Raw genomic sequence first — 72,089 nt, 5'->3', positions numbered from 1 at the left:
GCATCAGTGATCTAAAGTGGCTAGAATGTAAAATTTTTTAAATAATGGGTAATGGATAGCTTCTTAACATGTACCTAGCATATTTCCAATGTTCATAAAAATGGGATAATGCGTCTTCTTCTAGAGGATAAAAGAAGTTTAAAACAGGAAAGGACTAATATAGATAGTTTATAAGAAACAGGATTATAAAAGGAAATAAGAGAATATAAAAGATACATTATATAAGTGTATATATACACTTATAACACATAACATAGTAAGATAATTAATAAAACAAAATACTACATGATATTTTATTTGATTAGTAAAATTGAAACTATTATGTATCCTGTGTGTCTAGCTATGGTTGTGGGTATAGAGTATGGTTGTGGTCATGTGTATAACAATTAAAGAATTTTTTTTTTAATCTTGTATATGGGGGACTGTGGGAGCTTGGGAACCTAGCCTCGCATTTCTGGTATTTGCCTTGGTCCATCATTTGAGATGGCAAGTGTTTATAACAGTGGGATTATGTTATGTGGCACAATTTGTGCTCACAATACTTGCTTTCCACCAAACTGTATCTTCATACAAAACTGGGGGCCAATCTGAAAGATTTGTGCAAAAAAATTCCAGTGACAGAAAGCCAAAACAGAATTTTCTCTTTCTATATTTACATTGTTGATTCTACTCTGGATTACTTCAAAAGAAATCAATAGCATGCTCTTTTTTACAGAAGACCACCAGCATAGCTTTTATTGTAACAAAAATTATTGTAAGTGTGCTATTATACAGCAACTAACAGTTTCTACTGAACTGAGTAATCTGCAATATTTCAAGTACTTGGTCTATTCCCTCCCTTCACAAAATAAGACTTGCCACACTACAAAAACCACTGTTGTCAATAACCTGCATATTCTCTGTGGAAGGAGCTAACTTCAACTCTGCATAATTTTAAGAAATTATCATTGTAATATGTGTATGACAGTCGGTCCTTTCCCAGTGTCTTTGTTTTGGCTGGGATAGAGGTAATTTTCTTCCTAGTAGCTGCCATAGTGCTGTGTTTTGGATTTAGTAGGAGAAGAATGTTGATAACACGCTGACAGTTTCAGTTGTTGCTGAGTACTGCTTATGCTAGTCAAGGACTTTTCAGCTTCCAATGCTCTGCCAGGTACACAAGAAACTGGGAGGGGGCACAGCCAGAAGAGTTGATCCAAACTGACCAAAGGGCTATTCCATACCATGTGACATCATGCTCAGTACATAAACTGGCTGGTGGGCAGCGATCGCTGCTCGGGAACTGTCTGGGTATCGGTCAGCGGGTGGTGAGCAATTGCATTGTGCATCACTTGCTTTGTATATTATTATTACTATTATTTTTATATTGTTATTATTACTACTACTATTTTGCTTTATTTAATTTCACTTATTAAACTGTTCTTATCTCAACCCATGAGTGTTTCTCACTCTCATTCTTACGATTCTCTCCCCCATTGCACCGGGGCAGGGGGAGTGAGTGAGCGGCTGCATGGTGCCAAGTTGCTGGCTGGGATTAAACCATGAAACCTGCTTACATTTCAGTATAGCCTCAGCCTTGTTTAGTCTGGAGAAGAGGAGGCTGAGAGGAGACCTTATCGCTCTCTACAACTACATGAAAGGAGGTTGTAGTGAGGTGGGGGTTGGTCTCTTCTCCCAAGTAACTAGTGATAAGATGAGAGGAAATGGCCTCAAGTTGCGTCAGGGGAGGTTTAGATTAGATATTAGGAAAAATTTCTTCACACAAAGAGTAGTCAAGCATTGCAACAGGCTGCACAGAGAGGCAGTGGAGTCACCATCCCTGGAAGTGTTCAAAAAACATGTAGATGTGGCCCTTTGGGACATGGTTTAGTAGGCATGGTGGTGTTGGATTGGTGGTTGGACTGATGGTCTTAGAGGTCCTTTCCAATCTTAATGATTCCTAGTATTACTTTCATTAAAAAATAATCCAGCCACCAAGCCAGGAAACATGAAATTAATTATTACTCTACCCTTAATTGGTTTAGTGGTGGACTTGGTAATGTCAGGTTAATGGTTGGACTGGATGATCTTAAAGGTCTTTTCCAACCTAAATGATTCTATGATTCTGTGAAGGTCTCCATTTCCTTTGTTTTCTTAGCTTGTCCTACCTAACCAACTGATAAATCAGGGTTTCAAGTTTTGTCTGTCTTTTTTTTTTCCCAAGGGAGTATAAGAGTTCATGCAGATGATCTGCATAAAAGGTATTTCTCTATAAAAGAATATGGAATAAAGATTTAATAAATCCCACATGTAAATATCTGACAAAAAGAAAAAATTCCATTTTTAGAAATCAATCACATGACCATAGATAGTTAATATAAGTATCTGTTAATATATGGATATAACCGGTCCTTATTTTTAAAAGACATACTATTTTGAGGTACACCATGTGGTCCTGAATGTCTTCATACTGCATAGTATTGGAATATCAAGGCTACATATACCCTGACAAATCTGCATTGGATAAAAACAGTGATGTGAGCTATATTTTAGCACTCACTGGAGAACAAGTATAGTACCTCTAATGGGACCTCAGAATGGTGACTGGATTTTAAAACTGGTGATGGAGAAATCAAGGTGTTTCTTACAGTGACTCATATAAAGGTTTCATTGGAAGATGGTGCATCCTTTCTTTCACAGACTTTTCCTCCACTGTGTTTTATTTATGAGATCTGTGTTCTTACTGTGATTAAATTTACAGAGAGGTCCTGGAAAACTTTCTACTTCATTGGTATGAAACATGTACCAGTAGTGAGCAACCAACAGTTTGGTGATCTCTACTAAGTAGGTGAACCTCTCTGCAGGCAGTGTACATGGAGAGAATATGTATCATAATTTTTTGGTTTTTGTCCCTAGTGAAACATTTACTCTATACCACTGGAATTTCTTAATTCAAGTGTCTTCTTATATTAGTCACTTCCAATCAGTTGCTTCTCTGACTGGATATTCTTCTCTATGGATCCTAAAGAGAACCCAGAAGCGCTTCTTTCTTTTTTCTTCATTTTCCCTGTGAATGGTGAATTGATTTACTGTAAAATTCAGGCTGTCAGCCATGAATTATTAGGGCCTCTTCACATCTGCTTATGGTTGTTCATATACATGTTAGTGCAAGGAGAAGCCCAGAATCTTTTAGAGATACTAGTCAAATCCATAATTAGGGTGAATAAACAGGAAAAGCAAAGGGGGATGAATGAAGCCAGTAACCACTGTAGTGATTACAGCGAAACTGATCACAGCCAAGTAAGTGACTGCAGAATCAGTGACTTCCCTAATTGATGCTAATAAAAATTTAATGTAAACTTGCAAACAAAAATAACTAGAATTATTCCTGCATGAAAAAATCTAGGAAAAACACTTTTCTTACATTTTCAGCACCAGTAAGGATCCCTGTGTCTGTTTATGTCATCTTCCATTAAAACTGTTTGCCAGATAAAGCACTAATCCCTTTGCTGTTGGCCCATCCAGCAGGGTTCTCTAAGGCTCCAGTTCATGCCTAACCAGTGGGAGCATCATGGAGAGAGAAAGCAGAATTTCTAGCCAAAAGATGCCATTTTGAGATTCTGATGAAACATAAAATGAAAGTTATCTGGGGCTATGCAGCAGAATATTTCATCAGCTGTGCTGTGATAAAGGGGTTGCAGAAAGTGGAAAAGCAAACATAATTGGGAGAAAATGGAAATGTGGCAATACTACCATTACAAAGATATAAATATTAACATTTCAGACATAATTCAGATTTATCTCTCTCCCTTCAAGAAATGCTGGAAGAGCAAGAACAAAATCAGCATTACATACAATAGAAGGAAAAACTAAGAGTGGGAACACTAATACATTTATGAAGAGCAATAATTATCCTTCGAAGGTGCTGATATAGCCTCAGAAGTTGCCAGAGTATGCTGATCAAAATTTTTTCTTGACTTTCTGAAACAGCACCATGAAAAGTTTTGACAATTTCCCCCAAAATATTGTGTTGTTCCTTTAACAGCCTTTCTTGTAAATGGAACTTTCTGATAGTACACCTCCTAGTATAATGGAGGACTGCACAAACAAAAACAGCTGTGTAAGATTTTTTTAATCAGAATGGAAGGAGAAGGGAACAGAAAGACATGAGTCAGCCTCTTTTTTCTTTTATCCCTCTGACAGATTCTGGTTCTAAAATGTAATAAGTATAAAATCTTCCTTTATGAAAGTTTTTAAAAGCAATTAAAATAGCTAGCAGAGAGAGTATGAATCAGTCCCTCCAGTTATCCAGTTGCTTAAAAAAGTCAAGGTTTGTGGCTGGTACTGATACTCTGAAAGTTACCACATGTGGCTGAGGCAGCTCTGCTGATGGCTTTTCTGAGTTGAAGTAGCCACAATTTTTTTAGTGAGTCAGGCTTTCTGTCTTTATCACAATCCTAACAAGCAAGGCAAATTGAGCGGATAGAAACTTGCTTCTATCAGCTTGTCAGGGTACAAATCTCTCTTTGGCTGTTCACTCTTGCTCTGTTAGAGAGTATCCTATTTTTCTCACCGTGTGCAAAGATGCACAGTTGGTAGAAGTTTGGAAAAATTCCCAGAATAGCTATAAGGGAGCAGTCAAAAAAATAAAGTGTAGGTAAGGAGAACAGAACTCTGGGCCTATCAAAATTTTGAGTAAATATTTTCATATGATGATGACCAGGTAAACCAGGTGGTGCAGTGTTTATATTAAATTCTGTAACAGACTCACCTCCTACTGGTGGTAAGTTTTCAATAAAATTTTTTCAATCTTTTCTCTTAACACTGTCAGTGGTAGACAGTTTTATTTCTGGTGGTGCCAGCAATGCGTCAAACTATGGTGGAGAGGCCCATAAGAAAAATTCAGCCTTCCATGAAGGTAGTAGTAATGTGTAATAGTTTAACATGGTTGTGGTACTTCCTTATAGTACACCAACATTGCTCAGTCTGGTGAATACTGACAGATGTACTTTGATCCAAATGTTCACACATGTATATTTGACATTAGCCTGCAAAAAGAAAAGGAAAAGTCCTGCTGTTAGATCAGCAAAATGTACTGTAAGTCTGATTCTGTTTCCAAAAGTACCAAAGTATATGCATAATGCTGTGTAAATTATTAATTTACTGCTGTGTAAAAATATTATTATTATTATTAATGTGTAGAACTTGGTACAGTGCTGCTTAAGCTGATGGTTCCATTCATTATTAACACTACTCTCAATATGCCATCTGCTGCAAATAAATAAATAGCTTAAGATAGGTATATGAGAAACTATCCAATTCAAACTATTCTTCTATTAGAAGTGCATAAGATAAAGACCCAAAGACTGTTCAGAACATAGAAGAATCACAGCTGAACCTGTCACAGAAATTATCTCCAGATATTTGTGCCATTGAGAAATTTGGGCCATCCTCACTTTCCTGGATAGATTTTTCCAAATGCTCTTGGTTTCCAGTTTCAGCTAGCTACCAAAGTTCATAACTATTCTATAATATGATTGAATGTGGAAGTTAAGTACAAAAAAGAATTATTTCAGAAACTAGCTACATGATATTTTTTGAGTACTAATGGAGACCTAGTCTGGCAATGACAAATTTTACGTTTTCTTTCCATAATATCAGATGAAAGCTAAATCATTTTTTATATTCTTGCAAAAAAAATTACTTTATTTTCTAAATGAGAAGGGAGTTTTATGCTCTGAGAAGGTAGAGAGAGAAACATTTACTTACTCATATCTATTCAGTGGGACAGTTAAATTACAAGTCACAATGTCATACGAAGGGGAAACATATAAGTCAGAATTTGTCCTTTCTCCCATCTTATGCATATCTCTATGTAAGGAGAGTCTGAAGGCCGGGCAGAAGCTATGCAGCACTATGTCAGGCAAACCTCAACTGAGATTGAGGACTAGATCCTGATTGTCCCACATATTCCTTTTCACACTTCACCCAAACAAATTTGAAAAATTAGCAGAAAAAGATGAATCACTGCAAAATATCTTGTGTTTGATGATTAAGCTACTGTAACAAAAAAATAGTTGTTCTGTCAAAAATATTTTTACCATAGTGCATTTTTAGTGTAAATGTGCAAGCCTACTGCAAATATATGTCAGACATGAAGTGTAAAAAGTACAAGAGATTCTATATTTTAAAGTCTTGTTTTGCTTAAGTGCCTCTTTGTGAGACATGATGGGTACTACAATTTATAGTTAAGAAAGGATAAAAGGTAAAAGTGCTCAGGTGACCTTAAAATCAGTTTCAGATAAATTCTTAGTTCTCAGCCAAAACATGGTAATTTTGTAGATTATGCATTTTAGTCTCTCTTCACTAGGCAGCATTTTCATGCCAAACATGTTTTGCTTGGCCATTACAGAGTACTGTTCCTGCTGATTTTTAGAGTTATTCAAATCAAGATTAAAAAGATGTGGAATATGCCAGAAATTCAAAACATGCTGACTAGAATACGCAGCAGTTACTACAAAATGCTTCATTCTTCTCCCATATCACTTATGCTAAGGAACATATGATACACAGAGAACTAAAAAAATGTTTCTCTCAACATTAAATACAATAGCATGGTCTCTTTCTTGTTAAAGAGTATCAGTCTCTTTTAATTTGCAATTTTTAGATTTGTTTTCATTAATGCTGCTTGCAAGGCAGAAGAAAAAGGTAATAGATAATGAAAGAATAGAAGCATGACTTTGACAGTTGTTTCTCCCTATTTACCTTATAAATTTAATTTAAAACATACCTGACCTCATTTTTACAATTCAGACTTAATGAAATTTCATTTAATTATGAGTCATAATCAGAAATTAATCACTCATTATTCTAGCAGATTTATTTGGTTAAAGTGAGTAGTGTCAATTATATTTATAAAACCACATTCTATTTTTCTAGTCTAAAAATTACACTTTAAATGACTGTGAATAAAAGTGTGTCATAAGTATCAAGATTGCACCAAAAGAGGTATTGTAGAACCATATTTTCACATGGGTAGAATAATCTGTCCAGAAACACTCAATTCCCCAGGAAAAGTGGTTCTTTATGAAACTGCAGCCTTCTCACATTTTTCTACTGTTCCAAAGGCAGTAAAGAAAAAGCAAAGCTTTGGAAAACTGAAGGAGAAATGGTTTGGCCATAAACAGAATTAAAACATTCTTCATTATGTGGCCAAGCATTCACAAAGATTAAATGGCGGTTTGGAACTTTAAAATTATATGAAGTTACATTCCTTCTTAGTGGGAGTTTTCTTTAAAGCATGTAAAGGGTCTCTGAAGAGGAACAATCCCTGAAGTCTTCACATTGCAATGAAGAAAATGCTAATATTAAAAACTGCAGACTGGGAACTTTTCCCTTACGACCTTGTTGTTGAAGTCAGTTCCTAGCTCAAACAGAATCCAACACATAGCATTAGTAGCAAGGCTTGCTGAAACCTTAGACTGCAAGCTGTGAACTTTCACCTATATATCCTGATCACATACTGAACTTTTATTAGCTACATGAAGGAAAGCCCCCAAAAGCGCTGCAAAGCAGAAATCTAATGTAGCCACAACCATGAGCAGAAGTTGCATCCATTAAGATAGAAAAAAAAGGAATGCCCCACCTGGAGACAGAGAAATGATCCAATGAGGAACAAGAAGAATCCAGACCCAAATATTGCTATTGGACTGAACTGTCCCTTGGGGAGAGGGGATCTTAAACTGTATGGGTATAATTACCTGGGAATGTCTTTGTTTGGGGTCCCTCTCTGGACGCACCCAGCTCAACCTGTTTTCTGCCGCTTTACCACTTAATAAATTCATCTGGCATACATTGTGTCAGAGACTCTGCTTCAGGGAAAGCTAGGGTCAAGCCCAAGAAAGCGCCCAAGAGTGAGTGGGTCTACAAATGAGGAGTCAAAATGGGGCACCCATCAGCTCAGTGGAGCTGCCTGCTGTGAAGGGACTCCAGTCCTAGAAGGTAAACTCTCAGATGGTGTGTATGCAACTCCCTGAATGGTGTGTGAGTGCTCAGGCACTGGCTTCTGCTTTAACAAACTTATATTCCAATTTACTCAAACCGCCTTGCAGAATTTGAGAGTAAATGACTGACTCTTTTTATATCTTTAGAGAAGAGGGATCTAACCTAGCTTGGATCATGTTTCAATAATATCTAGCCAATATTTTAGCTCAGTTCCTTAACTCACTGAAGATGACATTCCCAGAAAAGATATTTAAAAGATCTGTACAAAATCCTGCATTTTTAGCAGTTAATGGGAAACGTTTCTTCTTCTGTAAGTGTATGGAAGCATTTTGTACTTACAATAGCAATCTTTATAGCACCATTATTGTCATAAGTAGCAAGGGCTGAATTTAGCACAGTGCTCAGTATAAAGACTAAGTTAGTATTAGCTAAGATCTTCCAACATGCAGAAGATATTCAAAGGTGACCAAATAATTAAAAACGGATTTGTACTTTCCCTTTCTTCAAGTAAAGGGAAAAAAACTAACATAGTTTTCCTTTGGTTTTGTTTTAGGTTCTGTGGACAAATGGAGAACTGGCATGGTTATAATAGCTCAAATATCTTGGAGAGAAAACCTGATGTGGGTGGCTGGGCTCTGCTAATATTGTTTTTATTAACCTACCTATAACCAAATAACATCGGTAAAATTGTTGTTAAAGATTCAGTGTTATCATTTCTCCCAGCATGAACTGAAAAAAAGGCCTAAAATGAATTGTGCAGCAGGACCAGGGGAAACCTGATATTTCTAAGTAAAAAAGTTTCTCTTTTAAAACATCCTGACTTCCTCATTCCTGTCTCCTCTGTATATGAGAATAAGATGTTAGTTGCAACAGTGAAAATCATGTGTTTTTTCTTTATACAACATCTTTTTATGGAAATAAATTCAAACAGCAAACAATTATATTGTTTGTTGAATAGAAGCTATATTCACTTGAGCATAATAAAAAACATTTATTTGTCTATGGCAGCAATCATTGCTTGCCATCACTGTAATATTTGCACTCATTTACTAACCTCAAATATGTCATTAATATGTTTGCATATTAAAGGCGAACTTCAATGATAATAAAAGGCTAACAGTGAACAGGATTTCTGAGTCACAGTTTTCTGAGTTAGCCTGATAGTTCAGGTAGGTTTCATTCAGGATTCCCAAAAATGTAGGTCTTGTCAAAGTAGCTCTGTGAACTAGCTTAAATCAAGCAAGCTGTGTTGCATTCTGAACCTTGGTGGACTAATGCATTATCAAACAATCTGGGGGAAATATGCAATTTCCAGTGAAGCTAGTTTTAACAAAAGGTTTGGGAATGTGATGTTTGCTAAAAGTAAGTGTAATGGTTCAACTTGTTTCATAACATTTCACAAAGCTACTTTTGCATGTTAAAAACCAACTTTCCATTCAGACACTTTCCTTCTATTTTATAAAATGGGGTTGTTTTGAAGTAAACATTGAGCTCTTCAATTGCCTGATCCTAAATCAGCTCAAAAGGATTGCTTGGATAGATGGAGAAAGACATTTACAGATAGATGGAAAAGATACTTAGAAAACTGTTCTCATCACTGCTAATCCCTGTTAGTAGGACATAGGTTCTTGTAGGTGTTTGTGCCACTGGAGGATAGTAATAAAAAGTCTTCAGCCTGTTTAAAAACTCAGAGAGACTACATAACATGGTCAAAAACATACCCGACCTATTTAAGGAAGACAGGGTTTAAGAAAAAAGAGACTGAATATGCATTTGAATATTTCATACTGTTTAGGTTGGCAGTATGAAAGCCTTAAGAATCACCCTAATTACACAAGTTTGCGTACTTGTTTTGTTGGTTTCCCTTATTAGGTTGTAGTTAACCTTATTTACACCATTAGGTTAAAACCTTTTGGAGAGGTTATTTCAATATATCAGTGGAAAGGCAAAGGACAGCAGGGCCAACTGGAGTCAGTGTAGCACAGCAGACATCAGAGACAGGCAAAATATTTTTGAATGAAAGCTTCATAAAGCCATGTGAGAGTGTCATTGGTATAATTTCATATGAAGCTTCACTCTGTAGGTACTGCATTCAGTTTAATCTTTGGCTCTTAGTAGAGAATAATTCCCAGATTCACAGAGATAAAGAACTGACATGTAAAACCTCTACCGGAACTATCTCTCCCTGAATTTTCTGTAATATGTCTCCTTTGTACTTGCTTCATCAGAGATTCATGACATCTAAGGAATATCAACTACTGGTGATACAACAAGGAGACTGTAGTTTCTGCTTATCCCATGCACATATAACACTGATTACGTAACTGAGAAAAGCATCCTTTGGGTCAACACAATGAATTGCTGAGGGCTGTGAAATATTCCTGGCATCTGCTTTTAAAACTAGAAGGTGGTCATTGCTGCTGACTAAATTTCATTCTGCCAGAATTATTGATGTCTTTATGGCAATCTCAAAGGGGTGCAGTTTCCTTTCTAGTCAAAAGATTCTGATACATGTTTAGCGAGGTCCGTAAGATATGTGCTACATATCACTGGCAATTTATGTGCTACTGAAACTTTTTGTAACCACAAGAATTCAGAGCTCATAGCAATATTCCATGACAAAGTCTTATGCTGATAGTATCCATAATAAAAATGATACAGACATTGCATGAAAGTTCGTCTTAAAGTATTTTAATAACTGATTCTGTCCCACTGTACAATAAAAAGCAATATAGCTAAGGGAAACAAAAATATTAAACTATCAATCCCAGCCTTCTCAGCTTTTTGATACTGAAGTTTTCCACTAGAAAACAGTAGACAGCAGTTATATCTCTCTCTAAATTTTCAAGAATACTCTATCAGTTATGAAAGTTCCTGCACAGTTTCTATTTGCTAAATGACATAGAGAGTATGCATTCTGATCTCATTATGACATGGACTGAGCAAATGCTAACGGTCATGAACTGTCTACATTATGTAGACATTGAAAACCAAATGTGTTATCTCTGTATTTTCCCAGTCACATTATCCATCAGTGTAGCAACAAAACAAACTGTGCCAGAACCAGTCCTTTCCATTTAGCACACTGAATATCTCAGGGAAATGCTGCATTCAGTTCTGTACTGCTCAATGCTAACCTTTCTGTTTATCTGTTTATAGGTCATCTCAGATCAATAACAGTGCCAGGAAAAAAAGAATGCTAAAACCCTGTATAATTCAAAAGTTTTGGGATGTACCTACCTACAATGCATATAGACCTTTTCTTTTCTATTATAGACACATTCTCAATAGCATTGCCTTGATTGAGAGACTGAGTCAACCCACTGGCTCCTACAGGTTTGGTCAACATTTTAAATCAGTTTGTTTGTTATGATCAATTCTGTGAAACATATCAAAAATATAATAAAACAGGTTTCTCAGAACAAAGAGCTGGTTATCTGTTAAGATGTCATGGGCTAATTTATATCTCCTAGATATAGTCACAATGTGGAATTAATTTGACCCCTGAAGGAAAAAGATCTGCGGATAATAGGGGTACTGTAATTGTTTTCTATCTCTGGCCTGGGTACCATGGAGTGTGTCCAAAAACTCTCGTTCACACCTTTAAATCTCTCAGGAATTCTGCAGAGATGCTTACGTAGCTGCCTGGGTGTCAGTTCTCAGGACTCTAAATGGTCATCTTCGTAACAAAGTACTGCAACATAAAGGCAGTATAACCAAAAAAAAAAAAAAAAATTATTTTCTATTCCCAAATGAATAAGACAAAAAATTAATTGGACTCTACAGTTGCCATTCTTCTCATGTGCAGGACATCTGTGAAAGGGATAGCATTATCTATTTTACATCGGTCCCATCCTGATATGCTGTATTTTTTAACCTGGTAAATACTTGATGTATGATTTGCTTCTTAGCTTTGACTTTTCATTGTCAAATGATATGTGGTATGAATGCAATTTCTAATTTCACTATTATAGAAGAGCTGGAGTTAGTACAAAGTACATATTTTGCAAGTAATGTTGAATTAGGAAATTATAAAAGGGACACTTCTTTAGAGGACCAATAAAATGAGTGTAGACATGAATAATTCTGAGATACTGTAAAAAACATATGTAGAAAAAAAAAAAAAGAACTAGAACACCTTCACAGTGCAGCACAATTCACTGTTGTTGGTTCTAGACCAATGAATATATGGTGGAAAGGGGATAGAGTAGACCTTGACTTCCACAGTTTCTGGTTTCCTGGGAAGGACAAGGATCTTTGTAGCACATTTGGAAAGTTGGTGGAGCTATTTTAAAAATATAGAAAGGCAGGAGTAGCACAAATTCAACCTTCAAAAGTGTAGCTTGCTGCAAGAGATCTCTGAATTGAAATCATGAATACCATGCCCAGAGCACTGTGGTACAAGTTTTACTCCACAGCTAAGTATTCACCTGAGAAATCAAGACCACCTGGGTCTTCTACAAAACCAAATGGAAATACTACCACTGGAGGAAAAGGTTGAAACCCTACAGGAAAATTACATATATCCATATCCAGAATAGGAAAAAATATACTATTGAATAGTAAAATACGACTATACAACTGATAATGTTATGTTGCTCCAGCATTAGGGTAGATAAAAGTTATATCTAAAAATATCCTTCAAAATAATCTGTCCTAAATTTTAGGCACTCGAGCATTGTAGACCATGAAGAGTGTATGGTTGTTTTACATAAAAGAGGCATGTACTTTGTGTTGACTGATCTAAGTAAAACTTCAAGAAGCAGTGATGTATCTTCTGATTAAGGGTGAATTAAAGGCTTATAGTTAAAAATATGTTTGATTGTTTTGCTGAACTGGCACCATTTTATGTAGGAATATGTCTTCCTCGTATTGAGAGGACCTGATAAGTGTTATCAAATCATAAATACTAATCTAATAATGAAGGACATTAACAGAAAGCACATTTCAAACTCATGTTTGAATTTTCCACAAATCTTGTATTAGCCAGTATGTTCTCACATTCAGAGCATAATGTATACATATATTAATAGAAAAGATAAATTCAAAATCTCCTTGTTAATGTATATTAAAGTGATATGTAACTGTATTTCTTTTTGCCCATGAAAAGTACCTGGTATCTGAATTTTGGTGTTTTAAAATATGGCAGATAACAGCTCTTGTACAAGCTAAATACTGAGTTGTTCACAAAAATCATCTAGTGAGCATGTACAGATGCCTGAGAATATAAGAAAATAAAAATATATTCCCACAGAACAGACAATCACAGTGTTAATTAATTAAGCAAATAGGAACTGACAGTTATGCAACATTACTAGTGATGCAAAAAAAAAATATTCAAATGAACTTTGAGTAAAGAACTGCCTATATTTTGAGTTGTATGTCTTGTTTTATAAAAGTATGTAAAATATGTTATTCTACAAATGTTCTGTGGGATATTTTTTCTGAAATTCCACTAATTGCCTTCTCTCAAATTTCAAATATTATTGTTTAAGTGTTTTACTCTCTTCACCTTTGCTGGGGGGTTGGGTGTTAGCTACTTTTATTACTCAAATCATATTTCTGCTTGCTGCTAAGTTCATTTCAGACACAGGAATGAAAAATTAGATAAACTCAGAAGAGAATATCATCCATGTGAAAAAATGACCAAGGGATCCATGGACCCAGAGAACATGAACAGGAATAAATATGTAGTGGAGAACAGTCTTCTAACAGTATCAGTCATATCAGTCTTCCAGTTTATAAAACCTAAGCACAGATGAAAGCATTTATTTAGAAAAGGTGAAATACTAGAAACTACAGGCCAGATTTTGAAGGTATATTCAGAAAAGTAATAGTTTTACACAAAACTTAAAATCCTTATCCTACATAAAAAGGTAGTATTTTAGTGCAAGCCTACATTTTCCCTGTGAATATAGCTCAGATTTCTTCTGGATGTGATTATTCATGCTACTCCAGACTAAGATTATGCCTAGCTGGTATAATTTAATTTGAAGAAGCCTCCCTCCTTCCAGACTCGTTATCCGATTTTCATTTCATATCCAAATATCCCTTATTTGCATATTATGCTGCAAAGTCATATCATAACTGCTATGATTCTGGAAGCCAATTCCTCCAACTGTTCCTGAAAATATGATAATCCCTAGTTAACTTTCTAGCTAATTTGGAAAGAAGCATATCTATTTTAAAAACATCACTAAGTTATTATTTGACCCAAATAGTTCACAGAACTACTCCATACATGACAAATATTACCCTTTCTTTTCCCAAATACATGCAAAGGAAAAAAAACTCACACACTCACTAGATGTAAATGGGGAAGAAAATGTCAAAGACCGAGAAAACATGGAACTTTTTTTATGCAGTTGATACAGGAGGATCTTGACTCTAGAAAACAACACCTTTTCTACTCCAAGAAAATATGATTATCATCAACAATGACAAATGTTAATAAAATATCCTAGAACACACTAATAAAATAAACCCCAATAAAATCTGCTATAGGTCTCTTTAATTACATGTTTTTACTCTGATTTTAAAGAAAAAATAACAGCCTGCAGGGTTAATTCAATAAAAATTGCTGCCACGGTACAGAGTATTCAGATTCATTTTTCAAGCCAAAGGACTGGGAGTTACACATTTACATAAGCTGAATGAATGCATTGCACAACCCTTTTGAGATTGGTTAAAATGTGAGCACTCAAAAAGTTCAGATTTATTAGTTTGGATTAAACAGCACAAAGGACGACTTCTTCATTAGTCTGCTTCACTACAGCATAGCACCGGGCTGAAGGAGTTTTCATCCATATGTAGGAAACTGGCAGTTAGGTTCTCAGTGGAAAAATTAGTCTAGATAAAGGTCCACGTAATGTGGCCTCATTCTTTCTTATCCTTAACTCATTTTAAAGTAGCTCAAGGATCTTTACAGAATAAAAAAATGTGCAATATGAACATACCTGTTAGGGAAAATTACCTCATATTAATTAGAATTCAAACTGGAATTCAAATTGGAAAGCAAAAGACTTTGTGTCACTAGAAAATAAAAAAAAAAAAAAAAGGATGTAACCATTTGTTCTGTATAGCAGCACGGTGTTCTTAGCTATGCTGTCTGAAAGTAAAAATGTCACTGAGCTATCCTAGGTTCTAAGACTCCACTCAAGGAACTGGGGGACAATGGGATGGTATTTAATACCATGTTTTTCCTCCAGCTAGTTAAGGATCTTGGAAGGCGATCTTTTCCCATCTTTGATGTATAAATAGTGAGTTTAGGACAGCCAAAGTGATCCTAAATGACTCTTGCCGTTTTAATTACTCTCATGAATATCCACTATATGGATGGGATTAAAGTAAACGACAAGAACAGTGTCTATGTATACACCTGGTGAATCCTCTTTCTGAGCACAAATCACTGAGATAAAAAGAAAAGGAGCACTGAAGCGGGGGAAAAAAATGAGGAAGAAGGTGTATAACAGCATGTATGAATTTATATATATCCAAAAAATGCTATTTTGTTCTGGGGCTGATCCCAGTTTTGGTAACTCCTTGTTGCTGTTAACTATTTTACCAGGTAAAGGGGGAAACCCTTCACAGGTTATTTGGAGATAGAAGATCCACCACAGATATTTCTATACATTTATGCCTAACATGTCATATATTTCTGTCATGTTCCTGCAGCCTGAGAAAGTGGATTTGATGCAATGGGTTTGGGGCAGAGGGCAGTAGGAGGTAGATAGCTGACAGCTATGAAGATGAAGCTTTGTACGTAGCTCTGGCATACTAGTCTGAACGTTATCATAAGCTTTGCCAGCGGACTAACTTGTGACAGAGTAACTCCAACAGATTAAAATCAGTGGAAGTTCAAAAGAGACTTTTCACTGCTTTCCTTGTTCTTCTAAGTATTTGGGGTTATAAGTTAGGTTCTAGTTTATGATTCTCCCAAGTAGTTAGCGATAGGACGAGAGGCAATGGGCTGAAGCTGCACCAGGGGAGGTTGGATATTAGGAAAAATTTTTTCACAGAAAGGGTAGTCAAGCACTGGAACAGGCTGCCCAGAGAGGTGGTGGAGTCACCATCTCTGCAAGCATTCAAAAAACGGGTAGACATGGCACTCTGGGACATGGTTTAGTCTAGTCTACCCTTGATTGGTTTAGTGTGGACTTGGTAGTGTAGGTTAATGGTCGGACTGGATGATCTTAAAGGTCTTTTCCAACCTAAATGATTCTATGATTCTATGATTAATGTGCCATGTGTATTATGGTCAAGAGCTTAAGTAATCCTGGCAGGTGTATTTCTCCTCAGTTATATCCAGTAGACTTGAGTCTGCTCAAGAGTGGCATACTGAAAAAGCACAGAAAACCATAAAAATACACAATGTATAGCTTAAATAGTTGTTTGTCTTGTCACACATTCAAATTTTGATGTATTTTCTTTGTGCTATTACGTCCAGTCAGAGTGGTCTGACAAGATGACAAGTTACCAGCATGAGGACAGCATTCACTTCAAGTTTATGTCAGTTTTTTCCATTTTAAAATTGCATATAATTAAATAGAAAGTACTATCAGTTAATAAGGATAAGAACAAACTCTCAGAAATACCTACACATTCTCTGACCTTAGTGGCAGCACCAAGACAAAAAAGCAGTCCAAGATTTGCAAAAAGCTGCCACTCAACAAACTGTGATGCAATAGTTTTTTGATGCTCTCGCCCACAAATCTGAATAAGCTATTAGCAATATATAAAGATACAGCTTGCACATCTAAATTATCAGCTCAAACATGCGGTTATGTAAACAGCAGCAATTTACTTCAGGAACAATAGATTCTATATTGAAACATGGTCAGATTGCTAAAACTGGCTAGAGGGAAATTAAAAGCCCTTACAGTTACAAGAATTTCCCAAGTAACTTTGAAGTGGATGCCTAGCTCTTTCCCACCTACTTCAAGATGAGTTTTTAGAGATAGCAGTGTCATAAAGTCCTTAGTACATAAGACTGAACACTGTTTTCCATAAAGTGCCAAGAACCTCCATCAGAATACTGATTTAGAAAGTTTAAAAACAACAGAGCATATTAAAAAGTGCAAATCTCTAAGGCATCACAAATAAAGAGGCATTCCTCTGATGACATAAATTGATTAGCTTCCTAACATCCAAAATCAGAATAGATTGCAATTTCCAGCACTTTGTGCCTCAAGATGTGTTCTCTCTGATACGGATAACTAATTTTTCTTTCAACCAAAGATAGATAACATCAGACAGATGGCAACACTTCCAGTTCAGCCTTCAGCTTAAATGCTAAAGTCTGACTCTGTTGACTTCAGCATAAAATATTTTTGCCAGTCCAAAATCTGATTTTCCATGTAGAAATGAAACTTATATTATCAAGCTGCTTTAAGTTCATCAATTGATGCATTGGCTAATGTTGCACCCCAGAGATATTTATCATCTCACTTAACCAATATTTTCCATCCTAACTGCTGTTGTGATATTAGGTAGGAACTAATTTTCTTCATGTAATTGTATCCAAATAAAAGACAAAGTTAAACATACTTTTCATAGTATCATAGAATCATAAAATCATAGAATGATTTGGGTTGGAAGGGACCTGTAGAGATCATCTAGCCCAATCCCCCTGCAGTGAGCACAGACATCTTTAACTAGATCACGTTGCTCAGAGCCCCGTCCAACCTGACCATGAATGTTTCTAGGGATGGGGCCTCCACTACCTCTCTGGGCAACATGTTCCAGTGCTTCACCACCCTCATTGTAAAAAATTTCCTCCTTATATCCAATCTAAATCTATTTCCCCTTTAGTTTAAAACCAGTACTCCTTGACCTGTCACAACAGGCCTTGCTAAAAAGATTGTCCCCATCTTTCCCATAGGCCCCCTTTAAGTACTGAAAGGCCACAATAAGGTCTCCTCACAGCCTTCTCTTCTCCAGGCTGAACAGTCCCAACTCTATCAGCCTGTCCTCGTAGGAGAGGTGCTCCAGCCTTCGGATCATTTTTTTGGCCCTCTTCTAGACCCACTCCAGCAGGTCCACGTCCTTCTTGTGCTGAGGGCTCCAGAGCTGGACACTGTACTCCAGGTGAGGTCTCACCAGAGCAGAGTAGAGAGGCAGAATCACCTCCCTCGACCTGCTGGACACACTTCTTTTGATGCAGCCCAGGATTTGGTTGACTTTCTGGGCTGCAAGCACATATTGTTGGCTCATGTCCAGCTTTCCATCCACCAGTACCCCCAAGTCCTTCTCCACAGGACTGCTCTCAATCCCTTCATCCCCCTGCCTGTATTGATTTTGGGGCTTGCCCTGTCCCAGGTGCAGGACCTTGCACTTCGCCTTGTTGAACCTCATGAGGTTCGCACAGGCCCACCTCTCCAGATCGTCCAGGTCCCTTTGCATGACATCTCATCCTTCTGGCATTTCAAATGCACCACTCAGCTCAGTGTCGTCTGCAAGTGTCTGTCTTTCCATTTAAACAACAATTTTTTTTACATTTTATGTAAATAGTTTCCTTTGCATTGTTACATTGTATACAGAAACAATCCAAATCACTTGATAATTGTTACTTTAAGTAATGTATTACTGAGGAAATGTAGAAGTTATAAACAGTGTAGAATACATTAGAAGGCAATTGAGTATGAATGCATCCCTGGGACTACTTTGCTGTGTCTGCAGTTGTCTTTTGCATGGAAAAAATAGAAGTCTATGAGATATTCCTTTACAGCTACTGAAATTGTACAGTCATTCTGATGCTAGTTTTCAACCCCCAGATAATTTTTAATCCAGAAAAATGTTATGATCTGTAGTGCCAGCCAAGATTTCTCACTGAAAAATCAATGATGTGTTTAATTGTTTTTCTCTTTTTTGTTTCCCCAAGGGAATATATATTACTGCATAATAATGTGGGTGCTATGGAACCCACTAAGTCAAGTCTTTACAAAATATTGCTCCTGGTTACAAATATAGCTTTAAAAGGGATCATAGGACTTACAAAACAGCAAGTCTATCTTCCATCTCTGGTAAGATGGGTGGATTTACAATAAACAATAAGCTCACTGAACATGAAGAACCAGCATGGTTTCTGTAACAGAAAATCCTGTCTCACAAGAATTTGACAAGGGGGTCAGTAAAAATGTGGAGAAAACCAGTCCAGTGACCACAATACTACAAGATTTTCAAAAGCATTCCACACTAAGAATAACTAAAGAAACCAAATTGATATAAGAGGAAATGTCATTTAAAGAACTGAAAGCTCATCAAAGATAAGGAAAAAGCCGGTCCTGATAATCCCTTTTCAGGATGGAGAATGTTTAGCAATACTCCAAAATACCCAATGGATCAGTGTTAAGACTGGTTTTATTCAATATCTTCACTGATAAGAGGAAAGTGAACTTTGGAATTTGTAAATTTGCATATGAATCTTTTTTGGATAGTCAGTGTTACCCAAAACTTCCAGACTTTTGTGAGTGAACATTCTGTTACAAAACTGAGTTGTCGATGAGCTACAGAACTGGCAATTCAGCTAGTGAAAAATAGTCTAAATCATGTATACATGATGTTGAATTTGCAACTGACAGTGAGATCCCAGGAAAGATTTTGGAATCATAACTGATATAATTTTGGGTAGCATCAAGAAATATGTTTAAGGACTAAGATGGAAGGTGTCATTTTGCTGTAATATGAAACCTATGCACATCTACATACTGCTTTCACATTACTTGCATTTACAGTACAGGAGAAAGCATCATTTTGGTGTCAGCACCAGGGGAATCAATACTTTATCAGTGTTACCACAAGCTAATAAATCCTAGATTCCCTATGATTTTGAGGTCGCAAAATTAGTATTCAGCCTATCTGTGTCTCATGCAGATGACATGAACTCCTCGTATTTTATCAGATTTTTCATACAAACAAAAAAGGAAAAGAAGAATAAAAATCTCAGATTAAATTAAGGAAATGTAACCACAAAAGCACCACAATGTTTATACTCCTACTGCAGTAACTGTAAAGCTATACGCAAAATTAAAAACAGGCAGCAGTGAACATGGAAAAAATTATCTCCCTCATTCATGTAGGAGTCAGAGTAATTGCTAATGTTTTGACAGTTACAGTTTAGAGAACAGTTATTTAGCTAACATAACTACCTCATTTTCTTTGCTTCTAGCACATTCATTGTTTAGGACATCAGCAAGGTTGCAAAATTAACTTTGTAACAGGAATGGATTAAGTCTGTTCACATGCTGTAAATTCCAAAATGGGGAAAGATCTACAGCACAACAACTTCCAATGAAATTTTAATATCACTTCATTTTTCTTCATTAAGTAAAATTAAGCTGCCACAAAATATAGTGCTAAGCATTCTTTTATTTTTATTTTTTACCAGCTATTTATTACATGCCACTATAATACAATTTCCTTTCCTCATTACCCTTTTCTGGTCATGAGTTCGGTTTAACTGGGGAGAGTTAGATGAGCACTAATTGAACTCCTCCCCAGGAAATACTCAACAGGTCACCTTCCTCTTCAGGAGGGGTTCAGTCCTGCCACGGTGGAAATCAAGTGGAGGTAAAAAACAGGAGAGCCAGTTCCTTTTTGGACTTCAGGTTGCAGCCTGTTGCACAAGGAGGAGTAATACTTGTAGACATTTGCAGCTAGACCAAATCAAATGTTTAAGCCGTGCTAATTAGGTTCAGTACTATTTTTGAGATATCTAACCTCAAGAGAGCGCCTACTATGAGGAGATTAACTATGAGGAGAGTAAGTAACCCTTCTTTTAGCCATCTGTCTTGGTTTTGCCTGCAATAACGTTAATTTTCTTCCTAGTACCTGGCATAGTGGTGTGTTTTGGATTTAAGGTCAGACTAATGTTGATAATACACTGATGGTTTAGTTGTTGCTAAGCAGTATTTACACTAGTCAAGGACCCTTCAGGTTCCCATGCCTTCCCAGGTGGGAGGGAGCATAGTAGGACAGCTGACCCAAACTGGCCAAAGGGGTATTCCATACCAAATATTCTTTTATGATTATTATTTTACTTTCTTTTATTTCAATTATTAAACTGTTCTTACCTCAGCCCATGAGTTTTCTTATTTTCATTCTTCCAGTTGTCTCCCTATCCTTCCAGAGGCAGGGGAATCAGAAGCAGCTGTCTGGTGCTTAGCTGCTGGCTAAGGTCAAACTACAGCACCACACCAATAGCTTTTGGGGTGGGCATTGGAAGAATCCATTGGCACGGTTGCGATTGCACATAGGGTGCTAATGTTAAGTGTTGAAGTGGCTAGGACAACCTCTTTGACTTCTCCAGTCAATTTGCTTTAAAGTCTCAAGATAGTGAGTTTAAGCTTTGTCTACACCTTATACAGAAACTGCTTAATGATACAAATGGGGAAATGTTTTGGAAAAAGGGAGAAACTCCAATGCCAAATGTGGAGCTTGAGCAAAGATCTGGGAATGCAACGCCCCGCCCCCAGTCCATTCAGTGGATCAAGCATCTAGAGACCATTTTGAGGGTAACAGCCCTCTACTTGCGCTTCAAGGAACTGAACAGAACAGTGCTTTCTCTTTACAGTGGTGTGATGTATACATGGTCTATGCAGTACAGAAGCAGAATCTCAACACTGAATCTGTTATCAGGGCAAAATATTATGCTGACTGAGACTGTGGTTCCAACCCTCACATTCTCTGTGTGTTTTCTGAAATTATCTAAGTGAAACAGATTAAATTCACCTGTCTTACCTCAGATGTGTGCTCTTGTTCCCAGTTTTCCTAGTCAGACTTTATTTGCCTCTCTTCTGGCTCTGTGACTAATACAGTTTTTACAAACACACAACAGCAGAGATTCAATTAGATGGAGTGAAATTATCCCCTATTTCACACTAGCATGGAGTTTGGTGGCTTCGCCAAGAAAGTGAGATTCATGGGGTTGAATCTCTTCCCAACACAGAATAAAATTTTTAAAAAAACCTCTTTCACATGACAGTGCACCATTGAGCTGTTTTAGAAAGATGGCCACCACCACCTTTTTCTGAGATTATCTTTGAGAGCATTTTATAAAGTGCCTGTATTCACAGTGTGAGGTATGCCATCAGCACACCTACCAAATCAGTTACCTCAAAGATCATTGACTTCTGCAAGAGTCAAAGCTACTCTCTCCAAACAGTAAAAGGATATCATTACAAAATGAGCTTCCAGGCAGAGCAGTGGTGGTGGTACATTTATGTTATTGTGCTTAAATATGAGCTCCAGGAGTTCAGCCTTTCAGAACACACCCATAATTATACTAACACACTTGCTGCTCTTTTTCTCTTACTTGAAGAAATGAAGGTGTAGCTACAAAGAACAGAGGAGCTACAGGCAGGCCTGTCTACAACTCTGACCACGTAGCAGCATTTATTCTGCATGTAGTACTCTAAATGACAAGCAAGAAGGTATCTGGAGTGTATTTTAAAGCTACATAATCAAATATTTTATTTAATGACTCTGCAAAATTATTGATATACATTTTATTACATGCTTTTTCATTTATACTAACATTTGAAACTGTAATTCTAGCTATATTTCATTTTTTATGATCAAGTATAAACCAAAATCCATAGGTAACCATATCCATACACAAGAAAGGTCATGTATTGCTTTCTTCTTAATGTATATAAAAAGTTAAAGAACAGTAGTATTTATTTTTATGGTGATTAATGTGCATACTTCTGATTTCTTCAAAATACATCTATGTTATTCAGTACAGAATAATAAAAAAACAACTCTAAGCCAAGTCTTCCAACAAGCCTCCTCTGCCACATACCTTGTTATTTCGATTTTACTCTGCATTACTCTGAAGAGAAAATGAAACCCATACAATGCCTTATAGGAATATATTGATGCCTCCATAAAAAAGTTAATTATTGTAATATAAATTTAAAAATATTTTCTTTAATACAAATGTATATCATTCTTTAGTTGCAGATGACTTGAAGTTCTCTTAACACTTCTCTTAGCTTGATTCTGTTAGGTAGAAGAACTATTTGTCCTAAATGTGTCGTAATTAAGTGAACACTGTATCCTGGACAAGCATTTGTATAGGACAAAGATTGGTGAGAAGATTATTCTGACTGAAATCTTGTTTTGTACTATTGTTGATGTAAGTTAATGTAGTATAATGTAATTTTAATGCAACTTAGAATCATAAAATAATTTCTGTTGCAAGTGGTACCTGAGTCCTCATAGCAAGCCATCTCCAAAGTCAGAAACTGTTTTGACCTTGATCAGGTCACTTATGACCTTTTCCAGTTCGGTTCTGAATACCTCCCTCCATCCATTACCTGCTCTAGATAAAGCCTTTAAAAAAGTATCAGGGCTTATAACAATGATGAGCCTTTACTATAACAACAAATAAGGTTACAATTTCAGGGGAAACAGCTTGTGTCCCCTTGATACTCAGATTACCAGAATATTCCTTTGCTCTTAAAAGGTCTGTTGTCTTAACAGATAACAGTTTCATTTGCCACTTTTCTTCTTTGTGCAATGATAGGCAGATTTGATAAGAAAGTCTGCAGGCAGCTTAAAAGGATAAAAAAAATCTTAACTAATATCATCTCCCCAGCTACCCCAGTACCCCTTCTACTAGACTTCTGATTTCCAGTGAGACAGTACTTCTATGATTTGGCTGGGTTAGAAATACGTGTTATAAGACAATGGTTGCACAAATCAAGCCTCCTTTCAGCCCAGCATAATAATTTGCTTAGATAGCCTTGTTATATATCGCAAAACCTGATTTTAATCAGGATATTTTAAGCAGTGAATATAATAATCCTGGTAGTTCACAGAAATGGAACCAAACAAATTTGATGCCCTTTTTCAAATGGAATGAAAAGTACTTGCCACAGCAGTGACATTCCTTTCCTTGAGGTGAGTATTTCAATATATGTTACTTCACGGATTTACCCTAGTTGTTACTAGTTGTTAGGAGTTGAGACACAAATATTATTTTTATCCATTGAGATATTAGCAAATTTATCCACTATTTACTATCATATATACCAACAGAAATATATTCAAATCAAATGGTTTTTTTTGTGTAAAACGATGTTCTGACATCACAAATACAGTTCACATATATATGCACTCATATCATGACGAGATAGATATATACATATATACTCATATAGAAAGAAAAAAATAAAGGGAAAAAAATTATGACTTCTTATAGAAAATTTATTCAAGTCAATCCACACTTATCAAAAATGTCACTGAAAAATTCCTAGTAGGAACTATCAGCATAGTTGCATTGTAGCCATATCTGGGGAATCTCCAATAGCAAAAATTAAAAATATTCATGAATGTATGTAAAATCTGGAATAACTAGTAATATTGAAGCTTGTTTTAAACAGAAAGGAAACCCAGATGTGTAGGCTAGAAGGCTGTATAAAGGAATGTTGCTGGAATTTTGAAGCCACACATTCTTTCCAAATATTTATATTCATTAAAACTCCTTCTAGTTCATTTTAGTTTCACTTTGCTAAAGTTCCAAATCTAACATGGATTCCTTAACAAAATTTTCGACCTTAAAGTATAACTGTAGGTAGTGAAGATGCTGAACAGTTATGGAAGTTAATATACATTGTAATGTAGATTTCACAATGGGTTGGCATTTTTATTGGACCACATTTTTCATGGGCTGTTGTTTCAGTGAAATAAATGGTTTCATGTTTTCTTTTCAGCAAAGAAAAATCTTAAATATAAAGGTTGGGGTTTTTTTTCCAAGGTCTGCATTAAATAGATATCAGTCATTTCAGATGCAAAACCCTTTTTTAACCAGAGATAATAGAAATTCTTAAATGAAGCATATCTGTAAATCTGAACATCCTGATATACCGTAATCAAGCCTGTCTCTACCCTGAAGGAAACTTGGGTTTACAAAGCAGAAACCTCTTTTTGAAAGAAAATGCAGGAAATACAGAAGCTTTTTTTTGAAAGGCTACTTCTATACCATGTGTCTCAAGGGAGTATACTATGTTCCAGGTATGACCAGATGCCCAGCTCACATCTCAGTCCATGTCATAGCAAGACCTCAATAAATACTATCATTTTCCTTGCTCTTCCTCCTCCTCTACTTTGGTATTATCCATAATGAAGCTTAAATGTAGGACAGAAGGAAAAGGGGTAGCAATTCTCTGCGGTCCCTCCTGTGGACAACAGAAGGACCAGAATTTAGGGACATGACACAGGGTGCAAATATGCTGTGTCCTGGAGGCTCACAGCCAAAGAGAATGATAACCCTACTTCTCATGCTAACAGAACCTAACCATATTAGTTATGGTGGAGTAAATATTTCTCATGCTTTTTTCATCTTCCAAAGACTTCTTAGTTAAAGTCCTCATGAAGAACACAAGCCAAGGAGTTTTCTAAAGATCAAGTATGTGATTGTTACCAACCGTGTATTTCTACCTGTATAAATCTGGATTATGAAACAGAAAGCTTGTATCTACTCTGTTAAAGAAATAATTTCCATATTACTTTCCCTCACTTGTGTCGGAACATCTCAGTTGCTTACAACTGCCAAAAATTGGAAAAGACAACAGAATAATGCATAATTATAGCCTTTCTTATAATTTCATACTTCTAAAACATTATGCCCATTTTAAAATATAATCAATACTCAATTGCAATAAATGTGGGCTTTCTATCTATGAAATTATTTGAACTGTAATTTACATCACACACTACATTCAGTAAAAAAAAGATTAGTTCTGTTCTCTTTTCACTTCAGTTTGTATTGTTGTTTCAGTCTAATCACTATATAATTCCCTCAGAAAAACAGCTATCCTGTGGAAAAAAAAAAAAAAATTCTTGGGGTTAAGGAAAAATTATGGATGACTTCCAGTCAGGTCTTTTAACAAGGTCTTAGGATGCACCAATAAACAAAATGAATATATAAACCCTATGTTTATGAAGAGAACCTAATATTTATCTGCACAAATATTAATTGCTTACGTGCTTTTCTCTATTTTCATTTTACCCAGAACCCAGCAGCCTTGGGGGACAGTCAACATTCTCAGGAAGAATGAGAATCTTTTTTTGAGGGTCCTGTGATGCAGAAATGGTTCTGTATAATGTGGCAAGTTGGCAACAAGTATCCTAGGTTCGAGGAGCTCTTATCTGCTGTAATTCTTATTCATGGCAGTCAGTTCTGCAGTGACTTTTTCAATGTTAACATGGACAATTTAAGTAAGTGGAAAGCAGATGGAAAAGAGCCTGATGGAGAAGTTATTAGCACTGCTAGTCTGTGTCTAAAGACAGCCAAGTCCCACCTGACCTTTACTATCATACGGCAAACTTCCCTTATTAGGGAGAACTGGTTTTCTTCAATGACTTGTCAACCAAGAGCTTACAACCTGAACATGCTACTTATTGGGTGGTTTTTAAAAGCCAAAAACACTTTTCTGCTTTTCTGCATTAAGATCATTTGTACTGCAAGTATGTTAAGCCACTAGCCACACAAGGGATCATCAATATATTCCTGGTCTATAAGATCCTACAAGCAAGACTAGCATGTTTGAGCTGGTCCTTTCCTGTCATAAAGCCAGGGTCATGGGAGACACAGCAACTTTAGTGCTGCAGTAATAGCAGAGCACAGCTCCACAGTTACTCTGTGACAGGTTGGAAGACAGAACAACGCCTCCTTGTTTCTGTCCATCTGATTACTTAAACTAGAAAACCAAATGGCTACATTGCTTAGTTAATTAAAAATCAGTAGACACAGATAAACAGCAGCTGATTTCATTCTTTTAATCAATAATTTCTTTGCAAAGTAAAAGAATGGTTTTAAATACAGTGAAAGGACAGTATTTTGAGTGAAACAATTAATGGAAATCAGAATTTCAATTGAGTTCACACAGCTTAACTAGAGATATGACAAGGGAAAGAAAATTTGGACTCTTTCACACACTTACATTATTATTTCCTTTTCCATTATCTTGCACAGAATATTCTGTTGGAGATAAAAAAGTATATAGATCTGTTCCTTATTTTCATTTTCTGTAATAAAATACAATTTCTTGACAAGGCACTACACAAAACTGGAGTGACCACACAATCAAGTTAAATCAGCCACAATGAATACGTAATTTTTGGACAGGTATGTTGGAGTTACAGGTATTTTCCTAAAGTTTCATCACTTTTCAGACAAAGCTAATCAGTTCACAGTATTTTAAAAAATACTTGAAAAATGCTGCAGGAAAAAGGAATGGCCAAGGTCTGTATTGAATAAAGCTTGTTAGGGGAGGGGGGAAAAAACACAATGAAAACAGTTCATTCATCATGGGCACTCAACATACTATCTGTTGGAGGATACCTCATTAAATTATCATTTAATTCTTTCAGCTTCATCTCTCTTTCCTAGTGGCAGGAAAATGGTTTGATCCATTTATGCCTGCATCAGATTGCTGAGTAGTCATGGTTGCTTGTCAAAAAAACAGATTCTTTCTCAAAGGTGAGGGGGGGGGTTCTTCACCTAATTGGAGATTAATCATAATATGTAAAAGTTGAAAACAGCAAATTTCTTGGTTAGCTTTTAGGTTATTTCTATTGGTAACTTCTGATACGGAAAGCTCATCTAGGGCTGGACTAGTAGGTCATGAAAGATTTTAAAGGAATTAAGTTTTGTTTTCTTGTGAAAATTCATCGTTGCACACAGCAATGGCACTAAAAAGAATCAATCAAATAAGCAAGCCATTCATGGCAAAACGATGTTCAATATATATCCTTACTAATGCAGAAATAAACTGCCTGTAAACAATCCTTAAGGTAAATACTGTATTCTTCGAGGGTTTTTGAGAACAAATTTATCTTACATTTGTTTCACACCACAAGCTGTTTTTCTTGTGCAACACGTAATTCCAGACCTTTGCAATGGCTACATTTCCAAAACAGAATGAACTCCAACCCTATTCATCATTAAGCCTTCCTCCAGGTTCCACCCTCTATTTTTGATGGCAGAGAAGTTGGCATAAATTTTTGATTCATGATTCATGTTTCAGTGAAACAAGCACTGGTCAAAACAGACCTGTTGAGCAAAAAAGTATGTTTTTTCTAAGGGTTTTTTTTTTTAATGGAAGTGAAAAAAAACCCAAGTTTACATGAAACTATTTCAATGGTTAGAAGACAGCACAACTAGCATAAGCAATCATATGTAATCATAAAATGCAAGAATGATAGCCATTATTTCTAGTGCCCTTTGTTCTTCATGGAACACTTTAATTTCACAGCCTCTGTACTCAAAATATAGAAATCAATTTGTTGGGCTTTAAATTCAGGGTCTGTGAATATGTGAAGTCCTTACTATATTTGGAACAATGTCTACAATTTGTTTTGTTGCTAAGTAACTAGGTTTGTGTGCAACAGAGGATGCTGAGATCATTACAGAGAAGAGCAATAGGACTTATCACTGCTTAGTAAAGTTATTTAGAGTGACTGAGACAATAATAGTGATAAGCAAAACAGGAGGCAAAACAGTAACATACATGAAAACAGGGTAAGACAAAGGAGCTACCTAGCCCTATATTCTCTCTCTTATAGTACCCAGGATGACATCCCTTAGTAAGAATATAGAAATAGTGAGCACAGAGCAGTACTTCAGTAAACCTTCCCAACTTCCATCACTCTGCAGTTTAGGGACTTCATGAGCCAGAAGATAATATCTTGCTATGCAATAGCTTTTACTGAGGTTTTTTCCAATGAATTTGTCAAGATTCTTTCTGAATTCATATAACCATGAACAATACAACTTAACAACTGAACTTAGCAAAAGAATTTACAACAAAAGTCCACATTGTGTGAGTAACTGTTTATTTCTTTTTGTTCCAATCTGCCACCTGCTAACAATGTCTCTACCTCCTATTGTATAAGAGGAATTGAAAAATAGTTTTCCAATTTACCTTCTGTATTCCACTCAGGATTTCACTGAGTTAGTCGTATCTGTTATTGCAATTCTAATGATGCAAGCCACTAAATTCAAACTGACTAAAAAAAAAGAATCCACACAATGGAATGTCTATTCATTTTCTACACCTCAATTTATGAAATTAAGCTTATCAAACTCTCTAGGCATATATATATCAATTTTGAAACCATACAAGCTAAAACACAGCTAAATTGACTTTTGAAGTTAAAGGATATTCTTGGCTGATGAATTAAATTCTTATTTGTTCATCTCTAGTAGGCAAAACTGGGCCACAAGAGTGTCTTGGTGCAGCAAAATGCCACCAGATATATATTGATATATTACTCCTTTTTTTCCTTTTATGTTCTATATCAGATAATCTGTACCCCACAAAAAGTAGTATCCTTAAAAATAAGACTTTAGGTAGTCTTAGGTACATTCAAAAACTGATGCAGAAGGAGAATTAAGAGAAAGGGAAAAAGGTCTAGGAAGACAGGTTATTGAAAGTGAAAGACAGTATGGTAAACTTGTATTATCTCTGTGTAATACATTACCTAAGTGCAGTGTTCTGCTTACAGCCCTAACTCCTGCTTAATTAGAGATTAAATTTTGTGAAAAGCAAGTTGTAAGAAGAGCTCTCTAGGCATTTTTCAGCAAAACATTCAGTTTTCAGAAGAATAAGATAAGAGTGTCACAGATTTTATCAGGAAACTGCAAAATTCCCCTACATTTTTCTCCTTTTTTTTGCCATTTCTAGAAAATAAAACAGTAACAATTTTCTTGTATGGAATTAATAACCAGGTAATTTACTATCTACTGTAAATGTGCACTTGCTGACAACAAATTCACAGAATATTTCAATATACAGAAAACGTTTTAAAAAGCCTTCAGAAGATGTAGTGTCTTCTATACATAGCCTCATAAGTTTTTTCAAAAGAACCAGGCTTAAATTCACTTTCTGGTCAGTCATATCTCTAGTAATTCTATTCCAAATAATGAAGGAGCAGTCAAAGGTAACTCCTGAGGTCCTTGAATTCCAGGCCAATATCCTGACAAGGTTAAATATTTCTGTCTTTCTGTTGTGCATAATAAAGGCCTCTCCATTCCCACATTCCTGACAATTAAATCACAGCTGTCTTTTCTATGTGAGCACTAGTTACGGAAGGATAGAATCATAAAACTCTTTGAAATGCAATCAGAGTTGATATCATGTGATAATCAATCTGTATTACATTTCAGCTGTATCATTTGGCATTAGAAGAATCCTTGCTTGGAATCTTTCCTGCCACACTAATCCACACAGCTGCTATTCCTCAATTTAAATGAGAGAGTACATTTTCTGCCACTTTTGTTAGAGTAAATCAAAGTGTAGCAGAGCTAAATGGAACACATTTATTTGTCATATTCTGATTACACTAAGAGAATGACAATGATCTGGTTTATTGATATACTCAGCAGTAGAGAGAAATAGAAACATTCTTCAAAGTGACAGGCAGACATGGCAGAAGACAATTTTGTTCTGAAAATTTCATTCTGAATTTCAGACTTCTTACAATTAAAGTGTTCCATTAGTGAGAGGAGATTTATATTTCAATAAAATAGCACTACATTTAATAGGATCTTGGACAAGAAATGTAGGTGACTTCTTTTCATCACATGTCTGAACAAGGACACCAGACAAGCAGAAATTTAACTCTATTGCAGCTAAAACTAGCACAGTGAGGAACCCTATCTTTCAGTCATAACAGGCATTTATCAGCGGTAAAGGACTGAATTCTGGACCTGACCTTTCATGAACAGTGCAAACATGAATAATTATCTGTGTGTTTAATTTGCACTAGAAATTACTCTGACTGTATTCTTTAAACAGGGTAAATTTACACACAGAGATGACCTGATGAATATATTTTTTTTTCTGTTCATCTGCATATAGTTATTTATAAAGCAGTAATAACTAGCTTCATGCAGAAATGATAAATGCAATGGTAAAAACATATTTAAATATGATATAAAACCCTTATTTCAAGTAATCTCTGTTACAAAAAGCTTTTTGACCATGTTATCAACTACGTTCATTTTGCAGTCAATACCATGTAACACTAAAATATTCAGGCAATATCTGATTTATTGAGAAAATAAATTTCAATTTCTGTTGGCTTATGTGAAGTCCAATTTCACCAGAATCTTTTTGACACACTATTTCATTGTGTGATATTGAAAAAAGAAAGTCTGGCTATTTTCCCATTCTACAAGACTCATTAAAGAGAATGGTGGCTTAGTTTTGCCAGAACTCAATTTTCAGCACTGCTTTCTGACAGTGTTTATTTCCAGATGAAATATTTAATTTCACTGATGATAATTTTTTCAAATATTTTCCAAGCACTTCACAGATGGCCAAAAGATGAGCACTCACCTAATGTGTTATGCATGTCTCCTGAATTCCTATCTCTCTTCCACACAATACCACTTCCACTTGGTTAGAATGAGGAATTACAAGAATACTGATGAGAAAAATCAAATCCCAAAACACGGTAGCTCCAACATACTGTACTCATTCTTCTAGCAGTGGAAGTTTCCTAAGTATAAAATTTTTAAGTCTTCACTTTATAGCCAGAGAGTATACCAGCCTTTCTCTCCAGCTCACTTTGCAAATCACAAGATGAATAATTTTTGTATAAGCAAATTTTTTTTGGTCCAACATTTCTCTTCCTGTCAGTTTGAGGCTTTCTGAGCGGTGGAGAAAGAGTAACAGACCTTCAACTTGAGCTGACATAAGACTCCTTTCAAATTTTCCATGTGGATATTTTCAAAGATCTGTATATTAGTGATACACTGTCAGCACTATAATATATTTCTGTGAATTTACAAGGGAGGAAATGTGGGAAGAAGGCTCTTTATCTTCTTACATACTTTATTAGAGTCAGCTGGCACAGGATACGTTCATGCCTCACAACTCAAAGATGAACAACACAGCATTTCACAGCATGTATATTAAATGACTGAAACTACCATTTATCAAAGGATGGAAGGAACTCAGAATGCAATCATATTAGATGTATATGTACAAACTATGTTATATTTCTTTAATTAAAAGAAATCTAATTCAAATTTCACTTCTTGCAGAGTTTCATCCCTAGTTTATACCTGCAGCAAATAAATGGGACATGTTAACATACACAGACACAACAGTTGCTAAAGAAATTGAAAATGAACTAGGTGAAATTCAGCTGATAATAAAGTGAACCAACATTATATTAAATAAATTAATAAGGGCACAGCTCAAATTGTGACCATCAGATGTCAGATATTAACAGAATAGTATTGGTAGCAAAAAAAATTGTGAACAATTATTAGAATTCATTCACTAAAATATTTTCCAAGCTTTCATGAACGCTTTTGCTGCCCAATCTAGTCTCATTACATGCAGGTACAAGAGTTACCATTTTAGTATTTTTATATTTGCAGTGTAAATTTCTTGTCTTTTCTTTATTGAGTAGATGACCAGTACAGGAGATAGGTGGATTAGGGTATTTGTTGCATGACATTATTTCATTTCCATCACAAATTCAAAGTTTTGCTGCAAAAAAAAAAATGTTTTATAAAGTTCTGTCATCTAAGATAAATATATACTGTTTACATTTGTACTACAACTTTATAGGTGGGTGTGATCTTCAGAATCCCTATAATCATATAAACTGATCATGCAAATAGAATAGAAAGAACTTTCAATGTTTTTCTTTGTTTTATACTGTATAACTTCTATACATGTAAAATATATTCTCTATACATGCAAAATATTTCTACAAGGTAGTATAAGTGCAACAAGTCCTTTATCATAATAATAAACTTGACTAAGTAGCAGAATTTTTTAAGCTGCAGTCATGAGAAATTATATACTTTTTTTGAATACTCAAAAGTGTCAAAATGACATTTTTCTGATTAAAGACACTGCTAAAGTTCCGTCATCTGAAAGAGAACAGATATCATTCCTGAGCATATCTGAATATTAAAATAATTCATTTTTTTTATGTTCAAGGAGGTTTTTATCTTCAATGTATCATGCAAGTTGCCCATATGAAACTGTGATCTCTAAAGTTCCTAGCAATTCTGTGAATTAACTGTTTTGAAATAATCAATTTTCCAAATGGTGGTAACAAGCATTCTTGTTGCTGAATAGCTACAGAAAATGGAAGAAAACACGGAAAGGAAAGCAGAGATTTTTTCCATCAAAAAGATGGAAAAAACATGGTGAAGTTGTAATGTTCTCAGCGGGAAATCTCAGCTTCATTAAAGTCAATGTCAAAATTCCTTTTATTTCCTTTTAATTTGGTTTCATGATTAATTTGGTTTTGCCTGGTATACTTTCTACAGGAGATCCTGTAGTTACTTGTTCAAGATGAAGTCATTTTTGTCCCTTTAGGCAATTTCTAGCCATATTTAAAACAGGGCAGATACCATCTTAGAAATTATTTAATGTACCAAATGATTTAATGCTTCTACTGTATCTTGTAGTTAATGACAGATCTTTATAAACTTTAAAAAATAAAAGGAGTGTGACAACATCTAGTAGTCATCTGTTCTCCTTTTTACAGAAGTAATTTTGTAATGCCATGATGTCAGATTTTTTCTATTTTTTTTCTATTTTCAGCCAGAAAATATTATCATGTGCTCCTGGGTATGAATTTCACCTAATAAAATACATGTCACTCAAGGCTCAGTCTTTGCATGTGTGTAGGAATCTTCTTCGGAGAAATCTGCTTATCACAGCAAAATGTGTTAACAAGTCTGGGGGTTTTTCTTGTATATTCTCTTTTGCTGGGTTTCTATAGCATATAAAGACTCTATGCACTATTCATCACAATTATTATTCTTGTCAAAGGAAATAGATAATTAAGATCCAGGTAATGTTTTTAAGGGCATTTCCTATAATTAAAATACTAAAAATAAAAAAAAAAAAACAATTTAAAGTACTAGTAGTGTCCAATTCATATAACTAATTGATGTGTCAATTTAACACACACTTCATAACTCTTCAAGCTGACAGAATTAATGCAACCAATACCTCAACTGTTTACTGCAATTCAGAGTATACTTTTTCTCTTGGTTCCATGCATCTATTCCATTTGTATTTTTCCCGCAAAATTGAATCTTGCATTTTGAATTTGGTAAAAATAGTTTCCCAGTCCTGTGTGAATTTTCCAGAGTTCAAAAATATGTCTGAGGTATGTCTGAGAGTTGACACTTCAGACCTTATAAAATTTTTCTCTAACAACAGCCTGTCTGCTCTTCCACTGCAGCTCTTAGTTCCGATTAGCACATTCAGTCAGGATTTGGGGAAATGAGTGAACTAGTATCCACAATTACCTGCCCTGAATGAAGACCAGGACTTAAGCTTAAATTTAATCTCATGAAAGAACTGCAACCTTGTAAAACACTGTTATTCTGTCTCTGTCAATACTGAGACATCTAACACTCTACAGACCTGACCAGATTCAGTAGGAACCAAACTAAAAAAAAAAAGTCTGCTGGTTGGGTTAGGATGGTCATACTCAGCTCTGTGTTCTGTATCACTTAGCTAGGGCTCAGATCTTTTGTTCTCTGTTGCTTCTAGTTTTCTGATGTACAGATAGATTGCTGGAAGGTAAGGGTGTATTTGTGATCTTTTTTGAGTGCAAAAAAACCCACGTCTCTGAGATTAATTAAAATTTATTCATTTGAAGAAAAACTTTCAGAGAAGGTAAATTGCCATTTTCTAATAGGAAAATTTAAGTCAAAATTTCTGCTTTCTAGATTTACTATTTGTACTAAATTATGCATTCATAATTAAGGGATGAAGTTTGAAGAAAAAGAAATCTGAATCGTGTTTTTACAAAATCTTCATTCCTCCCTCACTGTAGGAGTTGTGCCCCTGACCTCAGTGGCATTGTGATTTTGCCCGCTTGTTCTCAAGTGTGTTTTAGAAGTTGTAATTAGGCAGTACAGCAAAACTGGTTTAGAAAAACAGAATTTTTCAGAGAACTGAACATCAGGAAGATTCTATGACTAACATTTCTTAGCTAATATATGAAAAGATCCCATACTTTGTACAGATCTGATAATCTGCAGTGTTGTTATTTTATATAAATCTTGCTTCTATGTTAAATTAGAATAAGTGTTTTCTTCTAATCTGCCTTGTATTCCTGGCAGAGCTCCTCATAAGTATAGGCAAGGTCAATTCATTATCCTGAGGGTTCTCATTCACTCTGAAGATTTAAAAAAAAAAAAAGAAAACGAATAAAGATTTTGTAGCAAGAGTTCTGAGAATGCTGTTTTAGAATCACAGAATCATTTAGGTTGGAAAAGAACTTTGAGACCATCGAGTCCAGCCGTAAACCTGATACTGCCAAGGCCACCACTATCTTTTAAATACCGCCAGTGAGGGTGACTCAACTACTTCCCTGGGCAGCCTGTTCCAATGCTTGACAACTTTCAGTGAACAAAATTTTCCTAAAATCCAATTTAAACACCCTCTCGTGTAACTTGAACCCATTTCCTCTCATCCTATCACTTGTTACTTGGGAAAAAGAGACCGATACCCACTTGCTACACCCTCTTTTCAGGTAGTTGTAGGGAGGGACAATGTCTCCCGGGAGCCTCCTTTCTCCACACTAAACAAGCCCTGTTCCCTCAACCCCTCCTCAAAAGGCTTGTGCTTTAGACCCTTCACCAGCTTTGTTGCTCTTCTCTGGACATGCTCCAGCACCTCAATGCCTTTCTTGTAGCCAGGGCCCAAAATTGAACACAATATTCAAGGTGCAGCCTCACCAGTGCTCAGGATAGGGGAATGATCAGCTCCCTAGTCCTGCTGGCTACACTATTTCTGATACAAGCCAGGATGCTGTTGGCCTTCTTGGCCACCTGGGCACACTGCGGGCTCATGTTCAGCTGGCTGTCGACCCACACCCCCAGGTCCTTTTTGGCTAGGCAGCTTTCCAGCCACTCTTCCCCAAGCCTGTAGCATAGCATGGGTTTATTGTGACCCAAGCACAAGACCCGGTATTTAGCCTTGTTGAATCTCATACAGCTGTCCTCGGCCCATCGATCCAGCCTGTCCAGACCCCTCTGTAGAGCCTTTCTACTCTGAAGCAGATTAATCCCCCCACTTTCAACTTGATGTTCATCTGCAAACTGACTGAAGATGCACTCGATCCCCTCATCCAGATCATTGATAAAGATATTAAACAGTACTGGCCCCCACACTGAGCCCTGTTATAACAAATCATATTCTACTGTATTCTTCATATCTTTTTTACTCCTTGATATCTATATCCTTATATGCTATACCTCAGGTGAACAGCACCTAGGACTCCTGCTCATGGCGTCACTTACAGACTTGCAACAGTCAGTGTATGCAGTTGTGTAACAACAATTATAATGCTATATTATTATTATAATGCTAAGAAGTTGCATAATAGACTACCATGGAATCCAGACACACCATAGTTCTTCTAGAGGACTGTTTCTTTTCTTCTATCTCCCCACTGTACTAGTGTGTTGTGTGAAGCAGGATAAAAAAGAACTAAAAGCATGAAAGAATATCCATTACTCTGAATTCTCTTAGTTGTATAATTGTACACACTCTCTAAGATTGGGCATGTAAGAAAACTGAACAACAATCAACATGGCCTCTGTGGAAGTGTTTTGTGGGGAAGGTTTACAGTAAAAATAAAAGCCCTCAAAAGTGCTCCATATAGCAAACCAATAAGACTAACAGACTGATAAACAAAAGCAAATCATTTTCAGAACAAATTAGTCCAAATGTTCCTTACAGGAAAAATATTCTCCACATGCAGATGAGGTTTCATAAAATATTTTGCAGAACAGCACGGAATTACCTTTGGAAGAAGGGGCAGGCAACTCAGGAACAGGGATCTTGTTAGCTCATGGACGGAGGAAATTAGAAAAGCAAAAGCCCAGCTAGAACTCAATCTGGCCACTGTTGTAAAAGACATTAAGAAATGTTTTTATAAGTACATCAACAATAGAAAGAGAGCCAAGGAGAATATCCATCCTTTGCTGGATGCAGGGGGGAACATTGTCACCAAGGATGAGGAAAAGGCTGAGGTACTTAATGCCTTCTTCGCCTCTGTCTTTAACAGTCAGACCAGTTATCCCCAGGGTTTTCAGCCCCCTGAGCTGGAAGACAGGGACAGGGAGCAGGATGGATTCCCCACAGTCCAGAAGGAAGCAGCTAATGACCTGCTACACCACTTGGACACTCACAAGTCTATGGGGCCAGATGGGATCCATCCGAGAGTACTGAAGGAGCTGGCAGAGGAGCTGGCCAAGCCACTTTCCAACATCTGTCAGCAGTCCTTGTTAACAGGGGAGGTACCTGATGACTGGAGGTTTGCCAATGTGACACCCATCTACAAGAAAGGCCAGAAGAAGGATCCAGGGAACTACAGGCCTGTCAGTCTGACCTCGGTGCCAGGAAAGATTATGGAGCGGTTCATCTTAAGTGCGCTCAACAGGCATGTGCAGGTCAAACAGGAGATTGGGCCCAGACAGCATAGATTCATGAAAGGCAGGTCCTGCTTGACCAGCTTGATCTGCTTCTATGACCTGGTGACCTGCCTAGTGGATGAAGGAAAGGCTGTGGATGTCGTCTGCCTGGACTTCAGTAAAGCCTTTGACACCGTCTCCGACAACATTCTCCTAAGGAAGCTGGCGGCTCATGGCTTGGATGGGTGTACTCTTCACTGGGTAAAAATGGGCTGGGTGGCCAAGCCCAGAGACTTGTGGTGAATGAAGTCCAGTTGGTGGCTGGTCACAAGTGATGTTCCCCAGGGCTCAGTTTTGGGGCCAGTCTTGTTTAATATCTTTATCAGTGATCTGGATGAGGGGGTTGAGTGCACCCTCAGCAAGTTTGCAGATGACACCAAACTGGGTGGGTGTGTCGATCTGCTGGAGGGTAGGATGGCTCTGCAGAGGGATCTGAACAGGCTGGATTGATGGGCCGAGGCCAATTGTATGAGGTTTAACAAGGCCAAGTGCCGGGTCCTGCACTTTGGCCACAACAACCCCATGAAACACTACAGGCTTGGGGAAGAGTGGCTGGAAAGCTGCCTGGCTGAAAAGGACCTGGGGGTGTTGGTCGACAGTCAGCTGAACATGAGCCAGCAGTGTGCCCAGGTGGCCAAGAAGGCCAACAGCATCCTGGCTTGTGTCAGGAATAGTGTGGCCAGCAGGAGCAGGGAGGTGATTGTCCCCCTGTCCTCGGCACTGGTGAGGCCGCACCTGGAATACTGTGTCCAGTTTTGTGCCCCTCAGTACAAGAAAGGCATTGAGGTGCTGGAGTGTGTTCAGAGAAGGGCAACAAAGCTGGTGAAGGGTCTGGAGCACAAGTCTTATGAGGAGCGGTTGAGGGAACTGGGCTTGTTTAGTGTGGAGGAGGCTGAGGGGAGACCTTATTGCTCTCAACAACTACATGAAAGGAGGTTGTAGTGAAATGGGTGTTGGTCTCTTCTCCCAAGTACCTAGTGATAGGATGAGAGGAAATGGCCTCAAGCTGTGTCAGGGAGGTTTAGATTGGATATTAGGAAAACGTTCTTCACGGAAAGGGTAGTCAAGCATTGGAACAGGCTGCCCAGAGAGGTGGTGGAGTCACCATCCCTGGAGGTGTTCAAAAGTATGGGTAGACATGGCACTTCGGGACATGGTTGAGTGGAGATGGTGGTGTTGGATTGATGGTTGGACTAATGATCTTAGAGATCCTTTCCAATCTTAATGATTCCTAGTTTTTACTTTTATTATAAATAACCCAGCCACCAAGCCAGGAAACATGAAATTGCTACTCTACCCTTAATTGATTTAGTGGTGGACTTGGTAGTGTTAGGTTAATGATCTTAAAGGTCTTTTCCAACCTAAGTGATTCTATGATTCTATGATTAGCAGTCTTCTCCCAAAGGAAAAGCACCTTCCAGACAAGCCAAATAAAAGTTATTCATGGCTTCCAGCTTTGCTATTGTCTGAAGGGCTTCACTGTTTATAAAGAAAATTTGTGAGAAAGGGACAAGTGTGGAACCCCAAACCTATGAATCCAACATGAAATAGAAAAGAAACTAGTAATTTACTAATTGACCATGACAAACACTTATTGGTGTTAAATCAACTTATTTGCCTGTACACTAGTTGTTGCTCATCTATCAGGTGGGATTAACATTACAGCTCTTTTGCATCTTATTTTGGAGGAAATCCATTCCATCTAATAGAACGAATTTCATGCCATAGTCCATTGCCTCTTAACCACAGCCAGTTATGAAGAATTATAGCCTTTTCTCTAATTCTATAGCTTCTATGTAAAAAATCTCATTACTTATTTCTCCAACACAACTTCCAGCCTGAGAAGAGGAGGAAGAAAGTAAGAAAGTTCTCAAAAACTTCAGTCTATCACTGTGCTTTATTTACAAATAATTTGATAATTAGGGTATTCATGTTGTGATCAAATATAATTCTATTCATCAAATCTGTCTCATGGTCTTCTTGCATTTCTCTTAATTATGTAGCTTAAGGTTTCTTGCAGGTAAGAAATCATCATTTTATCCATGTTTCTATACTGTATAGTGCAGTGAAGCCCTGTTTTTTAGTAGAAATTTTAAAAAGCACAACAGTTTTTTATTCAAGCAATAGATAGTGTTTAATACAAAGTAGTACCTTTCACAAGAAGTACTTACAGAAAACCGTTGCAAATTTCACAGTTGTTATCACAATTGGAGGCTGAAAAATTAACAGAGTCACAGAATGGCTGAGGTTGGTAAGGGATCTCTGGAGTTCATCTTGTCCAAATACCATGTTCGAGCAGGGCCACAAGAGGCCCCTTACCCAGCACAGTGAATATATCTGAAGGCAGCTCCATAAACACTCTGGACAACTTGTGCCAGAACTTAGTCACGCTCACAGTAAAAAAGTGTTTCCTCATGTGCAGAGAGAGTCTCTTGTGCTCCTGTTTGTGCCCATTGCCTCTTGTCATGTCACTAGGCACCACTGAAGAGAGCCTGGCTCCTTCAGTTATTTGTGCATGTGGATAAGATTCTGCCAAAACTTGTCTTCTCCAGGCTGAACAGTCCCAGCCTCTCCTCACAGGAGAGAAGCTCTAGTGCCTTGAACTGTCTCCAGCACGTTCATGTCTCTCTTGTACTGAGGAGGCCAGAACTGGACACAGTACTCCAGGTGGCCTCACCAGTGTTGAATAAAGGGCAAGGATCACTTCCTTCTGCCTGTTCTCAGTGCTTCATCTAATGCAGCCCGGGATACCATTTGCCTACTTTGCAGTAAGGGCACATTGCTGGCTCATGCTCTACTTGGCGTGATTTTCTGCCAAGCTGCTTTCCAGCTGGGTGGTCCCGTGGCATGTACTGGTGCCTGGCTTTGTTCCTCCCTAGGTGCAGGACTTTGCACTTGGTTTTGAATTTCATGATGTTCCTGTCTGAACATTTCTCCAGCCTGTCAAGGTCCCTGTGGATGACAGCACAACCCTCTGGTGTATCAGCCAGTCTTCCCAGTTTTGTGTCATCAGCATACATGTTGAGGGTATACTCTGTCCCATCATCCAGATCATTAATGAAGACATTGAGTAGTATTAGAACCTGGGGTACACTGCTAGTTACTGTCCTCCAACTAGACTTCATGCCACTGAAGACCACCCTCCAGGTCCAGACGTTCAATCAGTTTTCAATCAGACACCTCACTTGTCTGCTCATCCAGACTGTATATTAACAGATGCTCTATGAGGATCCTATGGCAGACAGTGTCAAAGGCCTTACTGAAGTCCAGGTAGACAATATCCACTGCTCTCCCCTATCTAGAAGGCCACACATTTCATCACAGAAGTTTTATCAAGTTGGTCAAGCATGACTTCCCCTTGGTGAAGCTGTGCTGACGAGTGTGGATGATTTTCTTGTCCTTAATGTGCCTGGCAGTGGTTTGCAGGATTAGCTGCTCCATCACCTTCCCAGGGACTGAGGTCTGTAGCCAACAGGTCTGTAGTTCCCTGGGTCCTTCTTCTTGCTCTTCTTGAAGACAGGAGTGACATTTTATTTCCTCTAGTCTTCCGGTACTTCTCCCATTCACCATGATCGATCAAAGATTATCAAGAGTGGCCTCATAATGACATCTGCCAGCCCCCTCAGCACTCATGGGTGCATGCAATCAGGACCCATGGACTTATGGATGTCCAGTTTGCTTAAGCATTACCTGATCTGAATGGGTGAGGGTATGTCTTTCTTGCTCCAGCATTTCACCCAGTCTCTGGGACCTGGGCTTCCTGAAGGGTAGTATTGCTAGCAAAGACTGAGGAAAAGAAGGCACACTTCAGCCTCTTCTATGTCCTGTGGAACCAGGTCTCACACATCCTTGAACAATGGACCTATTGTTTCCATAGTCCCTTTTTTCTCCTATGTACTTATATAAGCCCTTCCTGTTGTGTTTGACTCCCTGGCCAGATTCAACTCCATTTGGGCTTTATGTTTACTAATTTCATCCGTGGATACTCAGACAATGCTTCTGTATTCATTCCAGGTCCTTGCTTCCACTCTCTGTATGCTTCTTTATTGTGCTTGAGTTTGTCTAGCAGCTCTTTGTTCAGTCATGCAGGCCTCCTGGCATTTTTCATAGAATCATAGAATCATAGAATGGTATGGGTTGGAAGGGACCTGTAGAGATCATCTAGCCCAATCCCCCTGCAGTGAGCACAGACATCTTTAGATCAGGTTGCTCAGAGCCCTGTCCAACCTGACCATGAATGTTTCTAGGGATGGGGCCTCCACTACCTCTCTGGGCAACATGTTCCAGTGCTTCACCACCCTCATTGTAAAAAATTTCCTCCTTATATCCAATCTAAATCTATTTCCCCTTTAGTTTAAAACCAGTACTCCTTGACCTGTCACAACAGGCCTTGCTAAAAAGATCGTCCCCATCTTTCCTATAGGCCCCCTTTTTAAGTACTGAAAGGCTGCAATAAGGTCTCCTCACAGCCTTCTCTTCTCCAGGCTGAACAGTCCCAACTCTTTCAGCCTGGCCTCGTAGGAGAGGTGCTCCAGCCTTCAGATCATTTTTTTGGCCCTCTTCTAGACCCACTCCAGCAGGTCCACGTCCTTCTTGTGCTGAGGGCTCCAGAGCTGGACACTGTACTCCAGGTGAGGTCTCACCAGAGCAGAGTAGAGAGGCAGAATCACCTCCCTCGACCTGCTGGACACACTTCTTTTGATGCAGCCCAGGATTTGGTTGACTTTCTGGGCTGCAAGCACATATTGTTGGCTCATGTCCAGCTTTCCATCCACCAGTACCCCCAAGTCCTTCTCCACAGGACTGCTCTCAATCCCTTCATCCCCCTGCCTGTATTGATATTGGGGCTTGCCCCAACCAAGGTGCAGGACCTTGCACTTGGCCGTGTTGAACCTCATGAGGCTCACACAGGCCCACCTCTCCAGATCGTCCAGGTCCCTTTGCATGACATCTCGTCCTTCTGGCACGTCAACTGCACCACTCAGCTTGGTGTCATCTGCAGACTTGCTGAGAGTGCACTCAATCCCACTGTCGATGTCACTGATGAAGATATTAAACAGCACTTGTCCCAGTATGGATCCCTGAGGGACACCACTTGTCACCGGTCTCCATTTGGACATTCAGCCATTGACCACTTCCCTCTGGATGCAACCATCCAACCAATTCCTTATCCACTGAAAAGTCCACCCATCAAATCCATATCTCCCCAACTGAGAGAGAAGGATGTTGTAGGGGACTGTGATATTGAAGTTGAAGGCTTTATGGAAGTCCAAATAGATGACATCCGTTGCTTTTTCCTTGTCCGCTGATGCAGTCACTCCTTCATAGAAAGCCACTTAAGTGGCTTTCATAGAAAGTCCTGTCAGGCAGGACTTGTCCTTGGTGAATCTGTGCTGGCTGTCTCGAATCAGGATGGAGCTCTCGAGCTTGGAGGAGGTGATCCTTTAATATTAACCAGCTTTCTTGGGCCCTTCTTCCTTCTAGGGCCTTACCCATGGGACTCTTCCAAGCAGATCTTTGAAGAAGCCAAAGTCTGCTTTCCTTAAGTCCAGAGTTGTGAGCTTGTTTTTCATTTGCCTTCCTGCGCTCAGAATCCCAAAACCCAGAATCTCACGGTCACTACAGCCAAGGCTCCCTTTGACCTTCACATGCCCAATGAACACGTCCTTCTTGGTGACTATGAGGTCCAGCTGAGCAACTCTCCCTGTTGGCTTCTCTATCACTTAAAGGAAGGAGTTGTTTTTAATGCACTCCAGGAACTTCCTGGATTTCTTATGTCCCTCCAGGAGGGAGGGTTGGTTGAAGTCCCCTATGAGGACAAGGTCCTGTAAATGTGGGGCTGCTTCTATCTGCCTGTAGAAGGCCTGATCCACTAGATCTTCTTGGTCAGGTGGCCTATAGCAGACACCCATTATGATATTACCTTTGTCTATCCTATCTTTAATGCTAAATGACAAACTCTGTTAGTTCCTCTTCCATCCCCAGGCAGAGCTCCATACATTCTAGTTACTCTCTCATGTAAAGGGTGATTCCCCATACTCATCTTCCATTCCTGTCCTTACTAAAAAGCCTATATGCCTCCATTGCAACAGTCCAGTCATGGGAGACATCCCACCATGTGTCCATGATACCAACAAGATCACAGTCCTGCAACACATCTTTAACTGATCATTTTTATTCCCTCTAATATGTGGATGGTATACAAGCATTTGGGTTGCACACCAGTCATGTTGAGTTTCCTGAGAGGGCTGGGGGAGTTGTTCACAATGTAGGCATATCCTTGCTGACATACATGTGCTGGAGGTCTCACCACTGAAGCCCCATTTTGTTCACTTTGGCATCCCTTCCTGTCACACCACCCCAACCCCTCTTGTCACAAAGCCTGTCCATTGCTCCTTTAAAGGACTGCTGGTCACCCTCTCCCTCCCCTGTCACTCTTAGTTTAAGGACCTGCTAATGAGGTCAGCCATCGTCTTGGCAAAAATAGTTTTGCCCTGCTTAGTCAAGTGGTTTCCTTCTCTCCCAAGCAGACGCTGTTCTGGAAACAGGGTCCTATGGTCATTAAAAAACTCACCCTACAAACAACACCAGTTCTGCAGCCAATTATTGACTTGTTTTATTAGTGCCTTTCTCTTCTCACCCTTTCCCTTCAGTATCATGATTGAGGAAAACAGCACATGGGGTCACATTTACTTGAACAAGGATCTTAGAGCTTTCTAGTCACTTTTGGTATTGTCCAGGTTTCTCCTGCAATTATTATTTTTTATCACATGGAATAAGAGCAGAGGGTACTAGTCAGAAGGCCTGAAAAGCTTCGGCAGTCCATCAACATCACCCCACATACTAGGAGCCAGGCAGGCAACAAACATCTCTATATGTTTGGTCAGGCTGACAAATGTGTGCTTTCACCCCCTGCAGGAGGAAGTCATTCACTGATGAATCGAATTTCTTCCCAATAGTCTCACGTGGGGTTAGGTGGACCAGGCCCTTTCCTTGTAGGTTCTTCTGGCTCCTCTTCATCTTTGAGGGGGTGAATATATTTTGCATTATAGGCTATTGGATGAGGCAGAAGCCTTCCTCCTGATGCCAAATATCACCAGCTTCCATCCTTCCCCTTCCCCAGAAGTTTCACTTACTTTGATAGTGGGGTAGAGACTGCCTGGTTCTCTTCTGTAGATGGAGTCTGAGCATCTTCAAGTTGCTGAGTCTCAGAGAAGATCCCTTCTATCTGCATTTCATCCTCTCACACATCCTACTTGCTTCCTCCCGTAGCTCCTCTGCTTGGCAGAACACATCCTCCAAGACAGCACATCTCCTGCAAGACAGAGGGGCATCTTGCCTAGCTTCAGAGAGAGGCCCCAGGCACCCCCTGCAGCCTGAGAATTGTAAGGTTGCATCTGCCACCCGAGGTTCAGTCTACAGTGAAGTCTCTGCCTTTGCAGGGGCAGCTGCTCCAACACGTACTAAGGAAATTGCCTTCTGGTGTTACCGCAATGTCTGTCACTATTACAGTGGCAGGTTTTTCAACTGAGGCCTCCTTCGGTGCCCTCCTCTTCACTTTTTTCTGTGCAAACTTCTGTGCAATCTGTTGCATCTTCTGGCTGCCTCTTTTACTTCACTGACTATTTAGTAAGAACATGTCCATTGACAGGCATGTGCTCTCTCTGTGCATGTCGTGGTTTAGCCCCAGTCAGCAACTAAGCACAATGCAGCTGCTCACTCACTCCCCCTGCCCCGATGGGATGGGGGAGAGAATTGGAGGAGTAAGAGTGAGAAACACTCCTGGGGTGAGATAAGAACAGTTTAATAATTGAAATAAAGTAAAATAGTAATGATAATAAGAAGAATATAATAATGATAATAATAATAACAATATACAAAGCAAGTGATGCACAATGTAATTGCTCACCACCCACTGACCGATACCCAGACAGTTCCCGAGCAGCGATCGCTGCTCCCTGGCCAACCCCCCACAGTTTATACACTGAGCATGACGTCATATGGTATGGAATAGCCCTTTGGTCAGTTTGGATCAACTCTTCTGGCTGTGCCTCCTCCCAGTTTCTTGTGCACCTGGCAGAGCATGGGAAGCTGAAAAGTCCTTGACTAGCATAAGCAGTACTTAGCAACAACTAAAAACATCAGCGTGTTATCAACATTCTTCTCCTACTAAATCCAAAACACAGCACTATGCCTGCTACTAGGAAGAAAATTAACTCTATCCCAGCCGAAACCAGGACAGTGCACATAGACCCTCCATATCCAACCAAGATAAGAAGCATTGCTGTCAAAGAACATTATATCCATTAGGGTAGTAATGATACTGGCCTCCACTGAAAAATTAGAAGGCAAGTGTAGAAAGCCACCCTATACTCTACATTGGTAAACACAAAAATTGAGAGGCTACACACCAAATCACTGGAATGGGAAGAAAGAAAGGGAGATATCTAACAAGTATATTATTCAACAAATTGCTCTAGAAGTGCATATTAATGGACTCTGGTTTCCTTGGATACTCAGTCCAGTAATTCTAATTCTGCACCTTTTTTTACTGCAATATATGTCTTTTTCCCTATGCCATCTTTATCTCCTTCACTTCCAAATGCAAATCCACCTTCCCTGATCTCTCTTCCTGTGCTCCTCTATATACTCCTTTGTATTCTCTGCTCCCATGTATGTTCCTTAAGTTTCTTACCTCAGAAATATCTCAGTCTCCTGGTGCCACTCTCTCTGTAGCTTGGACAATAAGGATGCTTGGTTGTTCACAGCTGCACACATGCTTAGTAACTGAACAGTACTATGGAGCATAGGATGGACATGCAACAGCAGAGAGGCAGAAAGACTGTGAGATGGCATGATTTGTTTCCTTAGGCAACCAAGACAAAATCAACTTTTCAAATGGACAATAATTATAAGAGGACATTTCTTTGAAACCATGGGAAGCTGATGCTAACAGGAATGGTTATTTTGTGCTGAGAAGACTGCAAGCTTGTGAGGTACCTCAGGGATGTTTAAGGAGATATCTGGAGCCAAACACCCTTGGACTGTGAGTAGATAGGGACCAAGCAGCAGTAAGGATGAGCAGCTGTTGAAGGACAACAAGATGCTGTAAGGCTGCAGCTTCATATGCAGAGTGTTCACCCCCAGACCCCTCCACTAGTCATAATGTTCCCCATAGGAAGCTCAAGAAATGATAATCACTCAACAAAAATTTATGTCCTCTGCATCCCCTGCGGTGTCAGCACCCGCTGGGACCAATGCATCAGCCCACGCAAAGCTCCAAAGGGTCATATATCTATCCAGGTCTCCAGCTGCAGTGTGTGGCCAGGGTTTCTACTAGAGTCTGAGGGAAGTAACAAGAATGCATGTAGAAGCTGCACACATGTAGAAGAACTGTTCAGCCTCAGCACGAAGTGGACAGGTTGAGAACCATCCAGTAGTTGGAGGAGACTGACTGCTGGAACAATATTGTGCCGTTACAAGAACAGAAATATCAACTAGATACAACAAATGGCGAGGGGGATCCTTCACCTTCTCTCTGCCAGGCATGTGGCAGTGACTTGAGTGATAAAGAGAGAGTGAAGCAAGGCAAATGCAAGAAATGAAATATACACTCCATCACAGAAATCTTGCAAAGCACGTTATTAAACAGCTCAACACTTCCACTCAAATCACAACCAGAAAATGCAAATCTGGAGGTAGCATAGTCAACTGTATTCCTTTCTAAATCCACATTTGTAACTTGGGGATACCATTCTTTCCCACGTGTATTTTAGTTTGTGAAACTCCAGAAAAAGTGTTCAGAAATTCCACTAATGTGTGAAAAAAGGATTTCAAAAGGGATATCTAGATTGCAGTTTTAACTTGACATACAGGTAGTAACAGAATTCTTCATTACCTTTATGCTGTGCTATTATACCATGATTCCAAGCTGCACACACATCCAGGATTTCCTTTCCATAACTTTCTCAAAAATTGAAAGTCAGAGGAGAGGAGGAAAATGACACAGATTATTTTCTGGCAAAAGCTTGAGATATACAATGCACATATGAGTTGTGAAATTGTAGTCCCAGACTGTAAACACTCACTAATTATCATGACTAAACTGTGGCGGCAATATGCCATTGTGTTCAGTAAGACTTAATATAAACAAGGCAGGGTTTGACATGATAAGAGCCATTATTTGATGCTGTGTGTGTCTCCCCACCATTTACCCCAAAGACTATCCTTTATCCTCGTATCTGTTCTGATTTTTCTTATCCTATATACACCATCATATAATTACTCATTACTATGAAATGAATTTGAGTTGATATATTAACTCAAAAATAAATGTGTATTTCACAAATAATATCTAATATCTTTCACAAATAATGGAAAGATCTATTTTCGTTAATAGGAAAACTATGTAATTTAAAATTGCACATGTAGGTGCTCTAGCAACAAAAGAACCTTTACCATTTCCAGCTGTATGAGATGACTTGAGAATATTCAGCTAGTTCATAGCTGACAATAATGTGTCATGAAATTTGTTCACAAAATCTCACTTTATTTTTAAGATTAATGGGAAAAGGTCATAAAAATCAAATCTTTCTGGATGATGTACCAGTCATCATCAGAATTAAGCCAAGGCATTTCTGAGCTAAATGTCTGAAGAGTCTAAACAGGAAATTTTCATTTAATAGAACTGTAGTGCTGAAGTGGTACATAGACAGATTAGTGAAAGACTAGTGACAGACAGTTTAGTGTTTGTACTGTACTAAATGACTTCTTACTCCAGTAGTACAATACATCAGAAATGTCCTCTGAGAATGATCTTAAAAATACTGTACACTAAATAATTTCTGAAGACTGTACATGAGGAGCAGCTGAGGGAACTGGGGTTGTTTAGCCTATAGAAGAGGAGGCTGAGGGGAGACCTTATCACTCTCTACAACTACCTGAAAGGAGGTTGTAGTGAGGTGGGCGTTGGTCTCTTCTCCCAAGTAGTTCACAACAGGATGAGAAGAAATGGCCTCAAGCTGTGTCAGGGGAGGCTTAGATTGGATATTAGGGAAAACTTTCTTCACGGAAAGGGTAGTCAAGCATTGGAACAGGCTGCCCAGAGAGGTGGTGGAGTCACCATCCCTGGAGGTGTTCAAAAAACGGGTAGACGTGGCACTCTGGGACATGGTTTCATGGGCATGGTGGTGTTGGGTTGATGGTTGGACTGATGATCTTAGAGATCCTTTCCAATCTTAATGATTCCTAGTTTTTCCTTTCAATAAAAAATAATCCAGCCACCAAGCCAGGAAACATGAAATTGCTATTCTACCCTTAATTGGTTTAGTGGTAGACTTGGTAATGTTAGGTTAATGGTTGCATTCTATGATCTTAAAGGTTTTTCCAACCTAAACGATTCTATGATTCTATGATTTTCTTCTAATCCTTCTAATCCTTTTTTGTTGTTTCTACAATTTTAACTCAGTGCTTCTGAAAGAAATGTGCAGCAGGAACTATTTCATATTCAGAGCTGTGACAGGCATTAAAGAGTTTTACATATTCTTTGAGGCCTTTTTTTTTCCTTGATCCAGGAAACACGAAGTTTCTGGCAGGCATTTAATTTTATCATTTTGTCTTCTGTGGAATCATGTAATTACCACCATAGCATTGGGCACTAGGAAAGAGAATCCTTTTTTTCCCATTTTTACTTCCCTCCATTTCAAATTCCAGAGTATGTGACCTTTTTTATAGGCTGAGACACCTAACTACCCAAAGCAAAACAAAAGTAAACCTGTCACAACTTTCTTCTTAAAGTCATTAGACAGAAAGCTTTCGTACATTCCTCAACAGCAATTAAGAAAAATGTTCTTGACCAGGAAACAAAGGACAAAACCACTGTGGAAATCAAAATAAGTAGTCTATTTTTACCAAATAAAGGAGAAACAAGAGACCAGCTGATCTGTAAAGTATCATTATTACCTTAATTAGAAGAAAAATTACATTGAATGCCTTTATTTATTATGTTTTCCTTGAGAGCATGGGTAGAAAAAGCACTTACCAAGTCCAATCACTCAAAAACTCAAATCAGTCACAATGGGAAGGATGCTCTTTCATTGTGGAGCTGATTGTTTTTACCATCTTTAGTCATTTCAACAGATTCTGAGGTGATGATATGTTTAAAATGAAGGGTGAACAGGTGTCAGGTGAAATAGCTGTGTTTTCCTGTGAATTAAAAGCATTTGCGTTTCAGAAAGAAAAGGACACTGCTAAATAAAATGAAACCAGAATAGAATGTGGGGGAAAGCAACATCCAGATAATTTCTCAGATCCTGAAAATTACCGGTCTTGGTTCATAATGAAGGAGGTATTCAGGGTGAAAATAAATACAAGTTCATACTCATTAACATCCCTACAGAATTTAGACCACAAATCACTGCTCTATCAGACACATGCTTGATTAGGTTGCTATTTTTCCTTCTCTTTTCTTCTTCCTCTTCTTCTTTTCCTTATTTGGTCTCATTCCTTTTATTAAAACACATACAAAAACAGACACAGAAAAATAATCCTTCATATACTTCTTTTTCTCTTTCAATTTCTTCCCTGTTCTGAACCACTCTTTAGTCAATCACACTTGTCCATGTTCCTCTTCACGTTTTCTCTCTCTGAATTAGCCATCTTCTATCAGTTTACTCACTTAGGATATCATTCTTACAATATGACCCTTGTTCCTCCTCTGACACCTCATACTGCTGTCCCAGGTGTCCCATATGGCTCAGTAATACTAGCCCATATCCTCTTCTTCTGTCACCTGCAGCAAATTTTCCTGGGAAATTCCAGTCCTTAAACCCCATGCTTGCAAGCAGGTAGGAGAAATGGCTTCTTCACATTCACCCTGAACTTCTTAACTTATCAGCTCTTTAGTCAAAGTACATCTGTAATTGCCTACATAATCTTGCCTTGTTCCCATAAAACGTACATAGAAATAAAGCCTCTGTAGTTGATTTTCCATACAGCAAGTTTCTCATAATCAGTTGTCTGCACATAGTAGATGATTTAGGCCTTTTTTCTGTTTCTTACTATTTTACTGTTCTAGCCACTTTTCACCTTTCCATCCATGGTGATACTCCCTGAGGTCAAAATTGGATTCAAACACTGCCTGTGAACATATGTAGCTAGACCCTAATCTCAAAAGAAGCCTGTCCCTGCAGGCCAGCATCTAGGGTCAGGTATTAGATTGTTAGCTACATGTGGCTTATCATTTGCCAATACAGTAATAAAGGTAACATATTGTTGGCTGTGGTAGTGTTGTGGTTCAACAGTGAGTAGCTGAGCACCACAGAACTGCTTGCTCATACCCCCATGGGGAGGGATGGGGAGAGCATCAGGAGGGTAAAAGTGAGAAGACTCATGATTTGAGATAAAGACAATTTAATAGGCAAAGCAAAAGCTCTCTGTGCAAGCAAAGCAAAACAAGGAACTCTTTCACTGCTTCCCATTGACAAGCAGCCATCTTATTCATTCATCACTTCCCATTGATATCAAGCCATCTCCAGGAAATCAGGGCTCCATCACACATAACGGTTACTTGGGAAGAAAGATGCCATCACTCTGAACATCCCCTCTTTCCTTGTTCTTATCCCGCAGCTTTTTATTGTTGAGGATGACATCATATGTTATATCTCTTTGGTCAGCTCTCTTGGCTGTATCCCCTTTTCAACTTCTTTTACACACTCAGTCTACTCATTTGCAGGATGGTGTGAGAGGCAGAAAAGGCCTTGACTCTGTGTAAGCAGTGCTCAAAAATAAGTCAAACATCCTATTTATCAACATTGGGAAGAGCTGTTTGTCCCTCCTGCTGATATATACTGCATTAATAAGGCAGGGACATCTGCAATATAGAGCTTTTCATGTAAACCCTCCTCTATTGATCAATTATTTATACATCTAAGAACTACACATTCTTCTAAATTAAGATTTTTCCTAGATAGTCTGTCTGAACCTTGTATAGCGCCTGTTAAAATTATTTCACTATGAATTTGTTTCTAAAAATAGTGTTCCTTTTCCCACAGAATAGCAAGTTGTAGAGCTTCACCAAAGAACCCTTTAGTCACACTATTGACCTATAGTCAAAATGCCTCTGATAGAAAAAAATAGAAAAAATTTACTTTTAATGCAAGTTAAAATCCTTTAAAAAAATAAAACTAAACCTTGTGCTCAAACTGTAAACTCATATGTACTTCTCATCATGTTTTATGTAGACTGTACAGATAAAATATAAATAGATAATGATTTGAGCTCTCTTTTAATCAGTTACGTGCTTAGTTTTTATAAGTACCTGTCCTTATTTCAACTAATTCCAAAATGAAGTCTTCTCAGAGACTCTTTCTACCAAGCCAGCTGCCATTGTTTAGAAAGTTCAAATATAGATTAAACTATTTAGTAGGCAAGTAGTAGTGAAACGTAATTACAAGCTACAGAAAAAACAAATTTTTGGAGAGGTGATGAATATGAGAAATGATAATGAGCTCCTAAACAAAGTAATTTCTTCTAATGATTTTTTTATTCTTATATCTGTAACAACAATAAAAAAAGAACAGCAATATATTCAGCATTCATTGTAGCACAAACAGCAGATTATGAAACCTTCACACAGTAATAAGGAAACATTTAATAAATGCCACCATTGTAACAGCAATAACACATCCACTATGTACCACTAGGCAAATTATCACATAATGGAGGGAAATATGAAACAAGAATGATACCCTTTTTAAAGATGACATGAGATCCCCAATAATGCTTACATTAGAGTTCATCTTTATCCTACTCTATGACATCTTAGGGTGGTTCAATACATATTCATGAGAAAATTTCTCCCTTTATTTGCTAGATTTTAAACTATGGCACTGTCAGAGAGATTTCAGAATTTAGGCTTTTTCATGCCAAAGGTAACAGTTTTATTTATGCCTGCAGCAAAGAGTTTAGGAACAATTTTTTTCAAACGTTGAAAGAAATGTAATGCACAGGTCCTGAATTTATTCTATTAGTTTTAGAACAGATTCTTTTCTTAAGAAAAATAAACCTTTGGACTATGGCAGCCACGGAACTGTATAATCCTTTCATGCCCCAACCTGGCCAGTTCTCATTCATCACTTCTGTTTTTCCCCTGGGCCAACAGTCCTCTATGATTTTCAGTAGTCATAGGCATCTAAGCACAAGTTGGAAACACCAAATGTAGAAAAGTTGGATTTTTATATTCTCTGTGCATTCTTATATCACAATATTCTGCAAAAGACAACATGAAAACTGAAAAAGGCTAGCTTGGTTTGCCTTTGAAAGATTTTCTTTCCTTCTTTCCGTGACAATTTTCTATCCACCTCTTTCTTTTTTTTAGCACTTGGTCCAAGAGCTATCAAGTAATAAATGAAAGACTTCATTTCTATTATTCTCTGCAGTAAGATTAACTCCCCTTTCCCACTAAAAAAATAGCTAGTAATAAATCAGGAGCAAGGGTACTGGAATGACTGAAATGTTCTTGAATGCAAAAAACTACTGCATGATGGATGACAAATGATCACCTGCACCTGTAGCTTCTTATCTTCATTTGCTATATAAAAAAAAATTAAAACCCAAGCTGGGAAGTCACTGGAATTTCACCAGAGCCAAAAGCTACAAACACTTGTTAAAAATAAGATATTGCTACAGTCAGGACACAAAAAATATATAAGGCAGGAGAAGGACATCACCTCTGTGAAGCTTCAGAAACTGCTGCTGTTCAGAGTTCAGATTACCTCATTACTATTTCGCTACTATCAATTTACATGATTTCATGAATATTTATGACAATTCTGTTAGTGTTTGTTTTTATTTCTCCCTTCCAATTGTCCAGGACTATACTAAAGCAACAGATTTTTTACAAAAAAGACACAAAATCATTCTTTTCACTAACACCTTTATTAAATTTTTAGTCTACATTTTAGTCTACTATTCATGTGAGAAGAACAATGAAGCCCTGAGTGAGGGCTTCTTTTCTGAAAAAAAGCTCTGGGCTACCAGAGTCAGAAATTCACAGTAATAAAGACACTGCTTCATTATTAATTGGGATAATAGGTTAAAAATTCACTGAAGGTTAAGAAGTCGGCCTCTGCTGACTTATCTTCAGCAAGTGGTACGCAAAAAGTGCTGACAAATCTTCATGATCATAGAAGGAACAAAAAAGGAAGATGCAGCATTCTAATACTGTCATCAATTTTTGCTCAGTATCTAGAGAGGAGCTAGTGTTCTTTTTGAGAAATGTAAAGAATGAGTTGCTTAAAGATAATAAAGACCTGTGAACACCAAGAGATGAAACATCAAGCAAAGTTCAGAGCTAGGATTAATGAATTTTCGCAAACTGATCACTCACAATAATAAAGTTTTTCTTTGTTGCCTTTTAACTTGCCAGACTGACTCTGTTGACTCATTTGAAAAGGAAACCAAAAAAAATATTTGTTATTTAATGATATGGCACCAGGAACTTCAGTAGAACACAGAATATTGCAATTGATGTAGCACCTTCCAATAATCTATTGCTTTCACCTTATAGAAACAGAGAACAGACTATAAATAGACATTGCAAAATGTCAATTCATGCAGAACTTTTATTATCTGCAATAGAACTTAGAAAGGCAGAAGTACACCAGAAAGTGCATTTATGAAGTGTTTATTCCAGTTATTAACAAGTTTCAATAGAAATGATTGTATATTTTCAGGACGACACTGAGTTTGAACATGAACCTTTGTGGAACTACCAGTGATCAGGAAAGGCTAGACTAGTCACCACAGATTTGGCATACTTCCATTGTAATATTTTCTCCTGTACGTGAGGGGATTTTACAATATTATAGAGTTTCTAAGTAAACATCATAATAATTAAAATGTAAGACAAAGTCATATGTAGTCATAAATAGTCCTTGAGCAGTTAAAAGCAAGAGAATACTCCCTGGCACACTGTTGAACTTCCAGATAATCACAGAAAAAACATGCAACATTTTATGATTTATCACTGCATTTTGCTGATACGGTCATTGCTTTATTTTGTAAAATTTATCCGTTTTTAAGAAATAAAGGCATTTAGATACAATGGTGAATCCTTGATGTAAAAAAACTTAATAAGAGCAAATTTTAAAAATTTCTCAAACAAGAATCTCAAAATTAAAAGGTACACTGACAGTTGAGAGCTGCTGGTCAAAAAGGAAATTACTGGTTGCTGAACAACTCGTGTAATGGAATACTCTGTTATGGTGCATGTATTTATTTCTGGAAACACCAGTGTCTCAAAAATTTAGCAAGAACATTAACCCTCAAGAATAACGATGCAAAAATATACATATAAGTGGATTCATTAGAGACACAATCAAGCATAAGGTAAAAGCAGCAAATATAATTGTCATTCACACATCCATGCAGACCAAATTTTTCTGTTTCTACAGAGAAATTTATATAAAGTTACACTGAGCAAGACAGTGAAAACTGTTCATTGTTGTTAAAACAGTTTTTGAATTTGTAGTATATGGTATGAACTGAAAAGTATGGGGCTTCAACCTGTGGTTATTCTTGAACAAAAAAAATAATTGGACTAACTAGTGGCTTTTTTTATAAATACATTTATAGATATAAAGCCACTGATTTCAGGGTTTCTTAAAGAAAGCCAGTAGTAGTAGGTCATCAGACAAGTTAAATCTTCAAATTCTAATACATTGCTTATGATCTAAGAAGAGCGCACAACAATGTTTGTTTACTTTCTGAAAAAAAAAACCAACTATATTTAGAAAGTTGAGAACTTTATCATTTAGAAATAGACACTTCATTGTGTTTTCACCTGACACAAGTTCTTTCTCTCCTCCCCATCAATGCACTGTAGTTAAAGCAGGCTTTCAACTGTCTCCTTTCTGAGAGAAGACTGTCTAGCATTTCTGGTGCATTTCTATTACCAGAATAAATGAGTTTCCTTTCTTCCTCCCTACTTCTTTACTGTTTAGGGATTTGGGGGGAAAAAAAGTTATATGTTCCTGAAATATTTTTTAAATAACTTCAAAACATCTGTTACGTAATTGTTTTAAAATTTTTCATGTGTTCCCCTGAAAAATGGGCATCAGCCTGTCCCAAGGAACTCTACTGCCTGTTTCTTGGGGGAGCAGAGAAAGAAAGCATGTTTATTCTACAAAAAATTCTATAATGAAATATATGTTAGAAACAGAACGCTTTCTCTGCTCTGCTTTAAAATATTCCTTTGCTTTTAGAGATAAAGTTCTTCTTTCCAAATGCTCATTAATTATAATTGTAGCATTACAGGGACCAAAACGTTGTCACTCACTGAAGATTTTCAAATAGTAAGTAAAGTTGAGTGAAAAATAATTTTTATACAACATTAAAAGATTGCATTAAGGCAAGTCAAAATAATGTATGATGATCTTAGAGAGCTTTTCCAATCTTAATGATTCCTAGTTTTTACTATCATGAAAAAATAATCCAGCCACCAAGCCAGGAAACATGAAATTGCTACTCTGCCCTTAATTGGTTTAGTGGTGGACTTGGTAGTGTTAGGTTAATGGTTGAACTGGATGATCTTAAAGGTCTTTTCCAACCTAAATGATTCTATGATTCTATGAACTCAGTTTTGATTACTTGCTTTATAAGAACATGGGGAAAACACTTTCAACAGCATGAAATCAGTACTCAGTCCATTTAGTAGAAAACCAAGACTGTCAATCTCCCATGCTGGTTTAAAAATTTCTTCCTAGGCTAGGAATTCTGCATGGTCCCTAATGGACACTGCAAGGCTTCATTTTAGGGAAATACACGCTTTTGAGATAAAAAGGACTGCTACTTCAAACACAAATACTCATCATAAGGAAAAGCTGACATTATAGCATTATGAGTTTTTCAGCTTAAAATTTTATGTACCTAAAAGTGACAATAGCCAAATATAGACATCCCCTTTTCAAGACTATTGATATAGTTGTATTGTATATTTTATGCAATAGATTTTCAATTAATAATTTTAATCACTGAAGGTCTTTTTCTGATTATATTCGTGTTATAGGTAATTAAACGTATAAGCCTAAAAACTCATGGAGTCTTACACAAATCTTCTAATAAGGACAGTCATGAAAAAGTCAATTACTCCTTTTGCTTATTAATAAATAGAACTTTTCCTCAGTTAACGGCACACTGTCAACCATGTAGAAGATTTGCCTTAAAAAACATGTACTGAACGCCACAACTGATCATATTTGAGAGAGACAACAGGTAAAATAAACATCAAAAAGAATTGCATTAAACTAAATGTATGCTCTACATTTTTTGAGGAAAAATATATGTACCTTAGGACAGCTACTCTATTATTTTTTTATAGTAGCTGTTAAACTGCTATGAAATAAGTGGAGAAAAGGCTCTTTTATCTTAGCATTGAAATAAATTAAAGATATAAAGTATCCTACACTATTCTGTTAAAAAGTTTCAATGATGCTTTCAACCATATGAAACCACTTGCTGGACAGGCTGCTAGGAGTGTTTTCCATCTTTATCTTTTTTTGCTTGCAGCTGACAGGTAGAAATATTTTTTCAACCTGCACTCTAGACTGTATTTAGTCCCTTGGCAGATTCATAAATATCAAATGTTTTAGTACCTGTCAAGAAAATAAAGGATACTTTGGAACAGAACTATTTCCACCAATGGAAAACGCACAATGATAATCAAACTTTTTACAAAACTTTGTTACAGCACAACAATACTATTGATAAGGGGTTTTTTGCTGAAAATTATATAGGAAAAATTGCAAAAGGAAGATTCAGAGAGTGAATAGTAAAAATGCTGCACTGAAATTTCAAAGTTTCTCTCTTAAAATGAAGAATCTGTTTCATCTTTAAGCAGTCATGAACTGTATGAGCACTGGAAGAGTACAAGTTCTTCAGTTTGGTGATCAGTATGTCATAATTCATTCAGCCACTGAAACCAATGGGCTTTTTACCACTTCCCAGAATTCTTTTATTACTATATTTTGTTTACATATTCATATATTCATTTTCTTCTTACCATTGGGTCCTTAAGTCCACAAAACTAATCTCTTGTTCTAATTCTTTCCATATTACAATTTCCAGCCCTTGTGAAGAAAAAACAGCAGTTTGGCACCAATTTAAGGGACTCAAAAATTAGAATAAGACCATGAAAACAAAGGAACTTCAAAAAAAAAAAAATACACGATGCAAGTCAAAAGGTGGAAAGCCAGAAATGCTGCATAGAACATCTAGATTTCTTTATAACTCATCTTGGGCCACAGCTTAGGACTGATGACACTCACACATGTCTCAAAGCAAAGCCAGTCAGTTTTCAGGACTGCAAAACACTGAAAAACTACCTCTATTCCCACCCTGGGATGAAGAGGTGTGCAAAGAAGAAACTTGCTTCATGCCAGACAGTCCATTCTATCAAACTAGAATGTCTTTTCTTTGTGCAATGAGTAAAAAAGAAACAAGTTTAAGAAGGTGATATAGCTGTGAAACAGAGATAGTAAATTATAAATGTAAGCCAGAAAGTACAATAAACAGCAGGTATTCATGATGAATAACAGGAAGGCATTCCTGCTTAGCTCTACTTGAAAAACAGACTTCTTCTGATGAGTGATGCTAAGTGTAAGCTTGAACTTGAAGTGATGTTAATTTTGTGGCACATACGTTGGAGATGGAAGAGAAGATACTGTATTTGTCTTAGAGTAAAACCACCAGTCAAATGAATGCCTTGATCTATACTGTAGTGGGCAAGACATTATAACTGACTTCCTAAATAAACTTTTTCAAAACAAATTTTTTTTCTATAAATAGCTATCAAAAAACTGTGATTATATTAAATAAATAAAGTCTGAATATTTCAAGCTGAGATTCATCTAATTGAAAAATGAAATACTAGTAACTGTCAGCATGACCCAACCCTCCAGATCTTGTCTGTTAATGCAATAAAAGCTTATATGACATAAATCTCTACATGTATATTGTGCTACAACAGGAAACATGGATTCTGCTCTTATAATTCCCATGGTACCACTCAGACTACTCCCTTATTTAAATCAAGTTATTCTAGATCTAGAGTATACTTTACAACTGTATTTGCCCCCCCATCCCTCTTCTGTATTTAAAAGTTACTCTTCAGGGTAAGGCTTTCACAGTCAACCATTACTCATCTACAACTAGGTAAACAGGGACTACATCTAGGTACACAACTGCAGCACAATATGGTTTTATTCATCAAGCTATTCACAAACAAGCAGGGACTAGAAATCAAAGACACAGCAGCCTGAGTATGATGCAAGTGGGGTAATACTGAGTAACACACTGGAGCACCCACGTAGCCAAATTGCTGTTATTTACCCAGACAGATAAGGAAGCATAGCCACTGTCGGAGTTGTAATGCACTTTAAGCGCATTGCACTAGAGATGTATCATCTACTCCAGGAACTGGATAATTGATGTTTCTTTTTCTAGTTTCCTATTTATTGAATGAAAAAATTACCCATCTTAATTTTTCCAAGCACAAAATAATTCAGTGTCTACAAATATTTGAAAGTTTATATTTAACTATTTTTCAAATGTCAGTATTATTTGTGAGGTAGGAAAGCCAGGGAGTCAGAACTTAAAGTGAGATACATACTCTGACAGCCTACAGGTTTATTCTTATTTTCTCATCCTTTTCATTACAGAAAGGATGATTATATTTCCAGAAGTCATCATGCCCATGGCTGAAAACAATTTTTATACTGGGCTGCAAGGCCAGCTTGTCTTAAGAGATATTTGCAAATTCTAAAATACTGCTGTGCTGTTGATACTACAAAAGCTACGTCTTGTATCTCAGCATAACCTACTAAGATTAGACTGACGTGACTTTTGGGTGAAGATGTCAGACAGGTTAATTAGGTTTTCAGGAAGTAAGAAGAAATTTCTCATGTGAGAAATTACTATCTTAAGCATGATTTGCCCTCTGCTAGATGGTAGAGTGATATTCTCCATCAAAAAATATAATTCATTGCAGCGTCAGACTTTAACATACTTCAGGAGAGAGCATAAGAAAGAGTACTTTCTTGAATATAGCTCTTCTGCACAGCTCTTTCAATTACCTGTGAAATGCTCCCACAACATAAAAGCGCTCACTTGAAATCTATCTGCAGGCATTACTTGCAAAATGAGATTGTATCTTCTTTACAAGTTGCAATTATGGCATCTGCATCTTAGGCAATATTGTAACTTAAGAACTTTTTAGTGAAAAGAATAATTTCCTTAATAAAACAGTAAGTAGCTCCAGTTACTTACTGTGTAAGTGTAATGTGCACTGTGTAGTGTTTTAATACCACAGAACTGGAAAGGAATTAACACGTCATCAGAGATTTATGGCATAATTGCTGTTATCTCATCTCTACACATTACCTATGGAAAACATGGGGTTTTTTTAATTTATGTGCAAATGATCTAAACTTTTACTTATACTACAAGAATCTTAACAGAAAAAAAGTATATATGCATATTGTATGAGGAAATTATTGGTTTTCTGCTGATTTTCTTTGGTAAAGATCTTGACAAATTGCCAGGGATGCCACTTCTTAAGAAACTTGAGCAACTTACATGTCATTTCCTTTAAGTCCCATGCATTTTTCAAAAGTGAAATGCATTTTGAATAATTGCAAACTAAGTAAAACCACAGCTGTACTTCATGGATATCCTATCATTCTTCATCCCTCATTTTTACACATTTATAGAATTCAGTATCAGTGGTCTTTACTGTTTTCTTCCAGGCACTGTTACTGTTCTCTTACAAATTTCTAACAGACATTATGCAATGCAAAGTATTTTTTAGAGGTCTGCAAAAAAATTTAGGACATCAATAAACAAATTTTCAAGCTCATGTAAAAGCATATAGTTTCATAAAAACAGTAGAGTTTTAATAATGGTACTATTTGAGTCATTATTCACCACTTCCACAATAAAAGAAAGGTGGGGCACTGAAATTTCTACAAAGAGCAAAGGTGCTTTTTAGTGTTATCATTGAAATACTGTACATTGAAGAGCTTACTGCTACAAGGTGTTAAAGAGTGCATGAATATTGAAGAGATTTGTAGGGAATAAATTTGTAAGCTCTTATTGAATATAATAAAATTAATGAAATATTGGCTGAAAAAATCATCTGATGTCAGGTGACTAGGCAGTATCAGAATACCACAAGAGAAGTTTTATTCTGTATGTAGACCCCCGGTATCAGTACAGGTTGGGGGATGAAGAGATTGAGAACAGCCCTGTGGAGAAGGACTTGGGGGTACTGGTGGATGGAAAGCTGGACATGAGCCAGCAATGTGTGCTTGCAGCCCAGAAAGCCAACCAAATCCTGGGCTGCATCAAAAGAAGCGTAGCCAGCAGGTCGAGGGAGGTGATTCTGCCTCTCTACTCTGCTCTGGTGAGACCTCACCTGGAGTACAGTGTCCAGCTCTGGAGCCCTCAGCACAAGAAGGACATGGACGTGCTGGAGCTGGTCCAGAAGAGGGCCACCAAAATGATCCGAGGGCTGGAACACCTCTGCTATGAGGCCAGGCTGAAAGAGTTGGGACTGTTCAGCCTGGAGAAGAGAAGGCTGCGAGGAGACTTTATTGCGACCTTCCAATACTTAAAGGGGGCCTACAGGAAAGATGGGGAGAATCTTTTTAATAAGGCCTGTTGTGACAGGACAAGGAATAATCGATTTAAACTAAAGAAGAATAGATTTAGACTAGACATTAGAAAGAAGTTTTTTACAATGAGAGTGGTGAAGCACTGGAACAGGTTGCCCAGAGAGGTGGTAGAGGCCCCATCCCTGGCAACATTCAAGGTCAGGTTGGATGGGGCTCTGAGCAACCTGACCTAGTTAAAGCTGTCCCTGCTCACTGCAGGGGGGTTGGGCTAGATGACCCCTAAAGGTCCCTTCCAACCCAAAGCATTCTATGATTCTATGATTCTATGAAACCAGAAGTGAAAGGAGTGTATAACTTGAATATTAATGTGCTCTTTTTTTTAATGAAGCTCCAGATGACACCATTAAAAGATTTTTTTTATTTTTCTAGAGAATAAGATAGTAAATTAATGAAATTATGAATTATAAGTATTCAAGAAAACAATCATCTCCAGGTTGAGTTCTGATTTTAAAATGTTTGCAAACTGGACTGATTAATATATGAAAATCATCCACACTTGAAAATGATTTTTCAACTCAGGCATTTGTATTTGGCACAATTTCTCTGGCAGAACCTGCAGACACCTTTAAATCTGAGCCAAATTCTATAGAAAGAGGAAATATAGATAATGTAAGTTATCCATACATAAAAAGGTCAAACTTTCCTTTTTAAAGTTGCTTTAGATTTAGCATACAGTTAGTGCTTTCTGATAGTAGTGCAGAGAGCACAGAAATATGAGGGGGGAAAATTGAGAAAGCAAAAACATAAAAACTTTGTCAAACAAAAAGTCAATACATTTTACAATAGCACTATTTTGCTGTCGTTGTTTGGGAATGCAGGAAGAATCTTTTGTAATTCACTGATCTAACAGAGATTAACTGCCAACAAAAGATATAAGGGTGTTAGTTTTTACTTCAGGGAATATGTATACATATTTCTCAGAGTTTCATCTAGTAGCACAAGAGAATAACATGATAGTTGCTGATGTCAGTGTTGTCTATCAGATGCCATGAAACTGTGTTGAATTATCTCATGAGAAGAGAGGGGTGTAAACGTGTATAGTACAACTGCCCACACAAACTGTATTTACTATGTACAGTACAATTGGTATTTATATAGAGAAAGGCAGTTATGGGCTGTCTCATGGGTAATGGAGATGACTAGCAACAGTAAACCTACAGCAAGACACAGAAGAAAAAAAATAACATAGAACATACAACAAGAGAAAAAATACTTCTTGTACAATTTTGACTTCACAATCTCTATAAACGCTTAACTAATAAAAATCTGTTACATTCTAAAGCCTAACAAAAAAAAAAGATGCATGACCTATATTTACTTTCATTGTCAACATATTTTTCTCTAACACTATCTTCCATTAAAGTGAAGTAATATCACCAATGAGCACAGTGACAACAAGAAATACCACTACAGAATATGATGTTATGTTATATATTTCATATTTACTCTTGTGCTCTGATAGAAAAAACATTATAATAGGTTTTCTGAAGAACTTTGGTTTTGTTAAGTGTGCAAAGTAAAATTTGTTGATAGCCCTTATAACGGGGAAGGGATATTGTGTAAAAGAAAAACCCAAAACCAAACACCAACATGTGCAAAGGAGAGATCTTTTATATGAAGCTGTACAAAAACACAGCTAACAACATCACCAGCGTTAAACGATGAGAGGAAGAAAAATGTACAAGTAAAATTAATAAGCGAAAGCTGAGTTAGAGTCAGAGCTTTCCAGAAAATGTTTAAAGGAACTGTGTAAATGGCTACCCAGGCCAGAATCAAAGTTACCATTATCAAATTATTAATACAGCATATTATCTTGAATATAAAGTCAAAGCTCATGGCTCTAGATATATTAGCAGTACTGTGCAATATTTGGGCAGGTGTATCATCTCATGTCTCTTTGCTGTGGGCACCTGAAAAAAAGGACATTTCTGGCATGACAGCTGAACAGTTCCTGGATAATGTGAGAGATACTTTGGCTGAAGGACCTATATCTTTCATCACTCATTTGTACAAATCACTCAGTGAATTCTATTTCTCAGTAACACCTCTCTTTTATATACTCACTCTAGTATCACTGACAAAGTTTATAGTAGAACAGTATACATTGAAAACCACAACAGCAAAACAGATTGGTGATTTGTCCCCAAATATGTGAAAAATTTGTCAAGAGCAACTGCTGCACCATACCCAAAACAATGCTGTCAGAGTGGTTAGCACAATGTACTAAAACAGTTTTGAGGACCTTTCTCTTGAACATCCTGGTAAGCCAGAAGGCTGTGTCAGAAATAACAGAACTCCAACACAGACATCAGTCTCAAAACCAAGAGGAATCACCTGCATGTTATCTAATGTCACAACGTTTTTCCATAGAACTTGCAAAAAATCTTGGTTAAAATGAGTTGCCAGTTGCAAAGAGAACCATCAGGTGACAGATCCTGACACTGCTGTTTTAACTATTTATTGGGATGTTGCAAGGCCTAATTTTTAGTCATCATTAAAAAAGAAAATCACTGCGGCATTACATAGCTCTTAACAAGTGTATTACTTATGCTTTGCATTACATTTGCTTTTAGTTTTTCCTTATCTCAATCTGATCACATCACTGCCAAGATCTAATTTTATTTTTTTAAAGTAAATAAAAAGTCAGGAATAAAAACACTTTCAGTTATATACTAGACATGTTTATGTCTTGAATCAGAGAGCAAAGGTCATATATAGAACTATCGAAAATACATTTACCTTCAGAGGAAAGCTGGACATACAAGACAGACTAAATTAATTTGCAGCACAGGAAAGAGCAGTCCCATCTTTTTGTGTATCGTGTTATTTTTGTTTACATTGCTTGCTGCAAGAAGAGTTGTTATCAGAAAGCAGTGGTATGTCACAAAATATCTTGAATGCAAGAGCTTAGATGCTACATGCTTATACCTGAGAGATAAGACTGAGATCCTGGATTACTCTTCGTTCATTGCTAGCTCATTAATCATAACTGCATATAGTCAACTTGACTCAACTGTCTTGTAGGAATTACAATGTAAATATGAATAGCACATATCTGCAGAACTTAACCAGTTTCATCTATTGAGGTTGTTGAGTAAATGCTGTCTCCTCTCTGAATACCAGTAATACATTTATACTTCTGTGGGTGGGAAACCATTCAGAATAAAAAAAAGATGGTTTATTCCTGTTGACTGTATGCAGTAGAAAATATTATTAGGTCACTTAACATGTTTGACAAAACTGAACTTTCCCAAGCTCTACTATAATTTCCACAGTATATGTTTTTGGCACTTCTGAACATAAACATTCATTTGTTGATGCATTTTAGTGAGTAAATTAAGCACAATCATTTCTAAAGTAATTGATCTTCTCTGAGAATCTACATACATGTTCATTTCTACTGCAGCCATACATTACTTTTACTTTTCTTTTACTTTTTCTTGCTCAGCTTTGAGAGTTTCAGAGAGTTTTACTGTAACTGATCAACATTACAATATGTCAGTTTCAAAAAACTTAATAACCAGTTCAGACTGAGTTAAGTAAAAAATCTCTTAAAATTTGTAAACCAAGAAAGTTATTCAAGGAAAGTTTACCAAATCCAAGACTCAGCTTGGACCTTATTTCTTGCTAGCATGTGAGTGTTTCTCTTTCCTTTATTGCAGAGAACCAGCACTCCTACACATATACATTCAGACAGGCCTACTTTTGCTCTACCTGTACTCTAAGCTAATTGAACTGAAGCATGACCTGACACTTACCTTTGCTATGATAGCACTGTGCTGAGTATAAGGCATACAGCAGTAGCTCAATAAAGCTAGTGCTATTCCCATATAGATACTTGCTTTGTAGGATGGAAAACAGACATGGCAAGTATAGATCTGCCTATGTAAGGTCCAAAAAATACCAATACATTCAAACAACACAAAACTGATTTTCAGTGACACTAAAACAAAAGAGGTATTGCTGATAACAGAAGACAAATAAAACAGGCATTCATTGCTATTGTGAAGAGGCATTGACTGTGATAGCTGGAACACACTGTGGTATTTTATTCACTCTTGTAATTGCAGAGCAAAAGAAGTGCTAATCATCATTACTCTCCCAAATGAGTCAGCTCTCAGTGCCACTCATGTTACTTGATATTTCAGCAGCCATGAAACTTTTCAGCAGTAACAGAAAAGGTCAAGTCTCACGATGCTCCTATCTACCACACACTACTGCTCATTTCATCTTCAGATGACTGACTGGAGTTTTGTGTGTGTTTGGCTTTTTGTGGTGAGTTGTGACAAAAAGATACCTTTAATAACCAAGCACAAAAGAGTTGCAGCCGGGCCAGGACGTTCATGCCTGTTTTCATGGGAATGACTGTCATCTACTGACCAATATAAAGGCTTGAGAGTGAGTAATGATTTCAGCAAACCTTCTTGCTGTAGTAGTCCAAGTCACTGAACCAGACAAAAGATGACTGAATCACACCAAATTAGCTATTTATACATGAAGCAGCTAAAATACAGCTTGATCTGTTGGGCAGTATTAAACAATATGGGTTTAAAAAAAAAAAACAACAAACAAACTATTATAAAGAAATAAAGCCTCATGTCAGAGAGGAAACAGAAGGACTGTTCTATTTAAGGTAAAATTTTAAAACAAAGGTTTATGATTGCAGTTCAAGTGACTATATGAGAAAAATATATCAACACTGACAGCAATGGGCCCTCAAAAGTCCCTGTTTAACCAACACAAAAAAGCATGAACATTTCCATTAACACTCTTAGAAATATTGTTATTTGATTAAATGGAGTTAACTAGCTGAACATGAAAATTTGCAAGCAGAAAGTTACTACTTCTTTCAAGAAGAGTGTGTAAGATGAGAAATACATCTTAGAAAATCCTGACAAGATGGAAAGCAACAATAAAGTTATTGAATTATTGTCCCTAAACATTCTCCCACTTTTTCCTTTGTTTAATATGTAGATTAATGACATAATAGTAAGACTCAGAACTTTTTTGATTATAGTGTTAGCTTGATGGATTAGCTTTGCATGTAGTTTTTTAGGAGCTGCATTTTATTTCTGCCTTCATCATTAGACTATTCAGCAGTTCTGGACAATACACTTCAACTTTCTCTGCATCTGTTTCTTCCCCTAGTCTAATCATTCCCTGTTATGTTTTCCTATACTTTTACTTGAAATAAAAGTTCATTTTCAGTATCAGCATTTTAACATTTTCATGCATGTATGATCCAAACATTAAAGTCCATTCAGATTGTCTTCAAAAATCATTTTATTACAGTCAATTCCCAAAGCATTCATTGCTGGTTTTTTTCATACGTCACTGCACCGCATCAGTCAGGAAAAGAATCACTGGTAATATTTAAATGAACTGAGAATCTTTATTATTGTCTTACTAAATGCACTTTTTAATCACAAAGTTCCAATATGTAACTTGTTTTCATGGCTAGATATATAAAGCAACAGACAACTGTAAGAGTTTATGGATACTGGTAATGACAGCTATATTTTGGGGAAAACATTCTGGCAAGATGCCTATAAACATTTCTCTCATTTGAATTTGTCCTCTATCATTTGCTTTGACTTTCAATTTTTAGTAAGCTTCAAAATTTAACAAAACTTACTAAAAAACTTTCACCTATTTTCTAATAAATATTCCATGGTATACTCACAGTCAGGTGTGGCAGAGAATTAATGTTCTTTCAGTGAGCCTGCAATACTCTCTGAATTTTCAGAGAAACTCAGGTTTTTTGTGAGCATTTCTAGTATGTATCTCCAGTTTTTGCCCTTAGTAGCCACAGTTTTTAACATTCATTTCAGCTTGAATGAGTGTAAATGATAAACAGGCCTAGAAAAGCCTACTAAATCCATGCCAAATTTACTCCCAAAAGAGCTAACAGATATAAAAATTGTTAAAATGTAAAATGTTACTATCGATGACATAAGAAACAATAATGAGAATAAAAAGTTATATGTTGAGTGCAGGCTGAAATCCATGTTACCAAATACTCAGTGGTCTATTCAAACAAGCAGTTGACAGGTTCACTCTGAAGAACAGAAGCAACTTAGTTTAACACTGAGAGCACCACGCCTGAATACACTATTTAAGTTGAGATTTTAGGAAGAGGGCAAAACCAAGATTTTGCAAACACTCCTCTAAAGTAAAAGATAAAAAAAGGCATAGAATGATTTTTTTCTGCCTCACTGTGGAGACATCTGCCCTCTATGTGAGTATGATGACCAGAGTTGTGAGAATATAAGAAAAAATAATACCTGTTTCTTTTTCTTTGTAAACAGCACAGTGAACAGATCCCAATGTTTGGAACATCACAATTCATTTTGGAAAGCTACACACAGTCATGCTGTTCATGCTTTCCTCATCTTCCACAACAGCAAAATTCCTTACTAGTGTTGAATCTGTCATGGCACTACACTGCCTTTCTCCCAGCCTGCTGTGCAGAAGGTAGTCAGCAAACCAGATGTCCATAGTCCCTCTAGTGTCATTATTAAAACAGATGCAATGTACTGTAGACAACAAAGCACAGCAAACAAACAGATACTTTTCCAAATTTTGTGTGAACTAGGCTTAGCCCAAAGGACGAAGAATACCAGAAGCCACATTAAAACCATCCCCTCTTGATAAAATAGAGCAAGCTGAGTGTAGGGCCACTGAGATGGTTTGGGGCTGGAGCCCTTGCCCATGAGTTGAGACAGCCAGCCTTATTTAGCCTGGCAAATGGACAGCATTTGGAAAGTCTGTGCCAATGACCTGGTTACTGAAAAGACTTAGCCAGGTGTTTCACAGCAGTGCACAACAGGATGACAAGGGACAATCAACATAAACTGAATCAGGAGTACTTTCAAGTGAACTGAAGGTAAAACATTTTTTTCCACCATTGAGGACAGTTCAGCAGCAACCCAAGGAGGTGTTGCCGACTTTCTCTTTTCTTGGAAGTTCTCAAGACCTGAGCAGACAAAACCCTGAGCATACTGGTCTGGGCTCATAGCTGGCCTTGCTGTGAAAAGGTGTTGAACAAGAGAGCTCCTGATGTCCCTTCCAGTCTCAATTATTCAGTGATCCTACAAACATCCCAAATTTCTGAGAAACAGGAGCTTCAGAAGGTTCATTCATCAACCACAAATTTACCCATCTTCGTTTACCATTTGTTCTTTGTCTGCATCATACCTTTAACATTTATACTGAGGAGAAAAGTGTACTTTCTTTCATTATTCTACCAAAATCTCATTTGCATCTGTCACTAGACTAAAGTAAGGTCAGACCAGACTGCAACAAATCTTTTCAAAATCAGTTTTCTCTAAATGCTATTTGCCGAGGATTTCATAGTGCCTTATTTTTTTCCATTATACAGAAAAGGCCTGAAAGATTTCAAAAGGATTTTTATTTAACTTTCCAAAAATTAGTGGTAGAAGAAAACTGCAATAGAAGAGTACAATGCCAAGCTAGTTATGAAAGAAGCATCAGCCCAAAGAGTAAATGTATATTTGAGAAAAAGAACAAAATTAAAGTGATCCTGAAATGCTTTTAAAGGAATCACTGCAGGAGTGCTGGGCAGTATCTACTATAGGATCAAGGAATGTATATGATAAGAGGGGAGTTCTTTGGAAGTATATGTGGGCTTGCACCTCAGCTGTATATGCTCAACACCTGTATATGAGGAGTAACTCATGTCACTAAGACTATTCAGTAGCATGTCTTACACTAAAAAAAAATTTATACTTCTCAGCGATTAATGATGGATTAATGCATATACTCTCATGTTTATAAAAAAGGACTATATTTTAAATTATTACTGAGCATCAGATAATTGCATTAGATAATGGCATTACCAAGAGTAAGATACAGATTACTGTTATCTTGAACTCATTAACACTTAACCTATTAGGTTTTCTGGTAGGTTTTATGACAAAAATCTTTTCTGCACAACTGCAAAACAGAAAGACTCAATCATAGATGTGGGAGCCCAATAATAACCTGCTCTGGGTATTCTCAGGCCCATCATAGGACCCATAAGTCTAACACAGCTCATCTCCACAAACCCAGAGAAGTAAAAGGACCACAGGTAAGCAGGAACACAAATGAAGGACTCAAAAGGGGCACTCTGTAGAGGTCTCTCCCAGGAGAGCCTCAACCCCCATGTTCAGGCATGAAATTCATCCAGATGAGTCAACAACGGAGCAGCTTTCAGTCTGAGTATGGTTGCTGCCTAGGCATGTGGGAGATATGGGATGCACAGGAAGAGTGGAATTGCACAGGACATAATGGTATGCTTAAGGGTTGAACCAAAGGCAGCAAAAGGAGTGGATCTAGGTGATTTGGGGAGGAACAGGGGAAAAACAGGGATAAGAGTGCCATTTGTGTGTAAACAGTGGGCTCATTAGTAGGTTGCCTAGCCTTCCTGTGTGCCTCATTAGCACAGTCTGCCCCATATACTCATTAAACTCTAATTCTGTATTCTGCGCGCTGGGACTGTGTCCATGTGTGGGTATGGAATCTGACTGCTTAACAACATGGCTCTGATGGCTCCTCTGTCTGCAGTGCCAAGAACTGGAGAGACCAGTGACCGAACTTAAACATCATCAACTGGGGTATGACCTTGAGTGATAGGGGCCCATCTGTCTGTCATGTCAACAACAGGGGGGGAGTGAGGGGCTGAGTGCCAGCTACTGGGCTGGGACTTCAGGCTAGAGGACTTGTGTGCATGGGTGCTAGCTAGCGGAGTGAGCAAAACCAAATGCCCATCATGGGCGTGGGAGCAGCAGTCAGAGAGTGTCCATGATGCCAGTAACTCTGTGAGTGGGTCTGTAGCAAATATGTCAGCACTAGGTGCTGAGTAGGTGGAGCATCCCAGGAGACCGGTGTGTGTTCATGTGTCTAAGTGTGAGACCATAGGAAGAGTTTGTTACTGGGGACACCATGGGAGTCCCAGGCACCTGCCAGAGAGACTGCACTCTCAGAGGCCACTCATGCTGTTTGTGAGTGCACAGTCTGTGTTTCCTATCTGTGTGACTGGCCATGTATAAATGTGGTGTTTTGGCAGGTTCGGCAGGTGCCCACCAAGCCACACTGTCACTCCTTCTGCTCAGCTGGACAGGGGAAAGAAAATACGATGACAGGCTCATGGGTAGAGATAAGGACAGGGAATCAGTCACCCAATAGTGTCATGGACAAAACAGTTTCCACTTGGGGAAATCTTTTAATTTGGTGCTAATGAAAAGTCAGGGAATGAAAATGAGAATTAAAACATCTTCCCCCCCCTTTCATTCTGGACTCAACTTCCCAATTTTCTCTACCTCCTCCCCTGAGCGGCCCAGGGCAATGGGGAATATGGGTTTCAGTCAGTTCATGACATGTTGTCTCTGCCACTCTTTCCTCCTCACACTCTTCCCCTTCTCCACTGTGGGGTCCCTCCAGGGCAGTCAGTCCTCCACAAACTTCTCTGACATGGGTTCTTCCCACAGGGTGCAGTCCTTCAGGAGCAGACTGCTCCAGTGTGGGTCCCCCATGGGGTCACAAGTCCTGCCAACAAACTTGCTCCAGCAGGGGCTCTTCTCTTTCCACAGGTCCACAGGTCCTGCCAGGAGTCTGCTCCAGCATGGGCTTCCCATGGAGTCAGTCTCCTTTTGAGCACACTCACCTGCTCTGTCATGTTGTCCTCCACAGTCTGCCAGTGGATATCTGCTCCATGGTTAACCTCCATGGGCTGCAGGGGGACAGCCTGCCTCACAATGATCTTCACCATGGGCTGAAGGGGAATCTCTGCTCCGGTGCCTGGAGCACCTCCTGCCTACTCCTTATTCACTGACCTTGGGGTCTGCATAGTTGTTTCTCACAGATTCTCACTCCTCTCCTCCAGCTGCTCTTGCACAGGAGTTCTTTTTCTCATCTTAAATAGGTTATCACAGAGACATTAACCACTCTCGCTGATGGGCTCCGCCTTGGCCAGCAGCTGGTCTGTCTTGGAGCCAGGGGAAAAGCCAGGAACTCTATCGGACACAGGGGAAGCTTTTAGCAGTGTCTCATAGAAGCCACTGTGGTAGCTGCCCGCTAATAAAACATTGCAAAGTAAACAACATACAGGTATATATTCTTTATGCACGTGCATACTATCAATTGATTTTCAGTCTTGCTACTGGTTGGACAAGTGGGCAAAGAGCTGAGGCAGCATCTTCAATTATGCAAATCAGATTCCTCTCCTGAACCGACTGATATTGAAGGAAGGTATCTTTCCACACTACTAAAATAATACTGAAGTAACCCAACCATGTACAACTCTCAAATGTCCTGAGAATTTAATTTATCACAGATGAAACTCAAACTTCATTACCATGATTTTAGGAATCAGCATTAGGCAAGCTTTCCAAGTTTAAATGGCGAAGACCTTCAACTCCTAGGACAGCCTTCCCAAAAATAAAGCCCTAACCTTTAAAAGACTGTGACCTATATTCTGTGCTGCTGCAGCATATGCATATTGTGCATATGAAGTGTTTCTAGCCTTTCTTACATGTTAGTTTTAAGGTTGGTGAGCCATTTTTGCCATCTTGTAACATAGAGAAAATAGATTGAACTATTGATTTATTTTTCTTTTCTTTTCAAATACATAGAACATTTCTAACACACTTTTGATAGCTGAAACGTTAGAATGTAAACACGAGGCAAAGCGTGAGTGGAAGCATATTTTTTTCTTTAAGAAGCCAATAAAAAAATTTTCACTCTTAAAGACTTTGAAGATCTACTTGTATTCATGCTCATATAGTTGACTTTTCTAGCCCTGAAGATTTTTCCTTGTTTAGTACCTGTTACTTTCATTGAATTTTCAAATGTGTCATCTCAAGCATCAAGGTGATTTGACAGGACTAGGTTTTGCTCTG

This window comes from Pelecanus crispus, chromosome Z, assembly GCF_030463565.1.
Source record: "Pelecanus crispus isolate bPelCri1 chromosome Z, bPelCri1.pri, whole genome shotgun sequence".
In the NCBI taxonomy this organism is placed as follows: Eukaryota; Metazoa; Chordata; class Aves; order Pelecaniformes; family Pelecanidae; genus Pelecanus; species Pelecanus crispus.
This window is presented reverse-complemented; position numbering follows the sequence as displayed.